The sequence below is a fragment of the Arvicanthis niloticus genome, chromosome 20 (assembly GCF_011762505.2).
Source record: "Arvicanthis niloticus isolate mArvNil1 chromosome 20, mArvNil1.pat.X, whole genome shotgun sequence".
NCBI lineage: Eukaryota > Metazoa > Chordata > Mammalia > Rodentia > Muridae > Arvicanthis > Arvicanthis niloticus.
Genome location: NC_047677.1, coordinates 51,114,700 through 51,185,884, shown reverse-complemented (window position 1 = coordinate 51,185,884; position 71,185 = coordinate 51,114,700). Strand labels below are relative to the sequence as shown.

Sequence of the window (71,185 nt, the reverse complement as noted above, 5' to 3'; positions counted from 1 at the left end):
CCCCTCTCTCTTTCTCTCTCTCATCACCTAGCTTCTCCTTTTCTTCATCTTCTCTCCTTGTTCCATCTCTTCCTCTCAGTACTCCTTCCCACTTAGCTCCTCCTACATATCACTCTTCCTGTTAAAGTAGAACTTTTCTCTCAAAATACAATTAGAGCATACTTATTCCTAATTGTACCAGTGAGGTACAAGATAGTCCTAATACCCAGTCCATCATTCTGTTGACTAACCAGAACCTCTGTCATCTCTTCTAACTAAAACACTTACTTTTGATCCTGGCTTTTTGGCTTTAGAATGAATGTCAGCTGAAAACCATCTACTCAGATCTTTTATCTCAAAGTAAATAGCCAGGATTGGCTATGAGACTATAGGTCTTCAACCCCATCAGAAATCCAGAATGACTGAGTTAACTGAAGTTATGGGAAGCACTAAGCATAGCTTCTAAAACGTAGCCAATTTATAGAGACCGCTGAACACCTGAAAAGCCCCTATACTATTGAACGTTGGAGCATCAAATCTTCAGCCTTCTGGCCCAGAATCATCTGACAGACCTTAGTGATGCAGGATTATTACGGGCTGATTACTCTGTCTAGGCAGATATAATCAGTTGACTATTCTGCATGTGTGTTCTTTTCTGGACAGTAATTTGGAGAGACATCTTTCTTAAGTCTCCTGTGAACACAGTTTTATTTACTCCTGTAAACTGGGCATCTGTTGTGAAAACTTTCTCCTGGTGGAAGACTAAGCAATGTTACCCCTGTTCTCATAGAGTCTCAATGACAAACCAAAATTTGAATCTCTGTGAAGAACTAATAATTTTATTGAGCTTATTTATAGAGCTTGTATGAGAGGTTATTGACAGGAATGTAGATAAATTTAATGCATAGACTGACTGGTCTGCACCTTCCAGGGATGGCTTCCTTTCCCCATAGCTGTGTAGATGGAATTCCCATCCTCTTATCTTCCCCAGCCTATATACTGTAGCCCCTCCCGAGACTCCAAGGCTATGTGTAATAAAAGCAGATGTGGTGCTGTAAATCAAAATGGCCCCCAGAGGTTCATATATTTGAATACTTAGTCACCAGGCAGTGGGAATCTTTGAAAGGATTAGAAGGATTAGGAGGCATAATCTTGCTGAAGAAAGTGTGTTACTGGTGGGAGGGGGGATTGAAGGAGGAGGGGTGCACCATCCTGGCTATGTTCTAGGGAGAAAGTGGCTCCAAGCATGTGTTGAGTAGTCTTGTGGAGAGGAGAGGTGAGGTACAGCCAGGTCCTGCAGGTCTGGAAGATAACAAAAGCATCCTTGCTTAAAGCATGGGCATTTTGAGTGAGGCAGTAGGGAAGAGTGTAAGGTATACTCTAGTCTTCCAGGCTGGACATGACAGCCACTTCAAATGGCAAGAGAGCAACTGAAACAGCAGAAGGGACTGAATTCTCCACAGTTTGAAGACGGGCCTTACGGTATTTATCAATGCATTGGTTCTACAGTACAAACACAGAAAGGAATGGAAGACACTGACATCATGGTGTAATTGAGAGATGCTGTCTCCCTCAGCATCTCCCTTCCAAAGACTGGAAGGGCCACGTGTGCAGAGGGGAAATGACAGGTGCTTGCTGTAGACGTGAATGATCATAGATGCCCAGGGGGAGGTCTGGAGTGATGGCACAGGCCTGAAATTCTGATGCTTGTTGGGGGACTGAATAGGAGGATCACTTAAGCTCAGAAACTCAGCTCATCCTATATAATAAGGCCCCCCATCTCCAGAAGGAAAAAGAGGAAAAATGAAAAAGACAGATGTGATCGCACACACACACTTTGGAGGTAGAGGCAGGAGCTTCAGGAGTTCAAGTCTAGCCTTTGTATAGTCTCAGTCTGTAAATTAATAAATGAGATTAAACAATTACTTAAAAAAATTAAATAAATGAGGTGGCCAGGTTGATGGTCTGAAAATACTGAGGATGAAACTAGGGAGACACAGGGAGTGGCATCAAATTAATGACACTGAAGGCCATTTCAATTAATGAAGGCTAAATAAAATTATGGTTACAGGAGAGAAGAGCAGCATTGATTGAGTCCTGTGCTCCAAAACAAATGGTCTGATTAGATCAGAGGTGTGGAGATGGCTGCACCATTCTGATGTCATGTCAATGATAGAAAAAAATGCAATAGAAGTTGCATGAGAAATATGAAAGCCGCCCGGTGGGGGTGGCGCACGCCTTTAATCCCCGGCACTTGGGAGGCAGAGACAGGCGGATTTCTGAGTTCGAGGCCAGCTTGGTCTACAGAGTAAGTTCCAGGACAGCCAGGGCTACACAGAGAAACCCTGTCTCAAAGAGAGAAGGGGGGGGGGGGGAAGCCATCTTTTAGTGAGGAGAAGGAATAGGGAAGAGAAGGGAGGTCAAAGGAAAATACTGGAATGGAAAAAGAAATGAGAAAGGGAAAGGAAAACAAAGAGAATGAAAGAGTAAAAAAAGATTGGACGTGAGTAAGAGTGGAAAGAGAAGGAGAAAAGAGAAAGCAAAGTGTTGTGTGTCTTGGGAAAAGAAGAACAAACATCTATTCATTCTAGAAAGACAAAAGATGATCCCATTGGTGCAATATCAGCTCAGTGTTATGGTGCAACCAACTGCTTTCTGATTGGAAACATAGCTTACTAAACCGGTGAGTTTGCTGTGGTGTTCATAGTATTGTTGAGGGTTACTTACAGGACCATGGATGACTTAAAGGCAAATGCATCCCTGAAAACCCCACCCCAGCCCATGAAAGCTGAATCCTTATCATCCCTATACAAACCACAGGCAGTGTGGCTGGCCGGAGATTCTCTTCTCCCCAGCAAGTCTGGCTGCTTATGTAACTTTGGGGAAACCTTTTGTAAATCTCAACAGTTTCAAGATCTTCCAGAGACCTCTCTCCAGAAGGGAATGTTCCATACCTATACAAAACCCTACTCCATCTGGCTCTTTCGTTCTCTTTGTGCATCTTGTGTAATGTTGCCTCTAAGCCTTGGGAGTGAGTGGCAGAGGTGCAACCTCCCTGCTCTGTTTATGGCAAAGCATTGTGATGCCGCAATAAAAGTAATTGTCCTTGGGGTCCTGACCAATTATGAATCTCAGGAGTACTCCATCACTGCCAAGAGAAACTTTCTCTCCAGGACTGAGTGAGGCTGACGGCTGCGGGAATCTATAAGTACAAATACAGATGTCCATGAGGCAGTTTTACAGGTACATCATGTCCATTTGGCAAAACAATAGCAGTGGCCTCCCCGCTGGGACCTAGGACAGCCATAGTCTTTTCCACTGACTTGCTGGCTCACAGTGCTTGATGATGTGTGTTTTCCCCTGTAGAGTGCTGGGGGCCAACCCCCTCGGTTCTCACACCCCCCCAACCCCCACCCCCACCCCCGGCTTGGGAGTGAGAGAAGGGGAGAGAGAGATGCAGCTGCTTCTTCTTTCTTCTCCTCCTCCCACCGTCCGGTTCTTGTCCGGTTCTTCTCCGAGGCAGCCCCTATGCTACTGTAGCTGACCTGCAGTCAGCATCCTGGCCCTAAGACCAGCAAGGTGTTAAGTAAATAGCCTTGTACTATCCTAAAAACTTCTTCTGAGGATAATGGGACTGCAGGCTAGGGTGATTAACACCTGTAGCCTAACAGCAGAGGATTAGGCAAAGTGGCCTTTGTTCTATCTCAGCAGGAACTGCTGGGCTCTAACTTGCAAGAAGAAAAGACACTTTAGAAAAGTTACTATAGAGTTATTAAGTGTAAAAAGTATCCTATGAAAGCTATCTGAGGGGAAACATGGAAAGGTCCTGAGTGAGGAAGAAGAAAAGATTCTAACAAAGTAAAAAACCCGAGGGAGAAAAATTCTAGGCAGGGGGAAAGGAAAGGGCGATGGGGTCCTAACTAACTAACTGACTAGTCTAACCATCCTAACTGCCTATTCTAACTGCCTATTCTAACTCTTTGTCCTCAGAACTTATACATCTTTCAGAGTACATGGTCACATGTTACAAGGTTCATCACAAGTTCACACCAAAATTTAAGTCATAAATTGAAATAGAAGTTTACAACACAGAATGTTTACATGAATATCCATTAGGAGTAATTATCTAGCTAGACATTCATCACCTGTCTAGCTCCACAGGTTCGCAGAAAGAAGTTTGAAACTATAACTTAAGAAATTAGTGAAGTTTTGTATAGATAAACCCAGGCAATATTTTCTCTTCTGTCCTGGTACCTATAATAAATTGTGGATTCCCTCTAGTAACCTAGGCTAATTGTTTTATGACCTCTTGGAATGTGCTCTGGGCAGGAGAAGGTCCAGTTACTATCTCTCTCAGGGCAATTAACTGATAACACTCAGGAGACTGGCAGAGTTCTCTTTGCAGTTTCGACTATGCTGAAGGGCTTAATAGCAGTCCCGATATAAAAGAACTTAATAATCACTGATATAATTTTAGGAATTCTTATAGGATCATCATTAAGACTTAAGAAGTCATCTATTTGTCTATATAGCATCACTACAAGACAGTACATCTTCGTGGATCTGCAGAGATCTGCTACAAAGGGGAGTGCTATTGCTTAGTGATAGTAGCATATGTATAATAACAATAATAATGGGAAAAGCAATTAATAGCAGGAATCTTTCCTAAAATCACGTCCACCACAGCCTTGCTAATGGGGCACACTCGTCGCAGATTATATAATAATCCGAGGCAAGCATTTCAGGATGATCATCTGCTCATTATTAGCTTGTCCCATTATGGCTCCCGACATCAGAGCAGACTTTAAATCAAACTAGAGAGTAGTTGGTTGCAACACAACAGATGAGCCATTACTGTAACAATGGGGCACACCTTACCTGGGATGCTGGTACTGGAGCATGCATGGTCCATACCCAAGCAGGAATGGTGATAGCAATTCTCTCCCAGTAAGCCTACATATTTGGGTTCAAATTCAGGGTCTTATGCACATAAGGAAAACACTCTGAACACTGCTACCGGGCTATATCTCCAGATGTCTATTTATGTAATATATATTAATCTATCAGTATGATATATAGAGAGTATATTTTTAAATATATGAATATTGGAATTCTCTTCCTTGGAACAAAACCTGATGGAGGATATGGAAGATGACCCTTACTTTAGTACAATGTAAATCTCAAGTGCTGCTGTCTCTCTAGAACCACTCCTCAGGATTGATGTCTCACCTCTGCCTTACTGTAGAGTGAAAAATTATAGTAACTGTAAACACTAAGGGAGGTTTACATGCATATACATATACTGTGGTGGTTTGAATAGGAACTACCCCATAGACTCATGTGTTTGATGCTTGGCCCATACGGAGTAGTGCTATTAGGAGGTGTTGAAGCCGGTGTAACCTTGTTGGAGGAAGTGTTTTCACTAAGGGACTGGGTTTTGACATCTTAGATGCTCAAGCTAGGTCCAGTGTGGTATTCACTTCCTGTTGCCTGCCCATTAGGATGTAGAACTCTTAGCTCCTTCTCCAGCCCACTATCTGCCTGTATGCCCCCATGCTTCCCACCATGAAGATAATAGACAAAACCTCTGAAACTGTAAGCCAGTCCCAGTTAAATATTGTCCTTTATATCTCTTCACTGCAATAAACCCTAACTAAGATATGTACTATTATATGTATTATTGACAATAACCTTATTTGAATAGTTATAATAATTATTCGAACACAAAGCTGGCCTCACAGCCAGAAAAAGAACCAACACTTTCTCCTCACTTCAAGTCCATGGTAGGATTCATGAACCCTGTCTAAACAAACATTAAAATATTTTTATTTTACTGTGGTATCAAAGATGAGCATCCACAATTATCTGATAACAGCATTAAAATATTTCATCTACAAATGTGGGTAAGGCAGGCTGTTTGTTTCATATGATTCAAAAGGAATAAGGTTCTACTAAAACAGAGTAAGAAAAAGACTTACAAACTTGTAGAGCTAAAACAGACACACTTCAGGCTGTTCATGTTGGAAAATGATTATTTATCATAAAATTGTCAATATAATGGATTTGTTAATATTCTAAGTCCATTGAATACATTTTAAAAGGTTCCGTTTCTATTACTGTTTACACATGTGACTCACAATAACATGTTTTCCTTGGGGAAATTCACTAAATCCTAAAAGCACAAGATCCTGAGGCATTAAAGTCTGAGACAGCTGACCAAGACAACTATTGAACTGGAATCAGGGAGATTGCATGAGTCGCTTGCTCGCTCCGCTCCGTGCTGAAAGAGGAGAGGCAGGTCCCTGGTGAACCAGGATGAATGGTGGCAGAGAAGCACAGCCCTGGAGAGTTCCCCTCTCCTACAAGTTTCACTTCCTGGTCTCCTAAACTGAGTCAGATTTTAGTACCCAGACACTTATGACGCAATGGACATTTCCACTCCCATTAAATATCAGGGTTTTGCAGAAGCTAGTTTCCGGGTTCTAAAAAACTCTGAGGGTTCAGAAGTTCTCCAAGAAGATCCGGATGGGGATCTGCTCCTGTTTGATGGCGGCCGCCCTGGCCTCAATGCTGATCCGCTTCGGCCACCAGCCCCTCCGCCCCTTCTCCACTCGCATCCGGAGCCCAGTGCCCTGCTCCCCTCCCGCGCGCCCGCCCTGGGTGGAGCCTCTGCCAGGTCCTTGCTTCCTCCAGGCTCACACTCTCTCTCGCTGCGTTATTTCGGCACTCCCATGGCCCCATCTGGGACTTGAGGAACCGTTCCTCGCCTTCAGGTTTGGGGACAAACTCACCACTTTGTGTGTGGTTCAACAGTGACGCGACAACCCCTAGAAAGGACCCAAGGGCACTGTAGATGAAAGAGTACTGGGAACAGCAGGCTCGATTGTCAAGGCCAAAGTGCAGATTTTCCATTAAGAAAATCTGAGGACCCTGCTGCATCACTACAACCAGAGCAAGTGTATGACCTTAGCTTTCTGTGCATCACCTAGCCTTCTGTGACTTGGGAAGCCCCAAATAGTAGACCCGGTTCATAAACCCCAGGTTACTATCCAATGCCTGCCTCTCCTACATCCCACAGAGCTTGAGAAATCCACTCGTCTTGTGGGTAGAGGGGAAGACACTTAACCAGCTGTGGTCCTCCATTTCCCCGTGGGGAGGGACTAAGTAATAGGTGGAGCCAGGCCTTTAGGGCTGATTGCTTTTTTTCTTCCAAGGTACCACACTATCCAGTAGATACATGGCTGCTATATGGGCAGTGATGGGCGTTTCCTTAGCGGATACTATGATGGCACCGACCATCTATCTCTCTCTTACCAATGACCTTCACTCCTGGGCCGTGGCAAACATGGTGGCCCTGATTACCCTGTGCAGATATGAGGATGAATGAGGCAGAGTACCAGAGGGCCTATCATGGAGTGGCTCCACTGCCACCTGGAGAAGGGGTTACTGCAACGTGCAGGTATTGAGTGGTAGCAGACACCTTCTGGATCCCAGTAGACATCCCTGCTTCAGGCCTCCCGGCCTGGGTAATTAAAGGAGCCCTGTCTTGCTCTCCGGGGTAGAAGACAGTGACTGCAATAATTCAACTAGCAGTTTGCTCAAATCCTGCAGCAGCACTGGACATTATTTACAGATATCCTTTGTTCTCTGGCCCACTCCAGTCTCCTTGGAAATTTGGTTAAGCTTTTCTGAATCATTCAGCCTACCCCCAGGTCAGAACCAGTGTTCCTTTCAGAGACTTGGAGCCTGTCACTCTGGGCAAGCTCAACCTGATTCTAGGATTTTCCAAGGTAGAGAGTATCCTAGAAGACTGGGTTTTGTGCCTCCTTTTCCACCTCGTGTCCTCAGGATGGCTACACAGACCTGCTGTTTCAGTGAAGGTAATGCAATTTCTGAATCTCTGAATCCTCAGATTCCTCCCAAAGACACATGTGACTCATCATCCCTGCGGGAGATGTCACCCAGAGGTGCTGGGCCCTGGGCTTCTATCCTGCTGAATTCACCGACCTGGCAGAAGGATGAGGAGGAGCAGACCTAGGACATGGAGTGTGTGCAGACCAGGCCCAGAGGATGGAACCTTGCAGAAGTGGGCAGCTGTAGTACCTTCTGGAGAGGAGCTAAGATACATACACATGCCATATGCTGCATGAAAGGCTGCCTGAGCCCCTAACCCTAAGATGTGGTAAGAAGGGTGTGAGGTCAAGGAAAATAGGCTTCCTCTGGAGACCCTGAGTAGAGTCAAGGCCTCTGACTTTACTTATTTCCCAGCCCTGTCACTTCAGCACACAGACCCCACTGTGGGAGTCACTGCTGGCCTGGTTCTCCTGGGAGCTGGGTTCAGTCACTGCTGTGATGTGGAGGAAGTTACCAAGGAGGAAAGGTTAAATTGCAGTCCAAATTTTATTGCGAATGTACATGATATTAGTATGTTCATGTGCACTATGGTGTACATGTGTTTTTGTGGTTCTTTCTTTCCACCTGTATGTGGGCTCTAAAGATCAAACCCAGGCTTACATAGCAAGCACCTTTACCCACTGATCCATCAGTGGTCTGTGTTCTTGAGGACATTAAAAGACCATTAGAAGTTTGTGCAGTCTTACAAAGGGAACACACACTTTCCTAGTCCTGGAAGTCATGCGAAAATCAAAAACAAAGAATCTACCACCAAGATAATTATAGTTCTGAGAACCTGGCTCTGTACATCTGCAGGTCAGAGATCCCTCTAGAAACACCTTTTTTAAAAAAAATTGGATATTTTATTTACATTTCAGATATTATCCCCTTACCCCATTTCCCCCCACCCACCCACCCAGGAACCTCCTATCCCATCCCCCCCCCTCCTGCTTCTAGGAGGATGTGCCCCCATCCTTGAATTCCCCCACACTGGGCATCCAGCCTTCACGGGACCAAAGATCTCCTTTCCCACCTATGTCAGACAAGGCCATCCTTCCCTACATATAGAACTGGAGCCATTGGTCCCTCCCTATGTGTTCCCAGGCTGGTGGTTTAGACCCTGGGAGCTCTGGTTGGTTGGTATTGTTGCTCTCCCTATGTGGCCACAAACCCTTTCAGTTCCTTCAGTCTTCTAACTCCTCTGTTGGGAACCCCATGATCAGTTCAATGGTTAGCTGTGAGCATCTGCCTCTGTATATGTCAGGCTCTGGCAGATGCACTTCCTGGACACTGACTGGCAGCTGGTCCTCCTGTTCCCTTCCTGTTGCTTTATCTAGCACTGTGGTGCTGTGGACTGCAGGAAATTCAAAGGATTGCCCTATGCTCCAGAATCTGCTGGTTTTCTGGCTGCCCTGCTGCCTCCAACCTGGAAGGGCTCGTTTTCTATAGGCAGAAGTGGCAGCTGTGCTCAGGCCACCAGTAAATTTGGAGGGGCTGCTCCCTGAGCCCTTGATTCCCCCACTTCAACCCCATCTCCTGGGGGCATTTCTTAAGGCTTCTAAATGCTAAGACAAAGGAGAAAGAGAGTAGCAGGGGACGGGACCATGTTGTAGGTTTCTGGGTTTGGAGTACAAGTGGGTGAGTATGCAGTAGGCTATTGAGCACTACTACCCAGTGACTAACATTTTTCATGACTTCTACAGTGTAACACTATGGAACTGAGCCAAACAAAGGTTGAGTCGTGCATGCATGCACTCATGCGCACACCATCAACTCATGTTTTGCTGATCACGAGTGATTGGGGAAAGTGGCTTCTTGGCCAGTCAGGTTTTGCACACTCAGCAGACAGGGGAGATGTGAAGACAGCCTGGGTCTTCATAGTCAGACCCTGTGCAAAGTTTGAGTTTCTGAAAATGAAATCGTGCAACATGCTGTAGACCACTAGTTCTCACCCTTCCTAATGTGGTGACTTTTTAAAATACAGTTCTTCATGTTGTAGTAACCCTAACGATAAAATTATTTCGCTGCTACTTCACAATTGTAACTTTGGTACTGTTACCAACTGTAATATATTGTATGTGTATTGTATGTACAGAATATCTACTGTGCAACCACTATGAAGGGGTCACACAAAGGGGCTGCCACCCACTACTGTAGACACTGTTCAATGTGAACCAAGTGTTTAGACTTCTACAGACATGAGCTGTTAAGGCTGCAGCATGGTTGTCAGAGGACTAACCCCAATTCTTAAATTTTATGCTGTGGGTAACATACGCCATTATACACCATGGAGGTGGAGGGTAGGGTGGGGATAAAAGAAAAGCCTTCCCAGGTAGTGGTGGCACATGCCTTTAATCCCAGCACTTGGGAGGCAGAGGCAGGCAGATTTCTGAGTTTGAGGCCAGCCTGGTCTACAGAGTGAGTTCCAGGATTACAACTCACTAAAGCCTCTGGTGATTAGAAATTTTAGCAACAACATGTTCAACCTGTGAAGCATATATGGTGTAACAGGAAGAAATTCATTTGATTATAAATTATACCCAGGAGGTAGTTATTGACATCAGAGGACAGTCAGGGGTTACTGGAAGATTTCTTTCTTTGAGGGGGGGGGGGAGTTTTGAGCAAAACATAGAACAACTTTACCTTTTTTTTTTTAAGCATTAGATTTTTATTAGCTCTTTAAAAAAAAAAAAAGATTTATTTATTATGTACAGTGTTTTGCCTGCATACCAGAAGAGGGCACCAAGATCACATTACAGATGGTTGTGAGCCACCATGTGGTTGCTGGGAATTGAACTCAGGACCTCTGGAAGCAGTCAGTATGTTCAACCTCTGAGCCATCTCTCCAGCCAGAACAACTTTACTCTGTAAAGGACTGTTCAGGTTATATCCTACGAAGAGAACTGAGACACTGCAGGAAATTCCACTAGGATGGAAACATCAGTTCCTCCTCCCATCAAAAGCAGTGGAGATGCAGGAAATAACGTGGACCTGGTCTGTAGATGGACCTAGAGCTCTTCCTAATGAGCAATATCAAAGCATGAGGAAGGAATTATACAGGGATGCAGACTGTGCCAGGAAAACGAAAGGGATGCCACCAGCAAAGAAGGCAAGACTGCCAATGGCATATGTGAAGAAGGGATGTGGCAGTGTAGGATACTGAGCTGAAATGTCCACTAATATTTTGCTTAGGTGGGAGGTTGGTGTAGCTACCCACGTCCGACCTGCAGAATAAGGCAATGGCAACCGTGTTCTTCTTCAAGCGGTTTATTCAGCTATCCCTGTACAGCGCACTTCCTCTCTCTTTCTCTTCTCTTCTCCTCTTGTCTTCTCTCCCCAGCTCCCAAAGCCCCTTATATGCATTGCCTTGATCCTGTCAGCAGCTGCCACGAAGTCACTAATTGGCCACTCTCAATGACACGAGGTGGGGTGATCGGGTAACCACACCTCTCAGCACATACAACTCCATATATGGAGTTGTCTTTTCTCTCCAGCAATGCCTATGCCAAGTGCCACTTTGTAATGATGAGAGTGGAGCCGCTTCCCACAGGTTGGCAGAGGGACACTTAGGAAATTGTCTGGGCTGGATAAATGGATCTGGGTGGGACACATATGAAAGGAGGTGATAAGGGCACCAAGGGAGTGATGGCTACAGAAGATTCAAAGGACAAGGACGAAGCCCTGTACTCTGGTATCAGCAGTGGGAGCAGAGCCCATACTACAGCAGACTGCCTCATTCCAGTGCCACATCCAGAAGGCACAGAGAGCAGGAGTCACAGCTTTCCTGTGCACAGCAATCACCAGGATGTCACCATAACCTGCTGAAAGTCAGCTGTCAAATGAGAGAGCCCATGTTTGTGACAAGGTTGGTCTGGATCCTACTGGTCTCCTGATGATTCCTACAGTAACAAGGACATAGAACAGGATTCCCAGGCCCTGAAGTGTCTCCTCTAGAAAGACTGTTCAACAGGCATTCTGGAATTCAAATGCAGTTGGGACTGGACTTGAGGAGAGACCTGTGTCCTTTTAACAACTCACAAGCATCCTGGTACTTAAGACATATTGTGTATGTGTGTGTGTGTGTGTGGGGGGGTGTCCAGTAAGATCAGCAATCAAGTAAAGCAAGAAAAATCTAAAGCTGCACCTGGATTCATCACCATGGCAGGAAGTGTGGCAGCTCATTAACCTGAATGATGAGGGAGCCTGTATTTGGACATGTTTGGATAAAGCAGTCACTAAAGGCTGCTAAATAGCAATTTACTATGGTCATGTTTTCACATTAGATATATTTCTTTCAGATGGATTAAGTGTTGGGAAAACTGACAGCTGACTGGTCAATTAGGACAGGAGAAGCAAGCTATTGTTAAACAGGACAAAGCAGCACCCTACAAAATGCACACATCTTGAAGTACTTTCTTGGCCAAAACAGAAGAAATTGTCAAGGATGAACTACTTGTGTTGTCCAAAGACCACTGAGACTACCACGAGGCCCTTATTTAACTAAAGGAAAAGGAACATCAAGGGACTGATGCTGAGATCCCAGAACCTGATGTCTGTTTGGATACTAACCAAATACATCCCATCTCTGCTTTTCCCCCACAGCCATTTCACTGACTCCTGCCACTGATTTCACCTTGCTTTGCCTCTTCTCTTCAGAAGAGCTGAAACACACCCTACCATAATGAAATCAAAGAGTTTTGCATCCTAAACATGATATACCAGAAACTAAGCCTTACAACCTCTCAGCAATTGGAGATTCAACCATGAGAAACTGCTGTGCTTGGAGAAGAGACCAGCGTGGAAATGTGACCTGGTTCACCAATTTGAGGACTTGAAACACTAAATACGAGGAAACATTACAACGGTTTACATTACCATTAGGCACATCCCTGCCCAAGGTTTAGGAAAAGCTGAAAAAGCACATCAGAAACCCCTTCATTTGAAGGATGTCTAGTTCAAACTCCAACATAGAACTAGCTCAGAAGTAAAAGCTTGTTTAGTCAAAGACCAAGGAGCACAATAATTTTAAAAGGCAGAAATCTTTAAAGAAAGGCGATATCCAGCTCATGAAAGTGAAACCTGAAGATACTGAATTAGTCAAGGATGGCAGCACTTTAAGATGTCCACGTTGCCACCAAGTTTCAGATGTAAAGATACACATTCAAACTCAGGGAATAAACATTTCTATGAAATGAAGCCCTTCACTGAAAATATAACAACTCCATATAGTATGACACACTGTAATTTTGTTTTTTATTTTGGAGTTTCCCTGGCAACGCACAAAGCTTGACAAAACACTGTTGCTATCCTGATGACAAGAAAAAACAAATAACTAAGACAACCCCAACTCTTTAACCTTTCTGAGAGCTACCCAAGTAGACTGAAATCCCCACCACTCAGCTTCCCAGGACAGAAAAAGCGCTCCCAGAGACCAGGTGTGAGCATCACTCATGGAAGGGCCCAAGGCGCAACAGAGAACAGGGCACTATATTGAGTGGGCTGGGAGTGTTAGTTACAATTATTTATGAACTGCTACAGTAAGTACAGAACTTCTGGGAGCCCCAGACATAATGGTAATTCAAACCTATTTGCCCTTTTCTCCAGACACTTCAGAGGGACAGAGCAGATGACCAGAGAAAATTCTCAAGATACAAGACTAAAAGGGGAGGGGACAAGTCCTCATAACAGAAAGGTACACAGTGGAAAGACCACACTGGGATATTTTTAAGGGACAGTGGCAAAAGACTAATTTCAACCTACCTTATGTTGGAAATAAGGTGTTTACTAACTATAACAACTGCTGCAGTCTATAATCCCTAAACGGCAAATATGGTAAAATGAAGTGGAGGAAAAATGAATAATTATCAAATTTATTCTTAAAATCACTGGCTACCATGAAAGCAGAGCAAAAACAATAAAACAACAGAACAAAAAAAAGTAAAGACAATTTTTTTGAAGTCAATTTGTTGTATTTGACATTTGTGGTCCTAAATCTTTAACCTCAGACATTGCCTATTTTCTGACATTAAAATGGTTTGGACCCTTTAAACATGCATTTTAATTGTAGTAGCCAACACCAGTAATTCTAGCACTGTGAGGTGAAGCAGAAGGATCAAGCTTCCTAGTGAGCTCAAGTTCAGCCTAGACTACACAAAAAGCTATCTATCTCAAAGAAGCCAAAATTGTACCGTGTTTGTGAAAAACTAAACTAAAGAGGAACCACCTCCTCCGAAAGGAGGGCACACATTCAAATACACACAAATATGATGCATGCCAACTGTTGCATGGAGTAGGGAGAGTTTTGTAGTGGCTTCCCCTGAGATTGAAACCTTACATCATGGAGGGAAACTTCCTAAGACAAGAGGTTACAGAGATGTAAAACAACAGGATGTTCTTACGAGAAATGAAGCACTACAGGAAAGCACCTTAAGACACAAAGTACACAACTCATGATGTTCAGGCAGTCCAAACTCTCTTCCTCAAGAGTACATTAAACAGCAGACACTGCTGAGAGCCACTGTCAGACAAGCCCAGCAGATGCAGATGGTGAATGGAAGAAATAAGAACAAGCTGCCTAGAAGATGCGCACGCTAACTGGAAAGACGATCGGTGCAGTGTGCTCCAGGTTTTCAGCTGTGTGAGCTGTGAACTACGCTGGGGTAGACTTTGGTGACAGTGTCTTTGAGTTATTTCTGCTCCTGTAAGTAACTCCTCACCCATATTCCTCTAAATAATCCCAGTAAAACTCATGCTTCACCACATCAGACTTCAGTGGTACTCATACTTTGGTCTGTGTCAGTTCAATGAGGTGAGCAGACATGTGTTTATCTCCCCAGAAAAGGTCTGTCTCATAGCAGAGGGACAAGCTACCGGTAGTATGAATATGCATCCTAGCATTAATTCCTCCAGAGTCCATTATATCTGTACTATCAGACACTCCCTCCACATCAACACATTCCCTTTCACAAAAATCTTCATCATCAGAGATTTATGACACTTCCAAAAATCAAGAAGAGTTGGCATTTTGTTTAGGCTTTGCCCCAGCTACCTGGCAATAACCAGGTGTACCTGACTCACTATAAAAGGGGCTGCTTGCCCCTCTGCACTCTCTTGCTTTCTTGCTCTCGCTCTGTTCTCTGGCCCCTTCCCCCTCCATGTGCTCATGGCCAGCCTCTACTTTCTTTCTTTCTTCTCCTTCTCTTTCTCACCCCCCCCCCCCCCCCCCGGTCTCTACTACCCTCTCTCAACTCCCCTCCCCATGCCCTAAATAAACTCCATTCTATACTGTGCTGTCATGTGGCTGGTCCCTCAGGGGGAAGGGATGCCTCAGCATGGGCCCGCAGGGGCACCCCCTTCCCCCACACCTGACTATACATCCACCAAACATATTCCTTCTTATCAAAAGACCATCACATAAAACGCAACAAGGAGGCCATAGTGCAAGCCTGGAGTCCATCCACAAGCTCCATCTGCTCTCCCGAGGAAACTTAAGCCAAGGTCTTCAAAGAAAAAGAAACAGGCTTTGGTTCCCACCCGATGTTTACTGAGCACTAGATTGGTCTGACCGCATCCTAGATGCAGAGGACAGACACGTGAGCAGCAAATCACTGGACCAGACCGGTTTTCCACACTCCAGCTCCAGCCAGGGAGAGCATTATTATGAGTGTCAGGTGTGGTAGCTATTCCTGGTTGTCAATTTGACTCTATCTGGAAGAGATTGGAGGACACACCTGTAATCCAGATCTTGAGGCTGGAAGACACAAGTTTCTGATCCGGATCTTGACATGGGAGATCTTGAGGTATAGTGGCCATGCAAAGTTTAGGACCAGGCAAGGCAGTAATCCCAGGAGGCTGAGTAAAGGAGAGCTCCGAGTTCAAGGTCAACCTGGGACAAGGCAACTCCCAGATCCAGGCGAGGTGGTACACACCTTAATCCGGGGCCACACCTTCGGCTGGATCTACATAAGGACAATGGAAGAAGGAAGATTCGCGTCTTCGCCAGCTTGCACTTACTTGCCAGCACGTCTGTCGGAACCTACTTCTACAGAAGATCAGCCCAAACACCCAGCCTCATGGGACTGAGCAGCGATTCGACTCTTGGACTTCCCATCCACAGCTGCCCATCGCTGCTGCGTTAATCGGACTACAGCCAGTAAGTCATCACAATTGACTATAGAGGTCTGTAATTATAGAGAGAGACCATAAGGGCTGTAGCTCTAGAAAACCCTGACTAACACATCACCCAACCAGAGGAGAGGATAAGGCAAACATTAGTCTGCAGCCAAAATAACTCACCTACTACTGCTTGACGGTTAAAATGCTAAACCTCAGCCAGTCGGAAGTGACGTGCCAGTGAGACCTCTCAGGTCAGCCACGTAATCCACCGCCGCCTTAAACAGCTACCCTCCCCCAAAATTGACCCGAAGACTGGGAAAGTGTGGCCCAAAGCCCACGACCCGTGGCCGCCCAGGCCTCCGCGGCTCCCAGCCCCACCGGGACCAGCTTGAGTCCCTGAGGGCTGGCCGGCAGGGTAGCTCTGCCCGCCGCGACGCGCGGCCGGCCATGGGTTTCGGCGTCTCACCACGCGCATGCGCGGCCCTCCGTCTCCCGGGGACCGCTCCGGCCACCTGGGCGCCGGCACCTCAGCCACCTGACGCGGCGGGTTCCCTCTCGCCCGGTACTAGCCGCGCAGGCCCTCGCCTCCGGTTCTCAACTGCCGCCCGCCGCTGGCCCGACTAGGCCCGGGTACCGCGGCTCGGCGCCGTGCAACTGTCTTCCATAGCCGCCGCGCGGCTTCCGCTTCCGGCGAGTATTGTGTGTCGCGCCGCGGGGCGGGGGTGAGGGGAGGAGGAAGGAGGGAGGCAGTGCTCCGGCGGCTCCGCGCCCGGCACTCCGGGACCCGGAGCCGGGAAGGTAGGTGCTGCGCCGCCGCCGCGAGGGTCCCGGAGCTGGCTCCGGCCGGCCGGCTCCTCACGCCGCGGCCCTACGCCCGGCGAGCGCGACAGCCGCCCGGCGCGCAACCACAGCTGCCTCCGCCCGCCTCGGGCCCGGAGGACGTTTGCCGCCCCGGCGACGTCAGCGCGTCCGGCGTTGCTTGGCTACCCCGCCGTTCCCCTGTCCCGCTGCCTTTGGTCTCCCCGGGTGAAACTGACGCAGTCACCGCGGGTCTGGGCTGCGACTCGGCAGCGGGCATCCCCACCTTCACGTCACACCTCTCCCCCACTTAGACACGCATTCGTTCCTCCCTGCCAACCACGACGTATGCCCCCTCACGCTGGTCCTCATGCTCCCGATGTGGCAGGAGAAGATGGAGACCGGGTGGGACAGAGTTGTGGCCAGTGCTTAAGAGAGGCTCCTGAGTTGGTACCCAACAGTGATAAAAGGCAAAACGTGGACGTCTCTGACGTTATTACTTCCACTGAGATAGAGTAATGGAGAGAGAGGAAGGACCAAGCCAGAGGAGCACAAGGCCATATTATGGCTGCCCTCTACATCACCACCACACCACCCCCAGCTCCAAATCCTCCCCGTTCTTCACTAACCTTGAGCCCATTTCTCTCTCAGACCATTTATTTGCTAGCTAGATACATGCCGGTCTCTTAAGTGTGAATATGATTCAATTTTAGGTGAGGATGCCACTTAATATCTATAAGATTGGGGAGGAGGCTGAGTCACTAGTCAAAACTGGACTATGGGCAGAGAAGAAATCATCCAACTGAACTTATCTGGATCAATTTCTTTTCTCCATTGAAAGGGGATAAGTTACCAACTCCTACTTAAAACTCTTCTATTTGTACCACCACTATACAGAAATAATCATTATTGCCACAGTTCATTACATGGCCACTTTCATGTCAATGGGTAGACCTATCAGATTTCCATCCTTTTTTGGGGCCCCTTGTGGGGCAGAACTGAAGTAGGGGTTATGGGACCAGATATATTAACTTACGAATTAGCATTTTTAAGGATGGAGTGTGGACCAGCTATGTAGCTAAGAGCACTTTGGTTGTCTCTTCCCATTCACTTATTCATTTATTGAGACCAAGTGGTTATATGTAATTTAGGCTGGCCTCAAGCTTGCTGTATAATTAAGGCTGGCCTCGAACTCCTGAGGCTCTTGCCTTTGCCTCCTCAGTACTGGGATTATAAGCATGTGCCACCTTTTATGAACCATGCCTGGCTAATTTCCTTCCTAATCACTCCACTGAATATCTAAGGAGTTATCAGTAGTGACTTTAAAAGACTGAAGTCACCACCGAATGTTGAGAATGGATCTGCCAGCAGCTCTCTTCAAAAAGCTGTTGCCCTCCACTCAGTGGTACTCTCTTAGAGCTGATAAGTATCTGTTGTTGTGCAGCCATTCCAGCTGCACACAAATAGAAATGAGGTGAGTGACAGTAACATCTTCTCCAAGAAGAGAAGTTTGGGCAAGTTTGATGACAGGCAGAACTATCTCACGTTTCCCTGAAAAAGTGTGTTGCTGTAGTGTAACTCACAAAGAGGAGCAGCAGACAGTCAAGGTTAGAGTCTACAATAAAGCTTCTATGATGTTATAAGAAGTAGTTTGGGGTCCTTTGATATGGAGACAGTGCTTATGTATGAAATTCTTTAAAGATAATATTGAGTTCTAGGGCCAATAGCCATTAGAAAAAGAACCTGAAAAATATTTTGTTTAACAAGATCTTATTCTACAGCCCAGGCTAGCCTCATCCTTGTATTGATCCTCCTGACTCACAGTGAGCTACCATGCCCAGCTAAAATCTTAATACTTTGGCTTATGTCATGGCCTATGTGACATATCTCATTTCCCCATGGTTCTCTCCCTCTAGAAATAAAATCTCTGTAATTCAAGCTAACCTAGAACTCATTGGGTAGCCCAGGTCAGCCTTCATCTGTTGACAGTCCCCCTGCCTTGACCTCAAAAATGCTGAGGATATGGGTTTGAGTCATCACATCAGGCTCCCTTTCATTGCTGGTAATGGTAATGAGAAAGCAGAGGTAAAGAGATTCCTGGCACTCCTGATCTTTGCTGACTCAAAAAAAAAAAAAAAAAAAAATGTGATGGGGAGAAGTCACAAACACTGTACATAGACCAACAGGTGAAAGGTGGAGATGGGAGAACACCAAGAAGGGACTAGATCTAGACAGATGCCTTACTGGGAGCTAATGTCAGGAAACAAAGTAACCCTCCAACTAACAAACACTTCTCTTTTCTCTCTCCCTGCCTCCAAGTTATAATGGCAGAAACAAGTCTGCTAGAGGCTGGAGCCTCTGCAGCCTCCACAGCTGCTGCTCTGGAGAACCTGCAGGTGGAGGCAAGCTGCTCTGTGTGCCTGGAGTATCTGAAGGAGCCGGTTATCATTGAATGTGGGCACAACTTCTGCAAAGCGTGCATTACCCGCTGGTGGGAGGACCTAGAGCGGGACTTTCCTTGCCCTGTCTGTCGGAAGACATCCCGATACCGGAGTCTCCGGCCTAACCGACAGCTAGGCAGTATGGTGGAAATTGCCAAGCAGCTCCAGACCGTCAAACGGAAGATCAGAGATGAAAGCCTCTGCTCCCAGCACCATGAACCCCTTAGCCTTTTCTGCTATGAAGACCAGGAGGCTGTCTGTCTGATATGTGCAATTTCTCATACCCACCGGCCCCATACCGTCGTACCAATGGATGATGCTACACAGGAATACAAGGTAGGCAGCCAGGCCCATGGTGCCAGTGTGGGCAGGGAGGAGCAGCTGAGAATACATAATCTCTGGGTATTCCCCTCAGAACTACATACATGGGTATTCTGTACATCTGGTCAGTTGTCCTCCATAAGAACAGTGAGGAGTACCCCAAACTTTCTGTAACTTGCTGCAATAATATTGAGTCTTGGAGTTTGGTATGTTACAGTCTTGGAATAAATCAGATTTTAAATAAATGAATGGAACCACATGAAGATCTGAAAAATATTTTAGAAAAAATAAAAAAGATTTTGATTTATCTGTTTATGCCTTTTTACTTAGGTGGTTGTTCTTTTTCACATTTGTTGGAAGTAGGTAACATCACTTTAGACTGATATCCAGCAAACTGCTGAACTAGTCTGCATCTTCCTGTATAATGGGTAACGATATTTAACATTTAAATCATTAGTGAGGGCATGGGGTAAATATTTTAGTAATAAAAATCAAAGATGGAGCCGGGCAGTGGTGGCGCACGCCTTTAATCCCAGCACTTGGGAGGCAGAGGCAGGCGGATCTCTGAGTTTGAGGCCAGCCTGGTCTACAGAGTGAGTTCCAGGACAGCCAGGACTACACAGAGAAACCCTGTCTCGAACCCCCCCTCCAAAAAACAAAAACAAAACAAAACAACAACAACAAAAAAAACCAAAGATGGTACTGCCTAGGATTTTCATTCCTTCATTCTGCTTAACAAAATCTTGAAAATATTTAAGATTATTTACAATCAAGTTTCATTTTGTTTCTAAGTAGTTAGATTTGAATAGAAGCACGGGTTAAAAAGATATAAGGTGCAAAAGGTAGCTTCTGGGAGGAGGATGTAGCCGGGTGCCAGAGACCTTTGATGGATCCCTGGCACCCCCAGAACAAGCAAGCAAAAACCCAGGTAACTTCAAATGTGATAGGCAGTTGTTCATAAGAAAATAGAGTGGGAACAGACACAGTCGATGAGAGTCAGACGATTAGGTTCAGGGGAGGAAAGTCAAGAGAGCCACAAACCTGACTAGTGACAGGGAAAGGGGCAGTCGATAAAAGTCGACATGACATCTTCAGCTCTAGACAAGGAAGGGAGTTGGATCAAGAAGTGATGTGACAGCAGACATTGAATAACTGAGGAGTGGAGAATGGACCTCAGTGGTAGAGCACTTGCCTAGCATGCTGGAGGCCCTGGGTTTGACCTAAGTACTTCAAGGGAAGAATAATCAGGGCTACAGAGATGGCTTAGCAGGTAAGAGCATGCACCAGTCTGGCAGATCACCTGAGTTTGGTTCCCAGATGGCAGTTCCAGGGGATCTGATGCGCTCGTCTGGCTTACCTGGGCAGTGGCATACACATATGCACATGCACTCAAGCAGACACTTACACATTCACATGACTAAAAACAATCTTTATCAACAGAAAAAGAAATAATTAGATTAACCTCTTAAGTAATAGTGGATGTACCAACTAACTCCAAATTTCACCTCTCCTGCTTTCTCTCAACCCTCAGGAGAAACTTCAGAAGTGCCTGGAGCCCCTGGAACAGAAGCTGCAGGAGATCACCTGCTGCAAAGCCTCTGAAGAAAAGAAACCAGGGGAGCTCAAGGTAAAGCATGGGTTGCTTCTCTACTTGGCTGGCCATTTGCCTGTGAGCAAGTCATCAGCCCTTTAACTGCCAGCTAGCAGGACTGCTGTTCTCTCACAGCGTTCATTAGGGCCACCGTTACACACTGTAGGTGTGTCAGTTATCCTGAGTTAAGTTCTGAGGAGAAGGTTATAAGAACTGAAGAAAGGGAGGTGGAGAGATGGCTCGGTGGATAAAGGTGCTTGCTATGCAAGCATCAAGACCTGAAGCCCACATGAGAGTTGACATCTGACGTCACATATGCACTGTGGCCCTCGTGCTCTCATGCTCACTGTGTATATACACACGTTATATATACAATATGTGTACTATATTGTACATATATACATACATACAATATATACATTATATACACACATTACATATACAATAAGAAGTACTTTTTAAATTAACAGATGAAACATTTTATTCCTGGTAAGTCCAGAGTGTCCTTGCCCGCTAGCTTCTCCCCACCCCCAAGCAAGGAAGGAGGATCTCCTGAGAGTGCAGTGACGGGAACTTAGAGGTGTTGAAGGAAGAGAATTTGCCAAGTTCACAGGGGAGATAGGGAGGAGCAGAGCAAGAGCTCCCAGAACTGTTCAGTAACATTTTGTTTGGTTGGTTTTAATTCTTTTATTTTTATTTTATTTATTTATTAATTATTTATTTATTTATTTTTGGTGTATGGATATTTTCCCATGGTTACCAATGATTGCAAGTGCCAACAGGATGTTGGGATTCAAACTCAGGTCCTCTAGAAGAACAAATATCTAATGCTTTTTAAATTTTCCAGCCCCAGAGAACCACATTCTTTTCATTTGTTTGAGATGGAGTCTCACTATATACCTTCACTGTCCAGGAACTCACTATGTAGACCAAGTTGACTCCAAACTCACAAAGATCCACTTGCCTCTGCCTCCTAGGTGCTGGGACTAAAAGCGTGCCCCATAACATTTGGCTTAGAATTACATCTTTATAATTAAGTAAGCTGATGTAATGTTGATTCATTGCCAGAGAGTCTGTCCCCTCCTCCGCCTCTACCTGTGCAGTTTCTGATAAAATGCCATGACAAAAAAAGTGACCTAAAACTGGAACATTTTCTTATGGAGGTAACACTCTGTAATGGCAGGGAAGGCAGGATATAGCTGCAGGAACAAGAATCCTACAGATCAACCTACACAGGAAATAGAGGAAACAGGAAGTAGGGTAACCCTCAGAGCCTGCCCCCTGTGACATACTTCCTCCAGCAAAGCTCCACCTCCAAAAGGTTCTGTAACCTTTGCAAAGGCTACCTACCAACTGTGGACTAAGTATTGAAATACATGAACCTATGGAGGGCATTTCTTCTTTACACCATAATAACATTTTAACCAAAGTATAGTTGTTTTCAATTATTAATTTTTATTCAGTGATCTTTAAGACTGCAATTCAAAACTTTCCTTTTACGACTGTTTGAATTCGTCTTCCTCCCCTTTTTACCCCCTTGCTTTTCTCTCATCCCAGCCTCCAGAACTGGACTCATTAATCCTTTTAAAATGATTTGTAGGAGCAAGGCTTGGTGACATATATATCTAATCCCAATAATCAGGAGACTAAGACAGGAGGGTTGCAAGTGAGGACAGCCAAGACTACAGAAGACCCTGTCTCAAAAATAAAGTTTTAAAGTATGTAGAGACTGAGGGTATGGCATCAGTTCCCCCAACACAGCGGACAGAAACAGGAGTTTGTGAACTAGGCATGATGGTACACACCTGTAACCAGAGGAGGCTGGGGCAGAAATCCCCAATATCCACATCACAAATTCAGAGCCAGCATAGGCCAGTGGGGGTTATTTAGTAAGATTGTATCTCTTGTGTGGAGATGGAGTTTCTAATTAGCTACACCGAAATTAAAATTTTTGAAGTAAAAGTTCAGACAAAATAGCCTACCTATATAATTTTAAAGCGACTGTCATATCCAGTAACATCAGAGAGTAATATTTATTTATTTATTTATTTATTTATTTATTTATTTATTTGTGATAGAGTTTCACTATGGGGGTCTGGCTGGCCTGGGACCCAAGAGATCTGTCTGCCCCTGCCTCCTAAATACTGAGATTAAAGGTATGCACACCACTCCTAGTTTAAAGTGATTTTGATTACTAATCTGACTTGTAACTATTTTGATCCTGACTTCCCTAAAAGCCTCTGCAGGGTAGTCCTGTGCTTGCAGCTTATGTGACACTAAGTGATGCTCCTGAGCAGATGTGAGTCCAACACTGAAAGCAGCTGTATTCTTGGTGACAAAGTGAAGTCTAAGAGAGGCAACATATAGTGTTCTTTTTTAAGATTTATTTTTGTTTGTGTGTACGTATGTGCACACACCCATGTACACATTCTCAGAGAACAGAAGTCAACAAATGGGGTCCCCTGGAAATAGAGATACAGGAAGTTATATACTACCTAGTGTGAGTGCTGGAAACCAAGCTCAGGATTTCCGGAAGAGAAGCCAGCATTCTTTTGTTTTTCAGTGACAGACAGGGTTTCTCTGTGTTACAGAGCCCTGGTTATCTGGACTCTTTGTAGACCAGATCGTCCTTGAACTCAGAGAGTCCAACTCACTGGTCTGCCTTTGCCTCTGGGGTTTAAAGGCATGGGCCACCCAGCTAAGGAAGTAAGCATTTTTGCCACCGAGTCGTCTCTCTGGCCCCTAAAACATACTCCTAATGAGTATAATTCATTAGGAATACTCAAAACACCACACATGTTGAGAACATGTTTGTTCGGGACAAAAGTGAGAATGCATCCTGTCATTGCCTACCTGAGACAGCAACTAGTGACCCTGTAATGAAAGTTAGTCTGCCATATGCTTGGTGTAACTTCAGACCCATGACTTCCAAGTTCTGAGGCCCACCAGCTTTTGTGTGTCACCCAGTATTCTTGAGCCTGAGCCCCACCTCTCTGTCCACATCTTTCCATGCACTCTGCTTCTCTCCTGAGTTGATGCTTCCCTTTCAGTCAAAAGACTTGAGCCTCCTACGCTGGGGAAGGTCACTTGCAGGAAGGCCTAAGGGAGAACGTGCTGATAATCCTCAGAAAGTGACACAGCTCCTGTTTGACCTCTAGACTCTCAAACTTAAAGGATGTTTTGTTAGAAGTAAAAGTATGTACTGTTAGCAAAAGCATGTTTCAGATTTTGTACAATTAATTTACTAAAAAGTATCTGGAATCTGATCTGAGTTGGGGAATTCTCTGTCAACATAAAAAACAAATTTATATAAATAAAAATTTATTCTAGAGCCAAAAATGAGAGACTATGACCTTCAAACACAGGTTTAGGTTACCCCAGATTCCATGTTTCAACTTGGAAACAGTTTCATGAAGTTTTCATAGTAACAGAACAAACAAACGCAGAAAGTAAGGCATCTTTCAGACTCACTGACAGAAGCAGTAAATAGGAAGTTACAGTAAAGTAGAGTAATACCAGCTACAGGTCTTAAGCTGTCTGATAACATTAGTCTTTTGGTTGCTGAAAACTGAGGATTTATTAATACATTTATCTTTTTATCTGTTAATTACAAAATGTTAGGTCCAGCACAGAGGAAGTCGAGGAAAAGGCTATTTAGGAAGCTGAAGGTAGCCCAAGATAAAGTGAAAGTAGACTCTAGGCCTATAGCAGTCCAACTGTCCACAGCACTGCTGTTCTGACCAGGCAGCCTCTGCACACACAGCTTCTTCCCAGGAATTCTCAGCCACATTAGAAGTGACTTAGACTGTTTAACAGGTTAAATGGGGGCATGGTTAACATACCTCTAGAGGCTGATACAAGAGGATCCCAAATCCAAGGCCAGCTTGTGCTACATTACAAGATCCTGTTTGAAAAAAAACAAACAGAAATAGCAACCAAAACAAGTTCAGCCCTAAAGTCAGAATATATGCTTTGCATTGACGCATTAAACTGTTGCTGGTTCTGATCATTTCTTCCGTGTTCTCATGGTTTCATCAGCTTAATATCTCACAGCTGTAAATGATGGGAGTTTGTGGCTTCCTAGTGTCTGTAATTTAACAAATTGTATAAGCCAAACATCAGAGTAGAAAATAGCAAAAATATCTCTGATATCCATAACTGGATAGCATCACATCATTGAGTTCTTAAATCTTGAGTGTTTTAATAAAATATAAAGGGTTAATTTGGGCCAAAAAAAAAAAAAAAAAAAAAAGAGCAAAGTACTGATTGTTTTAAATCTTCCCACTGATGTGCACTGTGAGTTGTCTGTTGGGGGTGTGCAGGTAACAGTGTCCCTGACAAGAAGAGAAGCAAGTGTGCTGCTAAAGCTTCCCAGTGACAAAGAAGTCTGTCCTGACAGCATCCTCCCTTGTTCTCAGAGACTGGTGGAGAGCCGCCGGCAGCAGATCTTAAAGGAGTTTGAGGAGCTGCACAGGCGACTGGATGAAGAGCAGCAGACGCTGCTCTCACGGCTGGAGGAGGAAGAGCAGGACATTCTGCAGAGACTTCGAGAAAATGCGGCTCACCTTGGGGACAGGCGCCGGGACCTTGCCCACTTAGCTGCTGAGGTGGAGGGCAAGTGCTTACAGTCAGGCTTCGAGATGCTTAAGGTTCGACCTTTGCTCCTGTATAGTTCCTGGGTCAGGTACAGTCTAGCTTTGTGCAGGCCATGCTGTCAGTATGGGGCGCACCCTCTGTTACTCTATTTCTGTAATCCAGGTTTTTTTCTTCCAGATATGTGCTAAGGGCATGTTTCTAGAGTGGGGCAACTCAGATTTCTACCGTCCCTTCTATCTATTTCTTTGTTTTTTGGGGGGGTTTTGGTTAGTTGGTTTTTTTTCTTTTATTTTTTTGGGGGGAGCTGGGGTAGTGGTGTTGGGTTTGTCTGTTTTTCTTCTCTTTTTTTTTTTTCCTAGACAGGGTTGTTCTATTTAATAGCACTGGGTATCCTGGACTCACTTTGGTTTTTTTTGTTGTTTTTTTGTTTTGTTTGTTTGTTTGTTTGTTTGTTGTTTTTTTCTTTTTTTTTTTTCGAGACAGGGTTTCTCTGTATAGCCTTGGCTATCCTGGAACTCACTTTGTAGACCAGGCTGGCCTTGAACTCAGAAATCTGCCTGCCTCTGCCTCCCAAGTGCTGGGATTAAAGGTGTGTGCCACCACTGCCCGGCTGGACTCACTTTGTAGACCAGGCTAGCCTCACTCAGAGATCTGCCTCTGCCTTCTGAGTGCTGGTTTTAAAGGCATGCACCACCACACCAAGCCCCCCTTTTTTTTTTACATCTTTAATATCCTTCTGTCTTTTCAGAAATTATGTGCTTGAAGCTAGAGAGATGGCTCAGTGGTCAAGAGTACTTGCTTCTCTTGAAGAAGACCAAGTTTAGTTCTCAGCACCCATATGGCAGCTTATAAAACTCTGTAACTGTAGCTCCAGGGGTTCTAATACCCTCTTCTGGCCTCTTCAGACATTACGTGCAAACCCCCCCCCCCCGCCAAAAAAAAAAAGATAACTCTTTCAGAAGATAGAAGTTGTTCTTCTTGGGGATAAACTATGCACTCAAAATTTTGTAAATTCAGTTACCATTACTTTCCAGTTCTAGAACTTAATGTACCTAGTGCCCAAATGGGGGGTGAAGGTGGGGAGTAGAAGCATAGTATAGAGGATAATCATTGTGTTTAACTTGTAGTCAGTCCACTGCTACCTCCAAAACACTTAAGATAGTCTTACTATCTTAAGCAGATTTTTTTATCTCAAAAAAGATTACTGGCATTTGAGTCAGTGAAGTATTACTGCACATGTACATGTACAGTTATGTTGCTTAGTGTCTGTCTCTGTGTCTTCGTTTGTGTGTGCTTTGCTAACCACATTAAACTGAAAATTCTGCAGGGTGAGATTCACTGTGTTTGTCATCTGGATCCCAAGGAGTCTCAAATTTATATCAGGATTGGTATAAATTAGTGTTTATTAACCAGTGCTCTAGACAAGGGAGTGCAGACCACAGTGGGAAATGTCCTGTGCCACCAGACTGGACTTGTCTGTACTGATCCTCACGATGTAGAAATGTGTGGTTGGATTTGGAAGACAAAGAAAAGAGCAGACAAAACCTCTGTTCCTTGCATGGAGCCTACAGTGTCTTTGAGAAACAAAGTCAAACATACAGGAAACCATTTTGAAGTGATATTACCATGCGCTGTTATAGCCAGCAATTATGGCATTCCATGAAAGACATACACTAGGTCCCTCGAAATGGGACCCTCAGTTTGCCTGGTGCCTAGTTTGCAGATCTAGAACTGTAGAGACGAGTGGAAACCTTTTTGCCATCATGTTCAATGAATTCTAGGACCAATCTTATTTTCTTTTCTCTTTTCCTCTAGGATGTGAAAAGTACCTTAGAAAAGTAAGTGACTCTGTCTCTCTGGGTTAGGTCTTGGCTTAGAGACTGGGTTTAGTGATGACTTGAGGAAGTGAGAAAGGGGAAGTCATACAGTATATGAGCCGGATACGGAGAAGGATAAGCCATTGGTAGTGATAAATCTTTACCTCCCTTTTGACATGAGGCCATGCTTGGCCAGAGCAGTGAGAACAGAGCCATGTTGTGTTTATTCTCGTAGGTGGCTGTATGCTTGTAGTACACAGCTTTGTGCCCGTAGCTGTGTTCAAACTAGATGGCAGAAGAGGTTGAGAGCACAGGAGTGCAAGTAGTTGAGGGGTGACTATCCATTTGATGAAATGTAAGGCTGTCAAGGGGACCACATAGCTCTCTGGGCATAATAAAACAAAGCCTCTAACTTGAAAGAGGAAGGGAAGTGGGAGAGATCTGGTTCTGCTTTTCAGTAAAGATGACACCACTTGCATATTCAGTTGGCTACAGCTCCCCTGACCCTGTTCTTTATCTCCCGTCCTTCCTAGATGTGAGAAGGTAAAGACCATGGAGGTGACTTCCGTCTCTATAGAGCTGGAGAAGAACTTCAGCAGTTTTCCCCGGCAGTACTTCGCCCTAAGGAAAATCCTTAAACAGCTAATTGGTGAGTTGTTCCCAAAAGGATACTGGCAGAGGGCTTACAGAGAAGTGGAAGGTTCAGGTCCTTCCAGTGACACTCCACCTGCCCCATCACCAGCTTTCAGTCTCACCTTGAATCATAGAGTTTAGAGAAGAAGCCTTAGGTGTCATCTGCTCTAAATAGGGACCTAAACATGGCAAAGAGTTCCTAACCCATCAGGTGGATGGCATTTACCATCTTAGCCAGGAAAGTGAAAGGGGACATTGTTAATATTTTTATGCAGGGAAAAACAGTCACAAAAGCAGGACATTTCAGGATGTCAGTTCTTGTTCATCCTCTCCCACTTGATATGGCTCCTTCTCTTTGGCCCTCCCTCAGACAGTGCCTTTCACTATTCTATTCAGCAAAAGAAAGCATGATTTGAGGTTAACCCACCCATAGTGTTCTGGGGACCTTGCAGGAGCCAGGCTTTGTACAGGGAGGCTGGGAACGTGAGGCAGGGACGTTTAGCTGTTCCCGTCCTCATCTAGCTCCACTCTGGCTTCTTCCGCCAGCGGATGTGACCCTGGACCCTGAGACGGCTCATCCTAACCTTGTCCTATCAGAGGATCGGAAAAGTGTCAAGTTTGTGGAGACAAGACTCCGAGACCTCCCGGACACACCACAGCGTTTCACTTTCTACCCTTGTGTCTTAGCTACTGAAGGCTTCACCTCAGGTCGACACTACTGGGAGGTGGAGGTGGGTGACAAGACCCACTGGGCAGTAGGAGTTTGCCGGGACTCTGTGAGCAGAAAGGGCGAGCTGACTCCACTCCCTGAGACTGGCTACTGGCGCGTGCGGCTGTGGAATGGGGACAAGTATGCAGCCACCACCACGCCTTTTACCCCTTTGCACATCAAGGTGAAACCTAAGCGGGTAGGCATATTCCTAGACTATGAGGCTGGCACACTGTCTTTTTACAACGTCACAGACCGTTCACATATCTACACCTTCACTGATACTTTTACTGAAAAACTTTGGCCCCTCTTCTACCCAGGTATCCGAGCTGGTCGGAAGAATGCTGCACCACTTACCATCAGGCCCCCAACAGATTGGGAATAACAAGAGATGCAGTTTAATTGGGGTGAGGCAGGGTCAAGAGCGGTAGGCCTTCCTAACTGGCCTGCTGGAATATCTTGGTGTCTGCATGGTTCCAGTCTTGAGCCATCTTGAGAAACCACCTTGAATCTGGGATGGTTTGTGTGAAGGAGTAAAGATAGGACTGGGCTGCATGACCAAGCACAGATGAGTGTCCCTCCTTACTGTAGTAGGAGAGTGGACTCCCAGGGGATTGTACTCTGATGTCCTGCAGGTTTCAGTGTATAAGGACAGGTTGAGAAAGCAAAGGCTTTCCAGAAACAAAGTCTAGAGGAAAGGGTTTTAACTTGTTTAAAATGCAGGAAACAGAAACCTTTAAAAGGCTTCTGTGACTCAGCCTTGTTCCTTGTGGGAGCACATAGGGATCTGTATACCTCTGTGTTGGGAAGATGAGTGGCAGTTGCTGTCGTGAGTCTAGGAGTCGAAGGGCTTTTCTGGGGTCAGAGATTGAGCATTAAAGTAAGAAGGATCAGGGAAGAGGCTGAAGGAATGTTTCTAGAATGAATGAAGGGAAGGGGAATTTCTTTGGTCTCTTTTCTTCTTAGGGTAATGCTATCATTCATTACCCATAGGATTAGCCAGAGGTTCAGATTTGGGGAGAAGGAAAGGATGGGGAGAAAGGAGAATCCATGTCCCAAAGGCTTGGGTTATTCCTGTTTCCTGCAGTTGGCTGTCTCTAAAAAGTAGGCTCCTCTTGCTCCCATCTAAAGGTGAGATGGAAGCAATCCTGCAAGACATACATCTGCCCTTCCTTTGTTTCCCAAAGCAGCTTGGAGGGGAATCAGATATTAAAGGAAAGAGAAATGTATAGCCAAAGCCTGGGCCTTAAAGAATGTTACTAAGTAGCTATTCCCAAGCTGTTCAGCTTGTCCCCTGGCTCAAATATCTAAGGAAAGAAGGGAAGGTAATAGAGTCTTTCTCACCCCCATGAGAACAGGGTAGAAGAGGGTGATTTGTGTAGCAAAGGGCCAGAAGATAGCTAAGCTATTTCCATCCTTCACCCTTTGACATTCCCCTTTTCAGAGAATGTAAATTATCTTAATTTTAGGCCAAAATAAACAACTGATAGGGACATATTTTGTCACAAAAGGTCACGTGATGCATGCCAAACCAAACAACCTGGATTATCTGCTGCCTGGGTAATCTTCACACAAGACTGAGACAAGAGACTGCATTGAGGGCACTCAGCTCCTCCTACCACCTCAACAGGACTTTGTCCGCTCTCCTCTTACCTTTGTGCCTTGACTGTGGTTCTTTGTGGCAAGATAATTTGGTTGGTGAAAATATGGAACAAAGGATCCACTAATGTGATCTCTTGAGTTGTGTGATAATTTGGCAGTGGCAGTGAAAATGGATGGTTGTGGAAACTGCATGTTCTTGGGTCTCACCCTCTGTCCGTAATGGAGGTTTGGGTGAGTGGCTTAGGAATCCACATTTTAATATGATCCACTCATTTGACTCCCAAGGCCCATACAACAAAATACCCAGTGTAAGTTTCAACTAACTGCCTTACTCTGAGCTGGAAGCCTGCTTCTCCACCCATCCTGGCAGGCGCCCTACGACAGGAAGAGATCTCTGCTTTCCTCAACTTGGGATTCGGCTTGGATCCCTCTCTGCTTCTGACCTTGGATGATCTTAGCCAGTAACTGAGAATCAGATGTAAACACCAAGCCAGGATGAATAAATGAGGTCAGAGAAAGGAGGGTGAAGTAGTTACTAATAGCTAGCCAAGGAGACAGGCCATGCTGCTCTCTGGTGGGGTTTTTTTGGTGTGTGTGTGTGTGTGTGTGTGTGTGTGTGTGTGTGTGTGTGTGTATGTATGTGTGTGTGTTCACGCGAGCGCGAGCGCTATAAAAACTGTTCGTGTAGCCAGCCCTTGGAACAGCAAGTGCCTTTAATAAGGAGAAGTGGGAGACAGGCTAGGAGCTCTTTTCTCAGGGATGTTTTGTCCTGTTAACTAGCCCATAATTCATAACCTGTAATTTATGGTAGTCTTCCCTCAACCTCTCCAGTGATAAGAATATAACACCAATTATTCTGGGCATTGTCTGTTTTGTTATATCAGTCCATAGATGCCCCAAGCATCTACCTTTGGCTTCAGAAGATTAAGACAAAGTCTAACCCATTGTCCACCGCAAACAATCCTCTTTCCAACCACCATACAGTAAAAGACCGGACTTTTGTTATGTTTCACTATTTTAAGGTTTATTTTACTTGCTCCATTAGACACGCTGGGCCCTACCTAGTAAATACATGAGGAATACCAAGTTAGGGCCGCCTGCCAGGGAAGGATGCACACACAAGATCGGTGGGATTGTCTGGTCTCTGACAAGGGTGGTGGCGGGACTGTGGCTCCTGCACTACAGTTCCCAGCAGGCCTTGCGCACGTCTGGGGCAGGACATCCGCGAGGAGGGGCAGACACTCATGGCGGGCCCAGTGAAGGACCGGGAGGCTTTCCAGAGACTCAGCTTCTTGTACCAGGTGAGACAGTGCTCAGGGTGGGTGGCAGTCTGGTGCTGCGGCCGCGGAATGACCCGGATGGCCGTCTTTGTCCCCAGGCTGCACACTGCGTCCTCTCTGAGAACCCCGAGAACCAGGCACTGGCTAGGTTTTACTGCCACACAGAGAAGACCATCGCGAAGCGGCTGGTCCTGCGGCAGTAAGGCACAGGCTAGCGGGCGGGACCCGGGGCGCGGGCTGGCAGGCAGGCAGCGACCTCCTCTCCTTCTCACCCAGGGACCCCTCTGTGAAGAGGACGCTCTGTCGCAGCTGCTCCTCTCTCCTCATCCCTGGCCTCACCTGCACGCAGCGCCAGAGACGTGAGTGCTGTCCCAGGGACACTTGTGCGGTGGGGACACTGGAGGACTGGTCAGGGTCCAGGTGGAGGCCTTATGCAAGTTGACTTGTCCCTAAGATCATCTTGGACTACATGACACACCGTAGTTTAAAAAACAAAACAATTTTGTTATTTAATTCCTAGGGTGCATTAAGTACTACTTACTGGCTGAGTGAGTTGTGGAGGTTCATGCCTTTTATCCCAGCACTTGGGAGGTAGAAGCAGGTGGATCTCATGAGATCAAGCCTATCCTGATCTACATAATCCAGACCGGCCAGGGCTGCATAAAGAAACCCTGTCTCAAACAAAACCACATACCATCTCTTTGCTTTTGGTTTTGAATTTTATTTTATTTTATTTTATTTTAGACACAAGTGTCACAGTATCCCAGGCTGGCCTCCAATTCCCTGCAGTCTCCTGCTCCCGCATCCCTAGCTAAGATTACAAGCATGAGACAACACACCCAGCTACTAGAGTAGTATTTTTAAATGCTTCGATTGGTAGGAGTAGAGTGCTGAGTTACTTCTACGAGTGGCAGGGAGGAAGGTATGTCATGATAAACAAGAGTCAGACACTCTAGACTTTGGGATTCCCACAGGAGAGAATGTGTGCTGGGAGATGGTTCAGTGGGTGAGGTGCGCGATAAGCTTAAGCATGAGGACCTGACTTCAGATCTCCAGCACCTGTGTACAGCAGGTTGTAACCCCAGCCTAGGAGAGCAGGTGGAAGACATACAGATCCTGGGAACCTCTCTGGCCAGGCAGGCTAGCTGAAAACATCTAGTTCCAGGTTCAGTGAGACCCTGTTCTAAAAGACGTAGTGGAACGTGGTACAGGAAGACACCCAAGCTAGATTTCTGTCCTCCACATATATACCAGATGAGTGCTCCTGTACACACACAGTACTCATGCATATAACACTAACATGTACATGTATACAATACGAATGATAAAAATAAGGAATCCTAAAAAGAGAATCTGCTATAGGAAAATGAATACTCTGGAGACTGGAGTTTGAGGTGTGCAAGATAGAGGTGAGGCTGGACAGGAAGCTAGACTGTGTTAAAGAGTTTGAACATCACCTTAGAGTTAGTTCCAAGAGTTCCATGTATGCAGGCCTCCCACACACATCAGATCTGCATTCCAAGTGCAGATGGGATGGAATTTCTATTGATGGTAGAAGAAAAACTTTATACATAGAAAAAGGCAAAACCTATTTCCCAGAAGCCTGGGGCACACTATTCTTCTTTTCCACTTATGCCACAGGCCGAAAGGGACAGCGCTGGACAGTACAGACCTGTCTGACATGCCAGCGAAGCCAGCGGTTCCTCAATGACCCCAAGCATCTGCTCTGGGGTGACAGGCCTGAAGCCCAGCTGGAAAATCAGTCGGGTGAGTAGTGGTACAAAGAAATGAGGGAGCCTCTAAGATAGGACAGTGGAGAGAGCAGAACTGAGAAGGAAGGGAGGTCAGCCTGATTAACATAAGGGGTGCCACAATCTTAGGAACTAACAGTCCTCTGATTCTCCTCCACTATCTAGATTTCAAACCATCAGAGCCCCTGCCAAACACAGCCAGCCTGCCTAAAGAGAACATGCAGACTCAGGTTTTAAACACCAGTGAATGAATTCACTCCATTTTCCAGATAAATAAAGTTGGGTTGTTTGACTTTGTGTTCTGTGGTATTTCAAACTGGTTATGTCGTCTTCCTCTGTATTTTTGTTTTGTTTTGTCTTGTTTTTTGTTTCGGTCACCGTAACATCTCCTTACATCTTTGTACTCCACTTACATAGAGAATCCCCAGTTTCCATACACCACTTGGTCCCATTAAGCAGCCCCATGACCCCTGCATCCTCAGTACAATGCTGTATTTGGAAATCAAGGGTCAGCATTTTGCTGGGCGGTGGTGGCGCACGCCTTTAATCCCAGCACTTGGGAGGCAGAGGCAGGCAGATTTCTGAGTTCGAGGCCAGCCTGGTCTACAGAGTGAGTTCCAGGTCAGTCAGGGCTATACAGAGAAACCCTGTCTTGAAAAACCAAAAAAAAAAAAAAAAAAAAAAAAAAAAAAAAAATCATAAAGTAAATGGTTCAGGCCCGAACCAACAAAGTAAAAGGCACTAAATGCTGACAGGCTCCCTAAGTATGCTCCCTAGGTAAACTCTGATGTCTTCTCTGATATCTTTAGAGAGCCTACTCAAAGACAAAATTTCTAAACTGACTTCTTTGCTGCCTGCAGATTATAATGTTACCCCCAGAAGTATAGAAACAAGATTCACTATTCTGGAAGTAAAGTTTCTTCCTCTTTAATCTCGTGTTGCACTTAAACCTAATAATGATAAGAAAATCTTTTCACAGTGTGCCTTAATAATGATCCTGCTTTTGGGATTTGGAAGGAGTCAGTTCCCTAACTGCTCCAGAAGACTCAGTAACTTAGTGCTCCGTTGGCCAAAGCGAGATGCATCTCCCACAGCCAGAGTCCATGTGGAAAAGGCTGTATCAGGATGTGAACTTGATTCAGTTTCCTGTGGACCATGGCTGTAGCAGTCTACAATACCCTTGTTTGATCTGTGTCCTGAACTCAGCCCTTCTACTAACTCCACAAATCAGTAAATTATCTGCATTAAAAGCACTAAGCTGGGCGTGCGTGGTGGCACACACTTTATTTTTTTTTTTGGTTTTCGAGACAGGGTTTCTCTGTGTAGCCCTGGCTGTCCTGGAACTCACTCTGTGGACTAGGCTGGCCTCGAACTCAGAAGTCCACCTGCCTCTGCCTCCCAAGTGCTGGGATTAAAGGTGTGGTGGCACACACTTTTAATCCCAGCACACTGGAAGTAAAGGCAGGCAAATCTCTGAATTCAAGGCCAGCCTGGTCTACAAATAAATTCCTGGACAGGCTCTGTTATACAGAAAAACCTTATCTCAAAAACAAAAAGTACTCATCAGTGTCCATGTAACAATGTCCATTGGTTATTTGGCAGTTCATTTCTAGAGTTGTGCCTAACTGGGTCAACTGACAGCCATCTGGAACATATGCTCTAAAAGCATAAAACCTCATTTATCCCTGCAGCCTGCATCGTTAGCTCATGTCTTTGGCTTCTGCAGTAAGCCTCATAGCTGATGGTCCTTGGCTTTTGCACATTAAATATAATTTGTGGATAACTTTGTGTGTGTGTGTGTGTGTGTGTGTATGTGTGTGTGTGTAACCACACACAATGAAACATGCCCCAAATAGGATAATATCCAAACTTTTTTTTTCTTCAAGAAAGTCGCCCAGTCTAACCTAAACTTCCTATGTTGGCACCGATGATTTTGAACTTCTGATCCTCCTGCCTCCAGTTCTGGGATGACAGGCATTTACCAGCTCAGTCAGTCAACAGTTCTCCAGAGAAGGAGGGAGAATTAAAAAGAAAAAGACAATTAGTCAACTCTGTAGCATGACCCCAGCCTGTTCTTAGGCTGAAGCTGGTTTATTGTCCTAAGTCATAAAGTAGTTAAAGAACAAAGGGAGCGTAGACTGGGTAGGTGATGAGCAAACAAAGCATAGACAATAGGTCCTGAGATATCTGTATTCAGGCTCTTCATAAGACCCATCAAGATACAAAGAACACATTCCTCAGCTGTATTCATCTTGAACCTACTTCCGAGTGAGTCCTAGCACAAAATCAAATTCTTGCCCAAGGCGTGCTTTGTTCAAGCCCAAAGTCAAATTCCTGCCTGAACTTACTTCCTTGTCCCAGCACAATGTCAAATTCCTGCCAAGTTTCTAAAAGTGGCCCCAAAAGCTTTGCACAGCTTTTACTAGTGCTGAGGATTGAACCCTGTGCATGCTAAGCAAGCACTCTGTCAACTGATCTGCATCCTCCCCATCATAGGAGCAGGAAAACTTGAGTTTTCATTGTTCAATCAAGAGATTCCCCTTGTGTAGGAGACCATTAGGATCAAGTTCCGGATGGGAGAAACAGAATCTGGAGTGCTGGAGAGATAACGCCACGGTTAAGAACACTTGCTGCTTTCGAAGAGGACCAGGGTTTGGTTCCCAGCACCCACACAGCAACTCACAACTGCCCATAACTCCAATTCTGAGGATCTAACATCTGATCTCTTTGGGCTCCTGCACACAGGGCACACATATCATGACCTCACACATACACATGAATATAGTTCCCTCATAACTCTTCGTGGTTTGTTCTGGTTCCTCTAGGAGCCAGTTGCAGTTGTATGTATATTCCAAGGGATACAGCAAAGACTCTCAGGCCATGGTTATTATCAAAGAGTACAATAAACCTTTGGTTCAGCCTGGCACCCTGATCAGCATTGTTGTCCCAGCTGTTCAAGAGGCTGAGGCAAGACTAGCACTTGAGCTTGGAAATTTGAGACTAGCCTCAACCACAATCAGACCTTATCTCAAAAAGTTCTTCTAACTCCAGAGGATACGGGTTAGGGTGTGCAAAAGTAGATTTCCTGTCCCAAATATGAGAACAAGTACCTGGCATACATATGATAGCTTTCCCAAGTGGCTCTGAAAGACTCAATAATTTAAGATGCATGCCCCTTCAAAACTAAAAGAAAATATGAGATTAGTCCATTTAAATGAGATCAAGTGAAGAATATTTTCACTCAGTATTTATACAAAACTGATCATTGATCATTATCTAACTCTTAAACTTATTCACTTTGAAAACTGGTGTTAAGAAGCCAGGTGTTGGCCGGGCAGTGGTGGTGAAAGATAGAAAAATCATAAGTTGATCCCTTGAACCCTACTCTTAAAAGCAAAGACATAAAAACCTGTAAGTCAAACACTGTGTTGCCTCAGTCCCAGGAAATTAGCTGACCATTTGAACAGATGGCCCTAACTAAACAAACCTTAAGATTCATGGTGTCAGGATGCTATGGGCCTGAGATTAGCCTGGCCGTGCTTTGAACTAACAGCCCTGAGACAGTTGGTGCCAGGATGCTAAAAGTTTGAGATAAGCCTGACCCCCTTGAACTGGAGCTCATGATATATAGTGTGAAACTAGTTCGAAATAGCCAATTATAAAGTGACACACCATTCATCTTAAGAATTTGAGATCAAATGTATCAATGACCTAGTGACCTGTTCCCCCTCCTTCCCCCTTCCCTAACTCCACTCTCAGCATTCCCCCTTCCCTAACTCCACCTCCACCTGGTTTGTAGATTCCCCCTTAAAAGCTGTAAACTTCTTTTGTTCTTGGCTGAATTCCTCTGGCTTGAAGGGAAGACAGCCCTGGCTAGCCAGTAAACCTCTTGCGATTGCATCAAGTTGAGTTTCTCGTGAGTGATTTGGGTTTCGTCTGCAGTTCTCCACGGATCGTGAGTTCCTTTTCTAGTGGGCTTTACAGTGGCAACCGCCTTTAATCCCAGCACTTGGGAGGCAGAGGCAGGCGGATTTCTGAGTTCGAGGCCAGCCTGGTCTACAAAGTGAGTTCCAGGACAGCCAGGGCTACACAGAGAAACCCTGTCTTTAAAAGAAGGAGGGGGAGGGGGAGGGGGAGGGGGAGGGGGAGGGGGAGGGGGAGGGGAAGGGGGAGGGGGGAGGGGGAGGGGGAGGGGGGAGGGAGAGGGAGAGGGAGAGGGAGAGGGAGGTTGGAAGAGGCTAGAACAGGTTTAATAGAACTTGGTTGTTATCTTAGCACTGAGGAGGCAGAGACGTGTAGATTCCCTGATAGGGGGATCCCTAGATCTCGCTGGCTGGCTAGCCTCAAGTTTGGGACCCTGTTTTTAAAAATTAAAAACAAAACAAAACAAGGGAGCTGGAGAGATAGCTCAGTGGTTAAGAACACTGGCTGCTCTTGAGTTCAATTTCCAGCAACTACATGGTGGCTCACAACTATCTATAATGAGGTCTGGTGCCCTCTTCTGGTGTACAGGCATACATACAGGCAGAACTTAAAAAAAAAATAGAAAGAGAAATCATAGATATCCTACTTTTCTTGTCATTGTGACAAAACTCCTGAGGTAGGAAGGAATTTATCTTTGGCTCAAGGTTTGAAAGAAACCTTGGATATTTTATTGTATATTTTGGTTTATCATGGGCAAAGCGAGTAGTTCACATCATGGTGGCCAGAAAGGTCAAGGAAGAGACCAGGGGAAAGGCATCCTTCCTCCAATAGACTCTGAGAGGCCAAATCTTTTAAGTTTAGACTCCATTTTAGAGAACCTGACCTAAGTTTAAACTGAGGCAAACTAATGGGTTTCTAACTTAGTTTCTACCTAATTTAGTTTCCAAGTTATCCCCTAACAGATTTTGAGCCTAACTCCAGTCTCTAGCTAACCCCCAAGACCTGCATCTCTAGGTTACACCCCTAACAAGACCAGTGTCTCCAGGTTATTACCTATACCCCCAGGTTACAAGCTTGCCCCTGCCCAAGGACCACTGATGCAGAGGGAAACAGATTAAGTTTTTATGATATGACAATGCTAAAAGCCATAGCAACTTTCCAATTAAAGCCATAGCAACTTTCCAATTAGATTATCTATCTATCTATCTATCTATCTATCTATCTATCTATCTATCTATCTCTATTTCTATCTTTATCTCTCATTGCTTTCTATAAAGCCTTGCCCCAGTAGATGATTGGGGCACCTCATCACCAAAACCATCCTGCATCACAGTGGTGCACTGAGGGGCCAAGGAAGCTTGAATACGGCCCCTGTCTGTTTTGGGGGGCCGGGGGTGGTTCAACCCTTCCCTGGCTCTACAACACCACTTCCTACCATCCCCTAACTCTCAACAATGCTGTAATATTATGAACCCATCAAGGGGCTAATGTTTGTTAGGGCAGAACCTTCTGATCTAACCCTCACCAGAAATGTCATAGAACTCAAGATATGGTTACACTGCTTTTTTTGTTTGTTTGTTTGTTTGTTTTGTTTTGTTTTTCGAGACAGAGTTTGTCTATATAGCCCTGGCTGTCCTGTAACTCACTCTGTAAACTAGGCTGGCCTCCAACTCAGAAATCTGCCTGTCTCTGCCTCCCAAGTGGTGAAATTAAAGGCGTGTGCTACCACTACCCTGCACACCGCTTTTTAAAAATCTGTGTATTGTATTTATGTGTAGTGTGTGTGCCCGCTTGAGTGTATGTGCACAGTGTGACCACATGTACCTAGGGAGGCCGGAAGAGGCTACCCACTTCCTAAAACTGGAGCTATAGGCAATTGTGAGCCACTGGATGTGGGAATTGAAACCCGAACCCTGGTCCATTGCAAGTGTTCTTAACCGCTGAGCCACCTCTCTTCTAGCCTCGGGTTTGTTTGCATGTATGTTTGTTTGTTGTGAGCACCATATTTAAATTTTTTCAATGTTACATACTTCATCTTCACATCATGTTCAATACTAGATGCTGGAGTCCAGCTCCAAACGTTCCTGTTCTTGCTTTGGGGATCGGGGGTCGGAGTGGGGGTGGGGGAAGGAGAGAGCTGCCAGGACAAGACTTATCTAGCAAGATAATTAGGGTTGCTTTTTAATGTTAAAACTGTTACCTCTCTTAAGTCTAAGTTCTTTGCAGTGATAGCTGACACAACTCTCTGAGTTCCTCTGAAGCCAGAAACCACAAGTCCCAGGTGTTTAGCACCTAGTCATAAAACATCAGGAGATTAAGTAGACTTTGTTCTTATCTTGGAACTAATTTATCAGCTCAGAATGTGACTGAAAGAAGAAGGAAGAAAAAGGAACATTTTGAAAGGTTATCTTAATCTTTATTTCTAAGTTCTTTTTCTCTAAAACTTCTCCACGTATTCTCTCTCCAGAAATTCTCCCCCCCACAAAAAAACCTCTTAATTTCTAAGTTATTCTACTCTGCAGTCCTCCTTCCTCCTCCCAATCTTGCTCTCTCCTCCTGCTCTGATGTAATAATGTCATGCAATGCAATCATTCCTAGGTTTCTGTAGTTTTCTAGGGGAATAGATTCCATGGTTTTTCCAAGTATCCCCCCTCACCTTGTTTTAAACAAAAGTTCACTAAAAGTTTGAATATGAATTCAAATCATAAATCAAATAAGACGTTTACAACAGAGAATGTTTACCTATGTTACCATTAAAACTAGACATCCTGGAAAGATGGCTCAGTGGTTAAGAGCACTTACTGCTCTCCCAGAGGTCCTGAGTTCAATTCCCAGCAACCACATGGTGGCTCACAGCCACCTATAATGTGATCCGATGCCCTCTTCTGGTGTGTCTGAAGACAGCTACAGTGTACTCATATAAATTAATTAAATAAATAAATAATAAGTCTTTCTAAAAAATCAAAAAAGTGGGCACTCTTGTGAAAATAAAATTTACTTGAAACCAATAACAAAAATTCATGGTCAGCAAAGACCAACAACAACTTGTTAAAATAGCCATAATAAAAATAACAAGTCCATCCAGGGGCAAGGTGACCAAAAAGAAAAAGGCATGCAAGGACATGCCCAGACACGCCCAGACATGCCCAGACACGCCCAGACATGCCCAGACATGCCCAGACATGTCCAGACAAGCCCAAATGAGTAATGGACCATCTGGTGTTTTTTCTTCCCTTTTCTGGGAGGTCCGAGGTTTCATGGTCAAAAATAACTAGTCATCCTGCCAGCTCATCCTGCCAGCTCAAATGATTGCTTACACAAGTTGCTGGTGTTTAAAATAACCAATCATATGTAACCGCGCCAAATTTTCCTGCTCTTCCCCAGCCTCTACCTATAAATATCCCAAGATTCCTAGGGTCTGGGTTGAATCCTCAATCTCCTGCATGAGATACGTTTCGACCCGAGGGCCCTCGCCATTAAACTGCCTTTTGCTGTTGCATCAAGATGGTCTCTCGTGTGTCCTTGGGTGCACACAGGTCTGGACTTGAGTGAGAGTCTCCCTTCAGGGGTCTTTCATATGGGGGCTCATCTGGGAGTCCAGGATCTAAGTGACCACCCAGGACTCCTGAAGACCCCTTGGAGGTAGATCTGTATGAATGGTGTGTGTGTCTGAGTGTGGCACTGCTGTCTTTATGTCTTGGTTTCGGTTTCTGAGCAGCTGCCATTGTAGACCATAAGGACTCAGTGGCTGCAGAAGCAGACATGCTAGGGCCTCAGGCTGCAGCCCTGGAGGATGCTCCAGAGGTGGAGGGAAGTCAGGAAGGCCTGACTGCCCTGTTTCAGAACAAAGGAGATGGAGTGCTCCTTCTTGAGGGGAAGAAGTGGAATCCTTCCCCGTCAGAGATTTTGGCTGGTGTTCCGAGCCCCTCCATGTCCCCTTCGCCCGTGAAAGAGACACGAGAGGCAGTGTTCGGGTGGTTACCACAGCGAGGCTTTATTCTTGTATAAGCAGAAGCAGAAAGACCCAAAGCCCGGAAAAGGCACTGCTTATATACACCCTAGAGTGACGTGTTCACTTCTGATTGGCTGTTCACTCATTACCCATAATACGCCTCTGGATGGGCAGTGACTTTGGCACGTTTTTTGCCTTTTGCACCTGCGCAGTCAGTTGTTTACTAGTGGGAGGACAGGATGCCCGCGCCATCTTGTAATGGTGAATGTTGTCACGCTCATGCGGCTCCCAACATCTCCTCCTATCTATATATTTAAGATGGAACAGCCTATTGCCTATCAAGCATGGCACCAACTCAGTGAGGGAAAGCAGAAGCCTGATCCCCTGTGCAAAATGAGATATTGTAATGGGTTTCTTCTCTCGTAGTCGTGCAATGAGGAATACTTCCCATACCCATCTCGATGCCTTTTGGCGGGGAAAGGGAGCCTCCACCCTGGGGCGCCACCAGGGGAGGTTTCTTGACATCAAACCTTTGTGCAATCAGGCATACTTTTGGGAAATCTATCCACACTCATGGAACATTCCCTGTCAAGTACCCACTTGCAACACCTCTAAATATTCAGGTACCACAGTTATTCAGGCAAGGGCTGGCTAGACTTAGACCTCTCATCGACCCAGTGCAATGGGCTGAACCCTTGGGGTGCATCGACTGAGGGTCTCAGTCATCAGCTATTGGGAGCCGACTTTAGTAGAAAGCAGCTAGATCAACTTTGCAGCCATCTGGAACCATATACCCCGATGAAAGACTTGGTTGTCAAAAGCCTATAACAGCTGAAGCACACTCTGATAAATATATTGTTTATCCCACATAGCTTGTTTTGCTGTTTAGTGACCTCAGCTGTATGGTGCACGTGGTAAAATGTTTTCACCTGTGTTCTCCTGCTTGTGTATATAAATACCTCAGAATTCCCTTCAATAAGAGAGACATGAGAAAATAGAAGAGATTGAATCACACCCTGTCTTGTCTCCATTCTTTGCGTCTCTTGCCCCAAGAGCCACACTCTCTCTTGACCAGAGCACTTAGCCCCAAAGCGTTGAGGCAAAAGTGTTGAGGCAGAGTGTGGGCCTCAACAATCAGCTACTTTCTTAGCCTAGATAGCCAAATTTCAGGGGGAGATGTTTGCTCAAGGCTACGAGTGCTTGGGCGATAGCGACCTTGTCACGTTTTTGTTGGGCTCTGAGCTTGCAGACCAACCATAACATGAACACTAATCCACAACATAGGGCTGCACCAAACAGGCCTATCCCCACCCTTTAAGAAAGAAGGAAAAGGCAGAGGTAAGCCAAGAAGTAAAATCGCCAGGGGTAACAGGGTCCACTCGTGTTCCATTAGGGCTCGCAATCCGGATCTGCAATTGCTGCTGCATCTGGTCCAGCTCCCTAGTCCAATTCCCTTGTAAATAAGCAGAAAGATTATGGCTTTGAATAAATGTATCATTCATAAATCTCAGAGGTGTAATACATAAATGTGGGGTTGCTGACACGCAGCTCATTTGAACCACATCTGTGAGCTGCTCCACATGGGCTTGGAGCAAATCAACTCTCTGATTGACCAACAGGATGCCTGATGCCAGGTATGCATCCACTTTCTGTAGAATGGTCAAAGCCTCAGAGGTCTTTTCTGAGATTTGATTAACAACAGTAGCTGCTGTAACTTTATTAACCATGCCTGTGCCAGCTGTCACAGCTGCAGCTGCAGAGATGGTAATAGCAGTGATAATGGCTGCAGTAATGCCAAAGTCTCTTTTATGTCTCATTAATGATGTAGTAGGGAAAGTTTCAGGATCGGCTTCTACTGGAATGGGCACAAAGGTAGGCACGTGCACATCCAAGGCTAGGTCTAGTGATCCATTCCAGCATTGTGCTAAAAAGCATGTAACATTCTTACAATCAAAGATATCAGAATTATTTTGAAAGTTGGATAACATAAAGAAAAATGGAGGGTCCACACACACCGACACCGGTTGTGCAGATGCATTCCTAAACACCTTATTAATTTTAATGTTATTCAAATGGCTAGAGATATTAGATCGTGTAGCTGAAACATTTTGTACTTCATGAAATATACCATTCAACAAGACAAAGGCAGATACACCTTTTTTAACATTCTAAACAGTGGCTACAACACATAATTTAATTGTGTTGAAGCAGGGTAAACTCAAGAAAATACACATACGATTTAATTATATATATATTGTCTTCTCAATAGATGAGGCATCTGTAAATATAGTAAATATAGCAAACATCTTTTCTATGGTCTGTATGCATAGTAAATGTTAGGAAATATAAAAGCATGTATAGAGAAAACTGTAACATATGATTATCAAATTTGTCTAAAATGTTTGTCATATAACAGGCCAAATTTAATAATTCAATAACCAATTTAATTGTTATGTGGAATAAAGAATAAACCTTTTATCTAAAATGTTTTTAGGATTTTATCATATAAACTTTATTTGTAAATGAAGAAAGACAAATCCATATTAATGGTTTCTTTTGTCAAAGGGCTGTTGTGGACATATGAGTAGTAATAACACAAACAGCCAACAATTTATTATAGTCTATATAATTTATCTGTTGATAACTAACAGCTTACTTTATTTTCAGCAAAGCTATGTATCTTTTATTAGTTAATTGTCAAGGGGAATTAGGACTTGCCTCCCTTTGAAACTATCAAACGGAGGTTTAAATCCTCCTATGGTAAGCTTAAGATGAGGTTTTAGCCAATTAATATCTCTAAACAACTTTTAAAAATCACTAAGAGCAAATGAAGATTAAAAGTAAACCATTTTCTTTTTGCATGTACACTCACAAGCCAGAAGATGGCATTAGATCCCCACCATAAATGGTTGTGAGCCACTATGTGGTTGCTGGGAATTCAGCTTTTATATTTTAAATTACAAGTCTACCTTTGACGGCTGAGCCATCTCTCTAGCCCCAACTATCTATTTTTATTAGAATTTTCTGTGTCACAATCTGATTAGGATATAACTGAGGTCTCAAATATTGAAAGACACTGTCTTTGAATCTTTTTTGGAGCAACAAGTACTCTAAAAAATTTTTTAAAGCTCGTTATATTGGAGCAAAGGCTTGCGGAAAAAACTTCTTTAGAGAAATCCACTAATAAAGTATCACACAATGAATAATATACACTAAAAGATTTAACCTCTTAATTTTTTGTATTAAAGCAACAACAATATTTATATATATAAAATGTAAAACAACCATTTTCTGAAGTAATTATTTCTAACAAATATCACTTCATGGGCTCTTAAAAATTATGAATAAATTTACTGACTGTAAACCTCTCACCTTTACCAGAAATGTAAAGGGATGGTATAAAAAAATCTTTTATATCTATAAGAATTCTATAAGCATTTACTGAAATGGCAGCTGGAGTAGGCAAGTTAGGCTGTATAAATCTTAAATTTGAACTTTATTTTGGATTAATTTAATAACCAATCTTTTTTAGTCCAATGAATATATCGGATAAAAGCCAACCTTATTCTCTAATAATTGTTACATATATTAGAGGAATCCAAAGCACCTCATTTTTTAACAACTTTGAATATAAAGGAATTAAAACAATTTGAACAATATTTTATCAGCAGGTACAGTTATACTCATGGAGGGAAGTAGGCATAATTTTAATGTCTCCAGCATAATCATAACTTTTAGCCCACAGACTGTTGTAAAGTCTTCGGGTCTTAGATTTATCCCTCTTCTCACAAGAAACAATGAAGACAAAAGACGAATTCCGGTAAACACATTTCTAGGACCTGGTCGTGAAGACCCAGGACAAAAGGAGCTTTTGGCACCTGAGCTGTAGAGCTCAGTCAGCATTGTCTTAATTCAAATGTAAATGCGCTTAAACCTCCCTCCAGCCTGTTCTCTGAGGCTTGGCTAGGCCTGAATTGTGCGATTTTGACTTTAACTTTAACTTTAAACCTTAAATTTAAACTGTAAACTTTAAAAGACACGTGTTGTATCTTTTCTCTATAAACATAGGCAAATCAAAAATTTTCAAACTCTCGGTTGAACTGCCAACTGTAGGCAATGGAATATTGGCAGTTTAACTATGTTTTTAAGCCTCTTTTGTAATATTAGAGTATAACCATATTTTTGAGAAACAAAACCAATCTTTAACGATGTAAGCAATCTATTTTCTCTAAAATCAACACCAAGTAGATTACCTTTATGCTATAAAGTTTTGCTGCCACAAAACAATGTGTAAAATTTAATGGAAAACTTGTAGCATTATATAACTCAGGCTGCTGGCGGGTGCGCCGTGAAGACGGAGCAACCAAGTAACACTCAATAGCTGTAAACAATGGCAGCACTGCAGAATTTGAATGTACTGGCATGGGAACAGGCCAAGATCTAACTATGGCCCATAGTGGTATACTTATCCCCAAATCAAACATCAGTATCAGGAGAATCAGAGCCGTCATCTTGCAATCTAGCTTTATTCTTCACAATCTGCACCAGCCGAGTAGGGACCCAAATTGGATTGTCTTCACCTGTGGAATAAACACAAACAGCTCCCCTCCCCGGCCATGGCGGGGGCCTATCGCGTCCCTGATCTTGGAGTAGGGCCGCTGCCATTTCTAAGTTTGCTGCTGCAAATCCTGCCTTAGTGAGGAGGCCTACCAGGCCGCAACAGGCTCTCAGCCAGTCTTGTAGCCCCTTTTTCCTACGAGGGACAATGGCTGCACGGCATTCAGCTGTGGCATTTTCAAAGATCATCTGTTCTATCACTGGCATTGCTTGCTCTGGTTCCCCAAAGATTCTGCCATAAAGGGGGGGTCCTTTTGTCCTCCACTCTCTCTCCACCAGCAGGTGGAGGGTCCTTAACCTTAACAGGCTCTGCAGTAGCCCTTGTTTCTTTTGAGTACTCTTTTCTTCGACCAGGCTCCTTGGCCTTATCTGTTTCTCTAGGCTCTTTGGCCTGATCCCCAGGCTCCTTGGCCTGATCTCCAGGCTCCTTGGCCTGATGCCGGCTAACACGCTCTGGTTCTGGTATGCTAGCATGGCCCTCTCCTGAAACCTCTTGACTTGCACTAATAGCTGAAAGCAAAAGCAACGCAAGCAAGAGGCTAGCTAGTGGAGTGGCGGTGGTGAGTGAAAGTCCGCTCGCAACGAAGGCTTCCACCCCAGGCATATCTCTCAGAGACGTACTTCGTTCCTGTAGTCTTTTAACTCGCTCCGAGTCTCGGGGGTTCTCCGCGGCGCCTTGAAGATCCTGGGTTTCGACGCCAGATGTTCTGAGCCCCTCCGTGTCCCCTTCGCCCGAGAAAGAGACATGAGAGGCAGTGTTTGGGTGGTTACCACAGCGAGGCTTTATTCTTGTATAAGCAGAAGCAGAAAGACCCAAAGCCCAGAAAAGGCACTGCTTATATACACCCTAGAGTGACGTGTTCACTTCTGATTGGCTGTTCACTCATTACCCATAATATGCCTCGGGATGGGCAGTGACTTTGGCACGTTTTTTGCCTTTTGCACCTGCGCAGTCAGTTGTTTACTAGTGGGAGGACAGGATGCCCGCACCATCTTGTAATGGTGAATGTTGTCACGCTCACGCAGCTCCCAACAGGCTGGTTCTATAAGACCAAACTCTGGCAAGTGTGTCTGACTGTGTTAGTTCTGTGTGCTTGTGTTTTGGTTGTGGGATTACTAGGTTTTGAAATGGGACAGGCTGTGACGACTCCACTATCTTTGACTTTAGACCATTGGGCTGACGTTAGGGCGAGAGGACATGATTCGTCAGTGACTGTAAAAAAGGGGCCTTGGCAGACATTCTGTTCCTCGGAGTGGCCTACCTTTGATGTGGGATGGTCCCCTGAGGGGACCTTTGATTTGCTAACTATCAGAGCCGTTAAGGTAGTTGTGTTTCAGGAAGGACTGGGATCACATCCAGATCAGCAGCCCTATATTACTGTGTGGGAAGATTTGGCCTGCTACCCACCCCCATGGGTAAAACCTTGGGTCCCACGTCGACCTAACTCCCATGTCCTGACTGTTCAGAAAGAAGTGGCGGGGAAGAAATCAAAACTGCAGAAAGATGAAGAGACCAGCGCCCCACCAAAGCCCCTTCCTAAGATACACCCTGAAATTGAGGAACCCCCTGAGTGGCCCCCTCCTCCTGCAGAGTGGCTGGCCCCACACCCCCACCCTACCCACCGCAGCCCATGCCCCCTCAACCCCAGCCCACAGCCCAGCCTTCAGCACCCCCGGCCCTTGCCACAGAGGCAACAGGTGGCAGATCCTCAGCAGGGACAAGGAGCAGAAGGGGAGCTGCTTCTGTCCTGGAGGGGCCCAATTCTATGGTGGCTTTGCCTTTCAGGGACGTGGGAGCCACCCCGACCAACCCAAATGAGTTACAGCTACTACAATACTGGCCATTTACTTATTCTCATCTTTATAATTGGAAAGCTAACCATCCTCCTTTTTCAGAGAATCCTGCAGAACTTACAGGTCTGATAGAGTCCCTGATGTATTCACACCAACCCACCTGGGATGACTGCCAGCAGCTCTTACAAACCTTATTTACCACTGAAGAACGAGAGAGGATACTCTCTGAGACTCGGAAAAACATCCGAGATAATGATGGACACCCAGTCCAGGATGAGGCTACACTAAGCCAGAGATTTCCACTGACTCGTCCCCAATGAGATTACCACAAGGCTGAAGGTAGGGAATGGCTGTCCACTTATCGCCGGGCTCTGGTGGCAGGTCTCAGGAGGGCCGCAAGAAGGCCCACCAATTTGGCTAAGGTAAGAGAGGTCATGCAGGGAGCTAATGAACCCCCTTTGGTGTTTTTAGAGAGACTTATGGAGGCCTATAGGAGGTATACCCCTTTTGACCCCATGTCAGAAGGACAATGAGCGTCTGTAATTATGGCTTTCATTGGGCAGTCTGCCCCTGATATTAGAAAGAAACTCCAATGCATCAAAGGGCTACAAGACTACACCATTAGGGATGTGGTCAAGGAGGCAGAGAAAGTTTATCATAAGAGAGAGATGGAGGATGAGAAACAGGAAAGAGAAAAGAGAGAAAGGAGAGAGGATGAAGACAGGAGAGATAGGAGACAGGAGAAGAATTTGACACATATACTGGCCGCAGTAGTAGGTGAGGAGAGAAGAGCCAAGGTTAGACAGTTAGGGGACCTAGGCGGCAAGCAGAGGCAGGGGCCAAGGAGACCCGGAAAAACCGACAGACCTCAACTAGGGAAGGACCAGTGCGCATACTGCAAAGAGAAGGACCATTGGGCCTGAGAATGCCCTAAAAAGACAGGGGCAAAAGTACTGTCTTTGGAAGATGATGAAGATTAGGGGAGATGGGGCTCGGCCCCCCTCCACCAGCCTAGGATAACTTTGAGAGTAGAGGGGACCCCCATGGATTTTCTAGTAGATACAGGGGCTGAACATTCAGTATTACAGCAACCTTTGGGAAGATTAAAAGATAAAAAGATATTAGTTATTGGAGCCACGAAACAATATCCATGGACTACCTCCCGAACTGTAGACCTTGGTAAAAAACAAGTGACCCACTCCTTTTTGGTGATACTGGAGTGCCCCACACCCCTGTTGGGAAGAGATTTATTAACCAAACTCAAATCCCAGATTACTTTTGCCCCTGCTGGGCCACAATTGTCCTGGGGAGTCAAGAACCATCCTGCCCTATTGCTCTCTCTACAGTTGAGAGAAGAATATAGGCTATACCAGAGTAAAAAGAAACCATCTACAGATATTTAAACTTGGCTGGATCCATTTTCCCAAGCCTGGGCAGAGACTGGAAGAATGAGAATGGCTAAGCAAGTCCCTCCAGTGGCAATTGAACTTAAATCAGGTGCTACCCACATAGGGGTTCGACAATACCCCATGAGTAAAGAGAGGGCATACACCCCCACATTAATAGATTACTCCAACAAGGGATCATAGTCCCCTGTAAATCCCCATGGAATACTCCCCTTCTCCCCATGAAGAAACCAGGCATGAATGACTACCGCCCAGTACAAGATTTAAGAGAAGTAAATAAAAGAACACAAGACATCCATCCCACTGTGCCTAATCCATATAAGCTGCTTAGTATGTTGCCACCTGAACGGGTGTGGTACACTGTTTTAGACTTGAAAGATGCTTTCTTTTGCTTAAAGTTACATCCCAATAGCCAGCCCTTGTTTACATTTGAATGGCGAGATCCTGAAGATGGAAGGACTGGACAACTCATGTGGACAAGACTGCCACAAGGATTCAAAAATTCTACTTTGTTTGATGAGGCCCTACACCGTGGCCTTGCTTCATTTCGAGCCAGAAACCCACAAGTGACTCTCCTGCAGTACGTAGATGACATCTTGATAGCTGCAGAGACCTATAAAAAATGTGAGCTGGGAACTCAGAAGATTCTGGCCGAGCTAGGTGAGTTGAGGTACCGGGCTTCTGCTAAAAAGGCACAGCTATGCCAGACAGAAGTAACCTACTTAGGGTATACTCTGAAAGATGGACAAAGATGGCTCACTGAAGCTAGGAAACAAACAGTGATGCAGATCCCAACCCCAACCACCCCTCACCAGGTAAGAGAGTTCCTGGGAACTGTGGGGTTCTGTAGATTCTGGATCCCAGGGTTTGCCACCCTAGCAGCCCCAGTCTACCCCCTGACCAAGGAGAAAGGGGAATTCATTTGGACTGAAAAACATCAGTCAGCCTTTGATTCTCTCAAAAAGACATTGTTACAAGCCCTTGCCTTGGCGTTGCCTAACTTAAAAAAGCCTTTTACCTTATATGTTGATGAGCAAAAAGGAATCACCAGAGGGGTCCTTACTCAAGCATTAGGACTCTGGAAACAGCTGGTAGCTTATCTGTCTAAAAAATTGGATCCTGTGGCCAGTGGATGGCCCTCCTGCCTATGAGTGATAGCGGCAACAGCTGTGCTAGGAAAAGATGCTGATAAACTAACTTTGGGCCAAAATGTGACTGTGGTGGCCCCCCCATGCCCTAGAAAACATTATCAGACAGCCGCCAGACCATTGGATGTCCAACGCCGGAATGACCCACTATCAAAGCTTGTTGTTGACTGATCGGCTAACTTTTGCCCCTCCTGCTATCCTTAACCCTGCCACCCTGCTGCCTGAGACTGGTGAGACCCTAGCACATTAGTGTGAAGAAATATTGGCTGAAGAAACAGGAACCAGGATGGACCTGACTGACCAGCTGTGGTCTGGGGCAGCAGCTTGGTATACCGATGGAAGCAGCTTTGTGGTAGAAGGTAAGTGTAGAGCGGGAGCAGCAGTAGTGGATGGGAAGTCTGTCTTATGAGCCAGTAGCTTGCCTGAAGGGACATCGGCCCAAAAAGCAGAGCTTATAGCTTTAATTCAGGCTCTGAGACTGGCTGAGGGGAAGACTATTGACATTTACACAGATAGCTGGTATGCTTTTGCAATGGCTTATGTCCATGGAGCAATCTATAAACAACGAGGACTGCTGACATCTGCTGGTAAAGAAATAAAAAAACAAAGAAGAAATTCTCAGCTTATTAGAAGCTATCCATCTGCCCCATAAGGTGGTGATCATACATTGCCCAAGACACAAAGGGGAGGGATCCATAGAAAGAGGACACCAGATGGCTGACCAAGCTGTCAAGATGGCAGCTCAAGGACCTATAATTCTGTCTATGGTGGTTTCGAACTTGGGGGGAGGGGGACAGCTGATAATGCCCCTTGACAAAGGAGAAGGGTTTGCCTACTTAACCCACATACATGCCCTTACTCATTTAGGGCCGAAAAACGATGACTGAACTGGTAGCTAAGTCTCCATATTCTATCCCGAGGTCGAGACATGTCACTTCTCTATCCGACCAGCAGACAGGAATGACGCAACATGAAGTTCTTCTCAAAGCAGTTTATTCAGGAATCCTTTTCCACATCTCTCTGGAAGCCCCCAATTTTTCCGGTCTTCCTCCCTATATCCCCATGCCTGGTCACTCAGAGCCTGCCACGTGGGCATATATCCTTGGCACACATCAGATGGCCTGATTCTGCGTGGCAGCAAGTCTGTGCAGTAGTTCTGTGGATGTGGCTCCAAGGTGCTGGCTCTGCTCCGGCTTCCCACAGCGGGAAAGACGCTCCATCGAGTTCAGTCTGCCGGGATCACACCGTCCTGCAGAGGCACAGGAGCAGAAGTCTCAGGTGCCATTTTAGCTGGCTGCCACACTCGCTCCTCACAGAGACAGCTAGCAGAAGAGATAGTAAAAAAAATTGCAGAGCCTGTGCCCTGACAAACACAGAGTCTAGGAAACTCCAAGTGAGAAAACGCCTCCGTGGTACCTGGCCTGGAACCTTTTGAGAAGTAGACTTCACTGAAATAAAACCTGCCCAATATGGCAATAAATATCTCCTAGTTTTTATAGACACCTTTTCAGGATGGGTAGAGGTGTTTCCTACCAGAAAAGAGACAGCTAATGTAGTAACCAAGAAGATCATTGAAGAAATTTTTCCTCGGTTCGGAATCCCTCGGGTAATTGGGTCAGACAATGAGCCTGCCTTCATCGCCCAGATAAGTCAGGGTCTGGCCAGACAGCTGGAGATAAATTGGAAATTTCATTGTGCTTATAGGCCCCAGAGCTCAGGTCAGATAGAAAGAATAAATAGAACACTAAAAGAGACCTTGAATAAATTGGCCTTAGAGACTGGCATAGGAGATTGGACAGCCCTTCTCCCCTTGCCCTGTTTAGGGTGCATAACACCCCAGGAGTATTAGGCCTCACTCCCTTCGAGTTGATGTTTGGGACGCCCCGCCCATCTATGAGACTTTACAAAATAATGCTCGTCCTGATGATCCCTCTATTCTCCCATCTCACCTTTTAGCCCTGCTAAAAGCTCTTGAGATTGTCAGGAAAGAGGCCTGGGAACAGCTTAAAGACTCCTACACTGCTGGCGACCTACAAGTTCTACACCAGTTTGAGGTAGGAGACACAGTCCTGGTGAGGAGACGCTGAGCGGGAAATCTTGAGCTGTGGTGGAAAGGGCCTTATCTGATATTGTTGATGAACCCAACAGCCGTCAAGGTGGAAGGGATCCCCACCTGGGTTCACGAGTCACATGTCAAGAAGGCCCCTCCAGAAGATAGCCAAGATGGGTAGATTTTGGAAAAAACTGATAGTCCTCTTAAGCTCCGCCTACATCGCAGACACCAGCCTGAGTCAGGACAATAATCCTCATGCCCCAGTACTATAAACCTGGGAAGTGCTTAATGAGAAAGGAAACACTGTTTGGTCAATTGCCACCGTGCACCCCCCCATGGACCTGGTGGCCAGACTTATTTCCTGACCTGTGCCAGATAGCGATTGGTGCCCCCAGGCGGGATACAGAGATTCAAGAGGTTCAACAACCAGTACCTAGTTGTGTAGGCCAGACAGGACAAGGATATTCAGGATGTTGTAGTCACTATAGGAGGTCTCAAACATATCATAAATCTTTTTATGTCTGTCCGGGACGTCATAGACCCAAGGGACAGAGGTACTGTGGAGCAAAAACACATTTCTACTGTAAGTCTTTGGGATGTGAGACTAGTGGGATGGTGGGTTGGGGCCTACCTCCCCAATTGATTGGATTACACTTACTGCCAACTATAGCCTCCAAGAGGGAACGCCTGATAATGTACCCTTGTAGGACCAATTGGTGTATGCCACTAAAAATCCAGTCCTCCAGCATAGGGAAAAAGCAGACTACCTTATGGAAGAGAGGGCCCCAATGGGGCATCCGACTCTATATTACTGGTTATGACCCTGGGCTTCTTTTTACCATTAGACTTAAAATAGAGAGTACTACAACAGTACCCATAGGACCCAACAAGGTTCTCCAGGAACAAGGTCCCACTGTAAAGTCCCCTATCTTAATCCCAGTTCCAACCATGCTGGTAACCACCACTGACTCTCAGGGTCTTAGCCCTTCACAAGGCTTTAAGACATCTGCCGCTACCCCTGGACTGTCAACAGGACAACGACTAATTAATCTAATCACTGGAGCCTTCCGGGCCTTAAATAGTACAGATCCTAATTCTACTAGATCATGTTGGCTGTGTTTGGCGGCAGCACCCCCATATTATAGGAGTCGCCGTGAGTGGTACCTTTAACAACACCACTTTCCATCATTCCTGCACCTGGGGAACAAAACAGAAATTAACTTTAACTAAAGTATCAGAGATAAAAACCAGCCTTTGTCTAGGTAACCCACCCGCCTCTCATAAACATTTGTGTAATCAGACAGAATCTTATCCAAAAACATCAACTACCTTTTATTTGGTGCCTGAACCCAATTGATGGTGGGCCTGCAAAACTGGGCTCACTCCTTGTATATCCATGAATATATTTGAACCAACTACAGATTTTTATGTGCTTGTATAACTAGTCCTCAGGATTTATTACTATACTGCTGATAATTTTGAAAATCATTTTGATAATAGGCTTAAGAGATATAAGAGAGAGCCAGTATCCATCACCCTAGCCATTTTATTGGGTGCTGGTGTCGCTGCTGGAATAGGGACAGGAGCTGCCACATTAGTTACCGGACAACAGAGCCTCAGTGCCCTTAGTTCTGCCATAGATGAAGATTTAAAGATGTCAGAACAGTCTATTACTAATTTAGAAAAATCTTTGACATCACTATCAGAAGTAGTCCTTCAAAATAGAAGGGGACTAGACCTATTGTTTTTAAAAGATGGAAGATTGTGTGCAGCCCTCAAAGAAGAATGTTGCTTTTATGCTGATCATACCGGGGTGGTCTGAGACTCAATGCAGAGACTTAAAGAAAGATTAGATAGAAGACAAAAAGAAAGAGAGGCTCAATGAGGTTGATTTGAGTCCTGGTTCACCCACTCTCCTTGGATGATGACACTGCTCTCTGCCATAGCCAGTCCCTTGATAATAATTTTTTTTGCTTTTGGTTTTTGGCCTATGTGTAATAAATAAATTAATAGCTTTTGTTAGGACTAAGATAGATACTGTTCAGCTAATGGTATTGAGACAAAGGTACAAGATCATAGGAGACAAAATAGAAGATACTGATCTTTGATTTTAAGATTAAGATCATTCAAAACAAAAGGAGTTGGGAATGTGAAAATAAAATTTACTTGAAACCAATAACAAAAATTCATGGTCAGCAAAGACCACCAACAACTTGTTAAAATAACCATAATAAAAATATCAAGTCCCTCCAGGGGCAGGGTGACCGAAAAGAAAAAGGCATGCAAGGACATGCCCAGACATGCCCAGACATGTCCAGACAAACCCAAATGAGTAATGGACCATCTGATGTTTTTTCTTCCCTTTTCTGGGAGGTCCGAGATTTCATGGTCAAAAATAACTAGTCATCCTGCTAGCTCATCCTGCCAGCTCAAATGATTACTTACGCAAGTTGCTGATGTTTAAAATAACCAATCATATGTAACCGCGCCAAATTTTCCCGCTCTTCCCCAGCCTCTACCTATAAATATCCCAAGATTCCTAGGGTCTGGGTTGAATCCTCTATCTCTTGCATGAGATACATTTTGACCCGAGGGCCCTCGCCATTAAACTGCCTTTTGCTGTTGTATCAAGATGGTCTCTCGTGTGTCCTTGGGTGCACACAGGTCTGGACTTGAGTGAGGGTCTCCCTTGGGGGTCTTTCACTCTGAATACACTTTTAAAACAAACAAACAGACAAACAAAGACTAGGCTTGAAAAGATGGCTCAGCGGTTAAGGGCACTGACTGTCTGTCCTTCCAAAGGTCCTAAATTCAGTTCCCAGTAACCACATGGTGGCTCACAGCCATCTGTAATGGGATCCAATGCCCTCTTCTGGTGTATCTGAAGACAGCAACAGTATATTTGCTATATATGTAAAACAAACAAACAAATAAATAAGACTAGATGTTCATAATCTGTCAATAGCTCTACAATTTCATGGAGAGTTAAAGACTGTAACTAAGTTATCATTGGAGTTTTGTATAGATAAATCCAGTTTTGTATAGATAAACCCGCGCATTGCTCCTGCTGCTGGCAGCTGCCCTGGTACCCTACACAGACCTGTGCTGGTAAGTGGGGGGGGGGGGGGGAGGGAAACAGCCTCTTCTGGGAGGAGGGGGGTTCGGGCAGAAACCAGGAATCCGAGTAAATGCTTCATAAATGCGTCCTCTGGACCCTCAGCCCCCTTCTGAACTCATTTCCCAAGCACAGCACCCAACTCCCCTCCAGACCGGAGCCCTGGGTCTCTGGAAGAAGTCCGGGTCTCACCGCGTGCCCCACCCCCCAGGCTCACACTTGATGCAGTGTTTCCTCACCGCCGGTCCCGGCCTTCCTCGGAGAGCCACGATACATGGAAGTCTGCTGCATAAAGGACAACCAGTTCCTGCACTTAGACAGCGACGCGGAGATTCTGAGGATGAAGCCACGTTTGTCCTGGGTGGAGCAGGAGGGGCCCGGACTATTGGGAGCCGGAGAGACAGAGAGCCAAGAATGAGCAGCAGACTTTTTTAGTCAACCAGAGGACCCTGCTTGGCTACTATGACCAGCCCTTTATTCAGCAGCAAGCATTTTGGAGTTCTACGCGGGTTTCCGGCTCTGCATGGACCACAGCGTCTCAGTCCGTCCTCAGTTTTATCATTCTCCCCTGGGCACCCAACACTGTTCAGTCATCTTTCCTTCCAATTTCGTGAGTCCACTTTTTAAAAGCGTCTTTCCATGGACCTGCCCTTCGAATCGGAGTCTCCAGGGGTCTCTCAGGCTCCTCAGGAGTCTCCAGGGGTCTCTCAGGCTCCTCAGAGCCGCTCTGCAGGCTGCAGGCAGGAAATGGAGTAGGCGTTTGGGTGGATGGACTTGAAGGGCTGAGTCCAGATTACAGCCCAGTTGGACAATCCGCAGGCTGCAGACAGCAGCGAGACTACAGTTTGACCCCAGGGATTTACAGGAAGGAAAAAGCCTGTCTCTTGGAATTTGTTCTGAAGCTGTCACAAACATATGGTGGAATGCATGCACTCACCCTGACTCCCCATCATCACAATGTAATTTCATACACCACCACCACCAACAACAACAACAACACAAACAAACAAGCAGACAAAATCCACCAGTTTTTGCTCCACCTGTCATTTTCTGACCATAGTGAGCACAGTGTCCCTGGCTAGGAGATGTGACCACACCCTCCTCATCCCTCACCCACCCACTCTGCCCAAGTGTACTGACTGTCTGGAGTACTGAGGGGCATGGAAATCAGTCTGGGGAGGTGTAGGTAAAAATGGCTTGGGAATCCAGGATTCTTCCCGCTAAGCTGTGGGTAGTTGGCTGGGAATGCCCTGGGTTCCCCCAGCTTGAAGTTTAGGCTGCTCATTAACTAAAGGCCTCTCCATGGTTCCTCACAGCACGGTCCCAACACACAAGAAAATCCAAACCGGTTTATTGGCATGGCTGACGGTGGATGGGTCTGGATGTGCTCCCCACAAAACCCAGGGGGGACCTGAGTTGAATAGGGAGGAGGAGGGGGGAGGGGCTGGGGAGGAATGCTTAATTGACTCCACCCTCTGGCCTTCAGGTACCTGATTAGTATGTAAATCTTTCTAGGGCCTGTTCCTCATGCCCTCCACCTGTGTATGTGCCTGAAGGATGAAGGTGGAATGGAGATTAGACTGAGTGACAGGAGCCTGTGTTCTGGGGGCATGGCCGAACCCATAGCCCAAGAACCAGGACACCCTTCCATGGCCCGACAGGGAGGGGAAAGGATTCCCCACTTAAACTGGAGCCATCACCACTGTGCTCCCTTCCTCCCTGCTAGCCTTCACCTCTGCTTTCCTCTACTCTGCTCCCCTCCACTCTGCCCCCCTCCACCCTGCCTCCTACTCTCTGCCCCCCAGTCCTTCCTTTGGCCTCTCTTCTATTTCCTACAAAGCCTGTGTTCCTACAGGCCTCGGGGGAGCCCCAGTTCACGGAAGTCATCTACGTGAAGGAAAAGCAGTCCCTGCACTGAGACAGCTAGGCAGAGAATCCAGGGGTGGAGCCCTGTTTGTCCAGGGTGGAGCAGAAGGGACCCAGACTATTGGGAGCCGGAGACACAGAGCCAGAATAAGAAGTCTTTCCAAGTGAACCAGAGGACCCTTGCTTGGCTACTACAGCCAGTCCTTTAGTCAGCAGCAAGCATTCTGGACTTCCACGAGGGTTTCCGGCTCCGCATGGACCACAGCATCTTAGACCGTCCTTATTTTTATCATTCTCCCCTGGCACCCAGCTCTGTTCAGTCATCTTTACTTCCAATTTCGTGAGTTCACTTTTTCAAAGAGTCTTTCCATGGACCTGCCCTTCTCTAGTATATCCAGGGCTCTACAGACTCCTCTGCTGCCACTGCCTCAGAGCCACCACGGGTCTCTCAGGCCCCTTGGAGCTGCTCTGCAGGCTGCAGGCAGGAAATGGAGTAGGTGTTTGGTTTGAAAGACTTCAAGCTCTGGATATGAGCCCAGATTACAGCTGACTTGGTCAGCCCACAGGCAGCAGGCAGCAGAGGGTCTTCCTCTCTTTCTCTTTTAATTTGTCAAAAAGATGGTGGCTTCATTTACAAAACTTCCATGTGCTTGTTCTGTATGCAGGAGTCTGATGGAAACAAATTGCTAGTTACAGTTACCTTAACCCACTACTGAACAAGATCAAGAATTTTTTAGACTGTGCCAATATTAGGTGAGTTTTGAACTCTAGGGTCAGTATCTTGATGCTAAAACCCTGTTTTGTTTTATTTTATTTTCTAAGTTCCTTAAGAGTTGTGTGGCTTTGCCCATGCAGCAGTGGCAGAACAGCGGTTTCTCAGGGGACAGGGACTGACCTGTCCGTGCTGATTTGGCTCACCTTTCCCTATCTGGAACCAGGACAGACAGAAGGTTGAAGGAAAAGGCAGCCCCAACCCCACCCTGCTATGTGGTTCAACTGAGCCTCTCTCCTAAGGGTTTACTAATCATCCTCACTCACCCTGGCCTGAACTCGCAGCAGAGACTCTGTGTCAATGAGAGAAACCTTCTTGCATCCCTTGGAGGAGCTCAGACCTCTGCCCTGACCTCCAGCTTTGGCTCCAGCTGTCAGATTTTGACCATAGTGACCACAAAGAGAGTGCCCCTGGCCAGGACGTTTGACTACACCCACCTCATCCCTCAGGCACTCACTCCACTCATCTGGACTGACTGTCAGGAGTACTGTGGTGCATGGAAGTCAGTCTGGAGAGATGAGTGGATAAATGCTTTGCTTCTGCTAAAACTGAAGGCATCACAAGTGATTTTTCCTGTGTCCCTATTTCACTGCAAAGCAGCTAGCTGTTTCTGCTGTGATCACAGGCAGCACAAAGCTTCAGGATCTCTGAGGATTTGGGGGATTTCCAGGCTAGAGAGAGCAGTTCTAGGAACTTGGTAAAACAGAGGGAGGGAGAGGGGCACTGGGAAAGAGAGGAGGACTGAGGACCCTAACTTTGTATTCTTCAGAGCTCAGAGGCCTAATAGAAAGTGGAAAGTACAAGTGTCAGCCTAGAAAAAAGACAAAAGGTTCGAGGCTGACTCATCCATTCTGCACCCTTCCACTCTGCTCCCCTCCACTTTGCTCCCCTCCACTCGGCCTTCTATTTTCTGCCCTCCTGTCCTGCCTTTGCCATCTCTTCTATTTCCTCTTATTGTCGAATTGCCAAAAATGCCAGAACTGCTAGTGCCTTCAGGTGTTTTAAGAATTTATTCAGTATTTTCTGGACATGTTGTAGAGGATAATGACTATGTCCCTGATGAAAAGGAGTGTTCACTAGCCAGGCAGGGTAGCACACATTTTAAAATCCAGAAACTCAGGATGCACAGGCAGATTGCTTTTTGAGTTTGAGGTTTGAATTCTACACATAGAATTCCAGGACATCCAGAGGAGGAAAACCCTGTTTTGAGCACCAAACCCAACCCATCCTCATCCCTAAGTCCCACCCCCAACCTGACCCCTACCCCCACCCCTGAAAAAAAACTTTCCTGCATCTGTCCCTCAAGTACATGAAGGCCATCTGATCTACCCATGGCCCAGGAAGGAAACTGGGGCCTGTGGTCCCTGAGAATGCTTGCCCCACCCCTGCTTGATCACCCCAGACAGATTTGCAGTCACCCCAGCAGCCTCTGATGCTTTTGTCCAGTGCTGCTGGAGAACCTGGGTGGATGATTTAGTCTCTGTTCATCAGGAGGGCTGCTGTGCCTTTGGCTTGGATCCTCTTCTTGGAGCCCCAGTAGTTCCTGATCATAGGGTAATCTCAGGTTTCCAATCCTTCCCTTAAATGAGGAAGAAATATGAATACTGCAAACCAGGAACAACTTTTCCACCCCACATATTCTTCAGCACCATTACACACTGTTCCCAGCTGCTGCTGTTCCTTTCCTGTTTCTCCCATAGTTGTGAAAGAAAAGCTAAGAGGGCTACCTACCCAACACAGCCAGAGAGCTGCACCTCCCAGCACTCCTGTGGTGACCACAATGGCTGCAGTCTCCCAAAGCCTAGGACTGGAGGAGACCCAAAGAAGTCTCAGCCTGAATGGGGAGATGTCCTGAAAGCAGAAAAAAATTCAGTTAGTAAAGCGTCCCTTGCTTCACAGAGAAGGAAGTTGTTTGTTTGTTTTCCTCTCCGCTGCTCTTCAAAGTTTGATTTCACTAACTTCAGGTCAAATGTCCACAAACCTGTTTTCTGGTCAATTACCAGCCTTTTTTTGGCTTTCCAAAATGGTAGTACCAAAAGATTTGTGTGTCAGGGAGAAGAAACCACTTTAATAAGCATTGCATTTACTCATCTTCCACAAGGCAACAGAGCTGGGTATCTGTCTGTTCAATAAAACAAAGCTTTAATAGCATCTGTGAAGGCAGACAGGCAAACCAGGCTGTAGACACTCTTCAGCTTGTCAAAAGTCAGACCAAGGAAAACTTATTCCACGCTGATATAAAAGGTACTGCCATTGGTCTCTTCTTTTTCTGTTGCAGCAACATCTTTCTTCTTTTAAATTATCACATCATGTAGTTTCTCAAGTCCTCCCTTCAGCCCATCTCCTAGGATTGCACAGGTGGGCTGCAAATGCCAAGGAGCAGATGAGCTCAGTTCACCATTGCTAACAAATATCAGAGAGAGAGGGAGAGAGGGGGGGAGAGAGGGGGGGAGGGGAGGGGAGGGGAGGGGAGGGGAGGGGAGGGGAGGGGAGGGGAGGGGAGGGGAGGGGAGGGAGAGAGAGAGAGAGAGAGAGAGAGAGAGAGAGAGAGAGAGAGAGAGAGAGATCCTGTTTGTTAGCAACTATAAGCACAGGAAGTCCCTGATTTTCTGATATTCTAGTTATATTATGAAGTTCAGATATGGCTTCTTCTGTTCTCTCAACATCAACACAGTTCACCACAAACACAATGCTATATGTGCATCGGGTTAGGACTTCCACAGTGGTCTTACTTTCTCATGCCCAGCTACATCCCAGAAGTGAAAAGTGACTGTTTTGGAATTGCCCAAGGTTACCTTACTTTTCTCAGTGTCAAGTCCTTTGGTAGGTATGGTATTTACAAAGTCCTTGAACTGCAGCCTGTGTAACACTGTTGTCTTTCCAGCACAGTCCAAACGGAGAATAACATTGTGAAAGGACTGAAAGGAAGGCAAGAACGACAGGCTGGACAGGATGGAAGTCTGGTCTGACAGTCCATTCACCTTTGCCATTTCCAGCTGCAATGGTGTCACAAACTGAATGCGTTCTTCATATCTGGTTAGGATTCCTTTTCCTGGGTTATCGACCTAGGAGATTGCTGGCTGAAGGTCCTCCTGTCATCACCTCAGCAGCTGTTAGCCTCAGCTGTCCCAGGAGCATCAGAGAAGCCTGACTTTGGTGCTGCTACTGTGCGCACCACCCAGCCTGGCTTCCCGGGCTCGCGAGCTTCGCAAGGGGCGGGCCTTCTCAAGGGGCGGGCAAGCTCGCCAGCCTGGCTAGTGGCCCTGTCTCTGTCACGGAGAAAGAAGCTCTTAAAGCAACAGCTGAGTTTAGGGAAAGAAGGAGCAATAGTCTGCTTTGCCAGAGGGACAGTGAAGGCCAAGATCATTCAATATGCATTGCATAGACCCAACCCCCACAAGAATTTTCATACAGCACCACATAATTGAAAATTAAAGAGCCATCTTTAAAAATAGAAATGAAGGGATGTGGTACCCTGCAAGATTGGCATTAGAGAACCACCCGCTTTATTAAGAGTGCCCATGGTGTCTTCTATATAGAAAGTGAGGGTTCTGCATCGAGGCTCAGATCTTCAGGACAAGATAAGGCAAGGGTATGAGAGCTGTGCCCTGTCACTCAATGGTGATTACAGAAAAGAAATGCTAACCCCTCCCACTAGGAAAAATTCAACACTCCCAGGACCCAACTCAGGCCTTCCAACCCACTCTGAGTCCATAAATAAGAGTTCAGCCTCATGGGAGTTTGACCTGTCTCCTCCCCAAACCATCTCATCCTGGCTTTCCTACCTCATATGACCCCAGATCTGTTTACCAAGAAGAGGCTCTGGTTCATGGTGAAGACTAGATCCTTCCAACCTGCTCTAGAACAGCTCTAAATAACAGGACCTTCAGTACCCTGCAGATCACCTGCCCTGTGCTGCACTGAATGTAGTGTGCTGTCTGTAACTGATTGTCTAAAAGTAATATCACTCCAGCAGCCCGGATATTCATCAGCCTCATTAGAATATGTGAGTTGGACTCCATCCAATGACAACTGTAGACTGCGGATAATTAGTAACCAAATATTCAATCTTTCATTGGTCGATCACCATGTTTCCCACAAAGCTTTTGAACCACTTCTTCACTTTTTCTGTGGTTTGTGGTTCATGATAGAAGCTGATCATCTGTAACTTCAAATCTTCTTTTGTTTCCTGAGCTGAGCTAGGGTTGGGCTTCCTGGTGATGAGTTGGGCAGGCATACCACCATTCTCCAGGGAATGCCAGCCTGGGATGGCAAGAACGACCCTAATCCCCAGTCATGGGAACACACCTCACCCTATATCATCTTAGAATGACCTCAACCAGTAGTTATTTTTAGTGTGATTAGTTAATTAAACCTTATCATATAAGCGGGTGTCCTAGGTAAACCTAGAACTTGGTCTCTGGTGCTTGAAGGACAACCCCTCCAGCTCTAAAGGAAAACACCTATGGAGCTTGGAAGACAAGTTCAGTGTGTCAGTGGGAAAAGCGCTTGCCACCAATGCTATCCATGAGGCCAACACAGTGGAAGGAGAGCATGAGTCTCTCTCTGTAAGTTTCTCTCTGACCTCCACATTTGTGCTGAGGCCAGAAGATGGCTGGGAACACATGCATACAGAAGCACAAGGTCTCTGTCTCACACACACACACACACACACACACACAGAGAGAGAGAGAGAGAGAGAGAGAGAGAGAGAGAGAGAGAGAGAGAGAGAGAGACGCACATGCTCACACAGTGAAAGTAATAATATTTAAAATGCCAGACTTTGGGGTCTTATTAAGAATAGGAAGGAGGAAGGAGATGAAGAAATAAGACTCGAACGTAGGTCCCTTCTCTATTCCAGACTAAGGAGGGTTTGGGGGGAGGCTGACATGACAGTGCTCAGTCAAGCAGCACAGGGTTCAGGGCCAAGTCAGCTATTGATATGTGGTTGGAGTAGCCACAGGCTACTCATCTCCCTAGTTTGCAGGCTCTTCCTCATCTCCCTAGTTTGACTCCCCACCCTCAACCCGTGTGAGGTCCTTCTGCCCTGACACTGGTGACAAGTTGGCAGTTATCACTCCCATTGGATGGTGAGATCCTGAAATAAACAACCAGCGTCCTCACCAGCACTGGTTATAAAGTCCGCCCAGATCCCCAGGAATCGAATACACCCCATGTCTCTAGATCTGCTTCTACTAGCTTCGGGACCGCAGCTGCCCTGGCCCGGACCCCAACCTCACGGGTGAGTGCAGGTTACAAAGGAAAATGACTTTTGCCCAGAGGAGCCAAGGTTCCATCTATAAGCCTCATCCCTGCGTTTGCCACCAGACCATCTGCCCCCTTTCCACCCTTTCGAGCCCTACTTCCCTTCTCACCAGAGCACCGATAGGGGTGCCGATCGGGGTGCCAGGAGGAAGTCCTCCCATAGGAAAAATTCTACACTCCCAGACCTTCCATCCCACTCTGAGTCCATAAACAATGAGAGCTCAGCCACATGGGAGTTTGACCTGTCTCCTCCCCAAACCATCTCTTCCTGGCTTTCCCACCTGATATAAACCCCAGATCTGCTTACCAAGAAGAAGAGGCTCTGGTTCATGGTGAAGACTAGATCCTTCCACCCTGCACTAGAACGGCTCTGGCTCTAGATAGCAGAACTCTCTGTTCCCTGCAGATCACTTGTCCTGTGCTGCGCTGAGTGCAGTGTGCAGTCTACGACTGAAGGTTTAGAACTGTTTCCTCTGCCCCTCGTGACATTTGTAAACCACATAGGAAATTAGTTTGGTGTAGGCTTCGAAGACACAGACCACAGAGTCTTGTTATCGAGAAATCTTGTAACTTTTCATTGTAACTTTTTTTGTTGTTCTTTTTTTTCTTTTTTTTTCTATTGTAACTAATATAGAAACTACTTCAAGTAACCATCTCAGGGGTTACTTGAAATTTTTGTTGCACACTGAGCTGACCTAGGGTTGGGCTTTCTGGTGCTGAGCTGGGCAAGCATGCCACCATTCTCCAGGGAATGGCAATCTGGGAGGACAAGAAGGACCCTGACTCCAGTCATGGGAACTCACCTCACCCCAGCTCATCTTAGAATGACTTCAAACAACAGGCATTTTTAGTTTGATTAGTCTCTAGATCTGACGGAAGGCGCCGCCGCACACACTGCTCCTGCTGCTGGCCCTGACCTGGCCTGATCTGATCTAGACCACCCGCGTCAAGAGCCCCGCGCCCCACTCCTCTCACCAGCCCTGGGTCCCGGGAGGTTCACCGTGAGCTTATATTTGTTGATGTATTTCATCACCGCCGCCTTGCTGCCCCGCCTAGGGGATTCCCATTCACCCTTTTGGGCTACCGGGATGCTACGCAGTTCGCGATCTTATCAGAGCTGCGAAAACACTAAGGTTAGAGCGCGCGCGCGCGCTGTGGTATAACAGAGATGCGAAAACTGTAAGGTTAGAGCCGAGCGCGCTGTGGGTGGAGCAGGAGGGGCCGCAGTGTTGGGAGCTGGAGACATGGTGTGTCAAGAATGAGGAGCAAACGTTCGGAGTGGACATGAGGGCCCTGCTAGGCTATTTCAACCAGAGCGAGGGCGGTGAGTGACCCTGGGTCGGAGGTCATGACCACTCTGCTTCACTATGGACATGATTGAGATACCGCGTGAACCAAGTCCGAGGTTCTCCCCAACCTGTGGGACCCGCGGGAACCCTTGACCTGGGACCCACTTTCACTTTCAATTGAGGGGATTCCTAGGGAAGGATGGGCGGGCGGGGTTGACTGCTGAATCCTGCTGGCCCTTACACCATCCAGCGCACGTAAGGTTGTGACAGTGGGGTCGGACCGGAGCCTTCTCCATGAGTACTGGTAGCTCGCCACTATGGCCCACGATTACACTGCCCTGAACGAAGACCTGAAATCGTGGACGGCGGCGGACACGATGGTGCAGATCACCAGACAGACAGAAGGCCAATCTGGAAGGTGCTTGGGTTGAGTGGGTATGTAGATACCTGGAGAAGAGGAAGGAGAGGCTGCAGTGTACAGGTAACCTTTGCAGCTACCCTATTCCCCTCGCCCCCCACCCGACTCCCCCACCCGCAAGCTGGAGCTTAATTCTGAGAAAGAAGAAAAGTATCAGATGTAATAATGTCCATCTCACCTTGTTTTTAATTTTTAAATATTATTACAAAAACACGTAGCAAAAGAATCACAGAAGGAAATTAGCCAGATCAAAGTTAGAATAAGCATTTTGAACCCATGCATGGTCTCTGCTGCATTTTGAGTTTTCTTTTGTGCAAGGTAAAAGGTGAGAAGTTCGTCTTCTCAGGTGTAAACCCATGTCGCAGCAACATCTCTGGTTCACTGAACGTTCTTTGTTGAAAATTGACTGTGCATAGCTTTGACATTTTATTTCCAGGACCTCTATCCTATGCCTTTGATTTTCCTGTCTACTTTATACCAATTTCAGGACATCCTGGTCACTACAGCTCTGCAGTAAAATCTGAGGTTGGGATTGCAACACCTCCAGTTCTTACTGCTTAAGATTGATTGACTGTTCTTAGTCTTTTGCATTTTTTCTAAACCTATGAAATAAATTAAGATTTTGATAGTAGTGCATTAAATCTGTTAATTTTAGTAGGATGGCCGTTTTCACAATCTTAACTTTGACAGTGCAGAAGCATGGGTTTTCTATTTCTTTTTAAAAATTGAATCTTATTTTTAATTGACATGTAACAACTGCACACATTTATAGAGCACAGCATGATTATTCTGATACATATATATGACGTGTGGTCATCAGATCAGTCCTGTAAAATATTACTCCTGCCACTGAACTGCACTCCAATGCCCACCAACCATCATCCCAGACTCCAGTAACCATTCATCATGTATTTGTACAATCCAACTATATTGATATCTTTAAATGAATGATAAATAAATATTTTGGAAATATTTTAGTCTTAAAGTCTATTAAGAAAATATCAATAAGCAGCATAATAATAAATTCTCTAGGAGCCTCAATAATTTTTTAAGAGTGAAAAAGACATCCTGAAACCAAACTTACAAGGACTGACACTCTTTCCCACAGCAAAGCAAAGTATCATTCATAGGCAGCCCATCACCACGACTGCTACATAAATAGATCCACATTCTTGCTACAGAAATCTAAAGAATTATCATTGTCCCAAAGAGCATGAGTTTTCTGTCCCATGTCTAACACTGTCCTCTGTGGTGTCCCTTACATTACTGTGAAGTGAAGTTTTCAGTGTAGAGTTCTCTCATTTCCCTGGTTAGACAGAGCCCTAAGCACTTAATTCTGGGGACTCACTTAGGATGGCATGTTTCTCCTAATGTCCTTCCCTGAGACTACACTGTTGTGTACATGAAGGCTACTTTCTAATATGGATTTTTGTATCACGAAACTATCAGGGTTGATTAGGTCCAAGAGTTGCCCTGTGGTCTCAACTGGGACTTTTAAGCTAAAAAAATTGTGTTGTCTGGAATAAGAGACAATGTGACTTCTTCCTTTCCTATTTGAATGCTTTTCTTTTGTCTAACTGAGTAGCTGAGGTTTCAGATAAGAGAGCAGAGAGTGGACAGTCTTGTCTCTTCCTCCTGATCTTAGAGGACACACTGGTTGTCCTTCTCTCCATTTCACACAATGGTCCAGCCCTCTCTCTTCATCCCTCTCCCCACCTCACTCCACTTCACAGAATGGTCCAGTCACCCCCCTCCCCTCCACAGAATGGTCAAGCCCTCTCCCTCTCCTCCTCTTGGGAGGAGGAGAGAGACATCCTGGGTTTCTTTACGCATTATCAGAGATTGGCTCAGCCTTCTCTCAGGACAGCTCAGAGTGGGTTTTAGGAGGGGGAAAAAACAAGGAGTCAGTTAACCTTTCATCTGCAGTCCTTGTGAGCCATGGTCTTGTTCAGGGCTCATTCTCAGCCTACAAACAAGGTCTTTGGTGTCTGACTCCAAAGATGTTGGGTCTCTGCCTCACTTGGTCAGGGAAGAAGTCACTTTTCCTAGTTGACATTTAGAGTCTCTGACTTTAGTCTCTTTCACTCATATCTAGAATTTCCCAAAGGGGAGATAATACAGAAGACTGTGGGTTCTTTTTTTCTTCCACCCTTTCAACCCCTTAACACTAGATAAAAGAGAAAAAAAAAAAAAGGAAGAGAAAAAAGGGGCAATGTCCTGCTGATTTGGAGTATCAAGTTCCTTGGGGCAATTTTGATATCAGGATACCTAATTTCTTTTTCTTTATGTATCATTACTTAACAAACTGTGACCAACAGCAAACAACCTCCCCACACCCCAGGACCCTAGAATTTCTATAACCTCACAAAGTGCCCAGAATTCCAAATGTAAAACAATCCCAGAAACTATCGGCTGCTGGCAAAATCATGCCCCTGATAGAGTCCCAGGCAAATCATTGTCAGATGATCTGGACAATCTGAAGCAGCCTCCTATTGACACATCTGGGATGAAAACAAAAACATAATATTTCTGTGGTTTTATTTTTAAAGAAACCAAAATGCCAAAATTGTTACTACAGTCTTCTCTTCAGATTCTCCAAAGATGCATGCGACCCATCACTCCAGACTTGAAGGTGATGTCACATGAAGGTGCTGGGCCCTGTGATCCTACCCTGCTGATGTCACTCTGACCTGGAAAAGGAAGGAGGAGGAATGGACCCAGGAGATAGAGCTTGTGGAGACCAGGTCTGCAGGGGATGGCACCTTCCAGAACTGGGCAGCTGTGGAAGTACCTTCTGGAGAGGATCAGAGATACACATGCCATGTGCTGCCTGAGCTCCTCACCCTGAGATGGGTTAAGGGAAAGCTGAAGCCTTCTGCAGACCTGTGTACAGGGATGATGGCTGTGGTCATAACCTTCACCTTCCCTTCCTTCCCCTCCCTCTTCCCCTTGCTTCCCTTCCCTTCCTTGAGCCTCCTCAGTCTACCATCTCCATGATGACCATTGTTGGTGCTGTCCTTGGAGCTGTGCTAATTCGGGATAAGATCATCAGAGGTGTTCTGTTGCGGATATGGAAGGGGCATGGTCTGAGGTTGCATTTGGGGGTGGGGCATTTGTTTTCTTTCATCAACTTCAAGAAGGAATACATAGTGAATGGGAAGCTACAGACACCATGTGCACACACACTGTGCCTATCTCTGGATCTGTGTGCTGACACTCACCTTACTCTAAAGCACAGGAAAAATGAAGATCAGATTCATCACACTGATGACAGATGTCACCTGGATGTGATGTCTCACTGGTCAGAGGTCAGGGGAGAATGTCCCTGGCAGGGGTTCATTCCCTGAATACCTGCTTCCTCATGTCTCCTGAGCCTTCCCTGGTCTGCTGACAATTCTAGAAACTTCCTGTGGTCCAGAGCTTCTCTGGTCTATCTCAACTTTTCTTCACACAAGTGAAATCTGAGGGTACTATACTCAGTCTCCAGGTAGGGGTTTGTATGGAGAAGGCTTATCCCTGAGGCATTCTGGGCTGGAGCTGGAGCCAGAGGGAACTCAGTCAGCCTGGAATTCCCCCTGCAGCCAAATCTTCTTGAGGGTTTGAGTGTGTGTTGTTGTTAATTATTTTTACCCCAACTGAAGTTGCTTGCTTTTAGGATATTTGTTAATTTCTCCCAAATAGTTGTTACAAACTCTTTGCCAATCTTCATTGATCACCCATAATGAAGTAATCTTAGCATTAGTATAAGTCTCTACAATTTCTGCTGGATCTATTCCTGACTATTTACATATTCTTGCTTTTTTAATTAAATAAGTATTTTCTATGCAAACCTTTAATTTTTTACTTTGTGTGCTAAGATGAGCCATTCTAAAATATCACTTCCATTTGTATAATGATCCCAATAGAAGAATAAGTTAAAGACAAAATAATCAAAATACAGATGAGTTTGAGAACTATGTCATTCCCTGTCGCGCCCCCCCCCCCTTGGCCCGCAGAGTTGAAGCGGCGCAGCGTTGTTTTAGTCAGCCATGTCAACTCTGCGGTGCCATTTTATTCAGCCGCATAAGGTTGGCGGCCTACAATTCCCATAGAATCTTCCAGTCTCTTTTCTATTAAGGTTAACTCTTTCTATGCTTCCTTTGTTAGCTGTCTTAGACTGTCTATGTCTGAATCTCCTTGTAACATTTGAAACAAATTACTTAATAAGCAGCTAATCCAATGGTGTGTAGGGCGCCAAAAATGTTGTGGCCCTCTCCACTCCACGCTTGGCGGCCACTGTTTCCCCGCCCAAGTTGCTGCTCCGGTCTGCAGGTCAGGGTCAATCGAGAGTGAGAGTGGGGATAAAGGGGAAGAGACTCGAAGAATGGAGACAAGACAGAGGTTCTGATCAAGTCTTAAGTCTCATTTATTGAAGGGAAATCTGGGGTATTTATACGCTTTTGCCATGTGCCTTGTAGGCGCATGGATACCATGTGCCTTGCAGGTGTTGATATGACGTAAGCCTTACAGGCGTGGATACCACGTGCACCTTATAGGCATATATGGCATGGATAGCACGTGGACAGCACGTGAACTGCATGCCTTGCAGGCGTGGATACCACATGCGCCTTGCATCAGGGGGCACTAAACAGCAAAACAAGCTATGTGGGATAAACAAGATGTTTGTCAGAGTGTGCTCAGCTGTTGTAGTGTAGAGTGAAAAATTATAAAGGCCATTTTATGAAATATGTGTAGATTTTTCGCCTTACAGAACTCGGAACTGAAAAGAAGATTTCAGGCCTTCACATTCCAGGTGAAGGACACTTGCTGGATTACATTCCCCAAGCCTCGCCCAAGGCAGGAAGGCATTCCTGATTACAGATAAAGATGCTACCACCTAGATGGGGCCATAGCCCTATAGCTGGAAAAAGTAAAGATAGTAATCTGAAATGGCAGAATAGGACACAATAGCATGGTGAAAACCACATTTTTGAGAAGAATGAGTGTGCAGAGTGATCTCACATGACTCTAGATCATTTGGGCTAGATTCTCTGAAATGTTCCACTGTTCTTGGTTACCCCTCCCTTGGTCTTCCCAGTGCTATGTTCAAAATTTGTAAAACAACCAATCATGTGTAAGCACGCGAAAATGCCTTCCTCCCCCCACCCCATGCTATAAAAGACCCTTTAACCCACCACACGGGGCCAAAAACCCTGCTCTTGGAGCTAAAGAGCTTGTCGTTTTTGACCGCCGGCTCCTCCCCTAATAAACCTCTGCTGATTGCATCCAGGTATGGTTTCTTGTGATTTTTGGGTGGTCTCGATTCCGGAGGCTTGAGGAAGGGTCTCTCGAGTATGGAGGTCTTCAGTAGGCTATTGAAAACCAAATCTCTTATCAGAGTATATGGTTCCAGATGGCTGCAAAGATGATCTAGCCACTTTCTGCTAAAAGTCGGCTCCCAACAATGGTGGACAAGAATCAACTGATATCTCCGACTGATTTTTGAAACTCATTGAGATTTCACAACTGACTTCTTTCAATCTGTACCCTCTGGGTTTTAATATTTTGTTGACTTATTTTATAATGTAGACAGTGAATAGAATCCCCTCCATGTATTTTTTTTTTCCAGAAGCAATCTGCAAACCCAAACAAGGCAAAATTCTTTTGGTTTCACAAAACATTTTTTTCTACAGTATCTGCATCAGAAACAGCTATCAGAATATCATCCATGTAAGTGTAAATAATGGATTGAATAAACTGCCTACAAATTATTTCTACCAGTTGTGGCATTAAATACTGACACAGTTTTGGAGAGTTTAATATTCTCTGTGGAAGAACTTTCCATATATGTTTGTAGTATGAAGACAAGTTTTCCTTAGTTGGGGTTTTTCTGCCTACTTCTTAATTCCCTGGCTGACCTGAGGCAAACAGCTTGTACTTTCTGTTCTAGGGCTTCAAGCTAGGTCCCTGATTTCATTTCCTGCTGGCAAGAAATTGCCTTGGATATCTCTTTAGGACCTACCCTCATTGGACTGTGAGAACAAAATTTGAAAGCAGCATT

At 45.5% G+C, this 71,185-nt stretch overlaps 1 protein-coding gene, 1 long non-coding RNA gene and 3 pseudogenes across 10 annotated transcripts; 4 read left to right on the top strand and 1 right to left on the bottom strand.

Moving 5' to 3' along the window:
* The first annotated feature begins 16,687 nt into the window (after positions 1-16,687).
* Trim39 (tripartite motif containing 39) lies at positions 16,688-33,818 on the top strand. 9 transcript variants are annotated; one of them, XM_034523858.2, is made up of 10 exons: positions 16,920-19,562; positions 21,079-21,174; positions 25,557-25,787; positions 27,550-27,572; positions 28,085-28,200; positions 28,731-28,915; positions 31,874-31,974; positions 32,052-32,134; positions 33,417-33,542; positions 33,692-33,818. In XM_034523858.2, exons 1-10 carry the CDS (start codon positions 19,110-19,112, stop codon positions 33,775-33,777), a joined length of 1,500 nt encoding a protein of 499 aa, XP_034379749.1. In that variant the 5' UTR covers positions 16,920-19,109; the 3' UTR covers positions 33,778-33,818. The 9 variants fall into 9 exon arrangements, with proteins under 9 accessions (XP_076772974.1, XP_034379740.1, XP_076772973.1 ...); XM_076916859.1 differs by lacking the exons at positions 31,874-31,974; positions 32,052-32,134; positions 33,417-33,542; positions 33,692-33,818 and adding exons at positions 16,688-16,785; positions 30,405-30,625 and having other exon boundaries at positions 19,105-19,562; positions 28,707-28,915; XM_034523849.2 differs by lacking the exons at positions 31,874-31,974; positions 32,052-32,134; positions 33,417-33,542; positions 33,692-33,818 and adding exons at positions 16,689-16,785; positions 30,405-30,625 and having other exon boundaries at positions 19,105-19,562; positions 28,707-29,092.
* Positions 33,819-47,147: 13,329 nt separating this feature from the next.
* On the top strand, positions 47,148-49,216 carry LOC143435246 (uncharacterized; annotated as a pseudogene).
* A 1,246-nt stretch (positions 49,217-50,462) lies between these two features.
* On the top strand, positions 50,463-56,509 carry LOC143435261 (uncharacterized). Its single transcript, XR_013105398.1, has 3 exons — positions 50,463-50,726; positions 52,324-55,528; positions 55,747-56,509. It is a non-coding gene; the product is annotated as an uncharacterized LOC143435261 (long non-coding RNA).
* A 3,870-nt stretch (positions 56,510-60,379) lies between these two features.
* Positions 60,380-61,359, bottom strand: LOC117724286 (ADP-ribosylation factor-like protein 4A; annotated as a pseudogene).
* A 3,363-nt stretch (positions 61,360-64,722) lies between these two features.
* On the top strand, positions 64,723-69,211 carry LOC117724285 (H-2 class I histocompatibility antigen, alpha chain-like; annotated as a pseudogene).
* The last annotated feature ends 1,974 nt before the right edge of the window (positions 69,212-71,185 follow it).

Excerpts from the sequence above, each read along its gene's own strand:
- Trim39 (XM_034523858.2), top strand. The coding sequence starts at position 19,110 with ATGGCAGAAACAAGTCTGCTAGAGGCTGGAGCCTCTGCAGCCTCCACA. Across the intron at positions 21,175-25,556 it reads AGAAACCAGGGGAGCTCAAG|AGACTGGTGGAGAGCCGCCG; the intron begins GTAAAGCATGGG and ends CCTTGTTCTCAG. Across the intron at positions 28,201-28,730 it reads AATCCTTAAACAGCTAATTG|CGGATGTGACCCTGGACCCT; the intron begins GTGAGTTGTTCC and ends TTCTTCCGCCAG.